We start from the raw sequence: 68,912 nt of genomic DNA, 5'->3' as shown, positions 1-68,912 counted from the left end.
GTAGCCACTAAAATAATTTTTCTCGTATTTCAAATTTACTTTGACTGGTGATTTCAAAAGAGTTATTTTTCTTAAATAAAATTATTTTGTAAGGTGATACCAAAGATTTAAAATACTTTTAAAATTTTATCGTTTGGTGGTTTGTCGACACTTTGGTGTTGTTGGTCGTAATTGCTTGGTTGCTATTTTTTTCGAAGTATTGTTTTGAATAGCTCAATTAAATTTTTCAGATGTCTCACTTGGGTGATGACTTGATGTTGTTACTTTGGTGTTGTCGAGTTCCCTAGTTGAAAAGATCGAGGTTTTGATTTAAATTGCGTTTTTTTTAATTTAAAAATGTGTTGTATACGTTCTACAAATGGTTATTGCGGGCTTGACTTGGGTCACCCACATTAGAAGTTGAGCTTGGAAGTAGTAATTACTCGGCTAACTCAATGGTTTATAATTTGAGGCGTTTATGAAATTTAACCTTTATTTTTATAAAGAGGTTTCTGGAAAATGATTTTTAAACTGTGGGACTCGACACGAACTCGAAATTTATTTGTTAATTATATTTCAAATGAGTTTTGAAGCGTACTCTTAAAAGATAATATAATTATAAGTTGATTTTGATACGACAATTCAAACTTGTTGTAGCATGTCTTGATTTTGGTCTTTTAAGTATGTTGGGCTGATTTTGCTGAATGTCATGTGTGGTTGAACTATTTTGATTGTTTTTATTTTGTCTCTTCGTTCGAAGTAACACGTGAGATGAATTAATTTACGTGGTCATGGATGGATTACCTTATTGTATGGTCTTAATTTGTGAGAAAGATCTTTGTTTAGACCCTGTTTCCTTTGTCTTCATTTTTAGTTTCGATAGATTCGATGTTTTGTTTGTGGGTCAAAATCTTTGGGTTTGGATATCGAGAAAGTTGAGGGAATTATTTCCTTGGAACTGTTGGTGATTTCGGATTACCCAAAAAAGGATATTTGAAATCCTGACCTGAGATCAGTGTATTTAATACGCCGGTGTTTTCATTAAGTTTATTCTGTCCGATTCAAAAACTGGTGGTAAGTTTTATAGAAATGTATGTGATGTGTTGTCTTCTTTAAGTTTCAGTTTATTTGGAGTTTTATTTGATATTACTTTATACTTATGAGTTTTAGTGGAGATATCGTTTAAAATTGTTATGGTGGTATCATATGATTTGATAGATTTTAAGTATGGAGTTGGAGGAATATTTTGAAGTTGCGTTCGAGATTTTAGTTGTGCTAAGTGCGGTATATAGTTATATGTAGATTAGAAAGCTTTCGTGGACGTTTCCGATATTGAATTTATTTTTTTAAAGGATTTGGTTATGCTCAACTTATGTAATTACACTTTGATTTTAAAATAAATTTGTTATATTAATTTGATTTTTGTCCAAGCATTTTGGTTTATTGATATAAAGGTATTTTTTTTAAATAAAGAGATTTGCATTGCTTAATTTTACGTACTGATGGGAAGAAAGGAATTTTATCAAATTTGATTCAAAAGGAATAATTAATTTTTCGGTTGAACGAGTTCAACAAATCGTGTTTTTGTTTGAAAGTAAAATTTAAAAGCGACTTAAAATTTTGGAGCTTTTGCAACATCAATGTGTATTTCGAATACGGAGGATTTTTCCACGGTTGATTATTTACGAGAAAATGATAAATGATTTAGCAAGTTTGATTTACATATAACATAAGTTTTATCAGTTGAACGGTTTCACAAATTGCAAACTTATTTAAAAGTAAGGGGAGTCTGCGAATTTAAAAATGCAAATATTTCAAAAAAAAAATTCAGGGGTTTACAAAACTGATAGTTTTCCAACGGTAAAGGTACTATGATTTTGATATATAAAAATAAGGTGTAAAATGTTAAGTCTTTTAAAAGAGAGGTGGAAAATTTTGAATATAAAATGTTCTAGTATTTGAAAATTTTACACTTCCATAGGTTGCTTTTGAGCATAACTAACAGTCCGGTCGGGTAAATTGGTCGTAGTGATTTCTTGTTGTATACGAGGTTATAGTCAATCGATGGAATTTTGTTTGAGAATTTAGATTTGATTTGGGTATATGAACTAGTTGATTTGAAAAAAAAATCTGATGATTTTATTTGGTGAGTTTCGACAACAAAGTTGGTTGTTCGACACTGTAGATTGAGGGTTTAATTGTTGAGAGTTTTGATATCGTTTTGTTCGAATATTAATTTTTTTTTGTATGAAATAAAGTTAAGTTGTGGGACATATTTAGGATGTAAGTTAGTGATTATATACTTAGATTATTACGACCTATTTTATTTTTGAATGATTGTAGAAATAACTAGGATTGAGATTTTGTTGCTAATCTGGAGATTCTGTTATCATGAGTTAAGTTTACGTATTCTTTTGAATGACGGTAAAAATTTTGTGTTTATGATTCACGAAGTTAATGGTATTATCGAAATTGGTGTTAATCGTTGAATCAAATGATTCAAATAGTGGTTGTTTTTTTGCCAAAATATTATTTAGTTGTTGTGGAGTATTTTTATCGATTGCTTTGGGTGCCGAGCTCGTTATAACTGGATAAGTGAGTAGGTGTTGTAGAACGCAAGATTTTACGAGCTTGTGTTTATAATACCCTGTATGAAACGATAGAGTTTGGAATTTTAAGAATTATAGTTGAGCTTAGGGCTTGTTCTTACACTTTGATAATGTGGAGTTAGTAATCTTATAGATTTAAGTTAGTTTTGGAAGCCAACTTGTTAAAGAGTATTTGTGGCTCTCAATTGGATAATTGTTGATTATTCACATTATGTTGATCGAGTGATCATTGGGGCACTAAGTTGTTAGAATCAGAATTTTGCGCATAAGTTTGTTGTGACCGTTTAAACTGCAAGTCAGTTTCAGATTAAAAATTCGAGTTCTAGTTTTTCACAGGTTGGGAGAATGTAATACCCCATATGTTTTCGGTGTGTTTCGTCTTGTGTTGACCTTCCCGAGTGGAAATTTTGTTTGGAGTTATCATTGCAAGAGATTTGAGGCTTTGTTCTAGGATTATCTTAAGCTTTTCAGTCAAATTTTTTTTGTAGGAGAGTTTGTTTTACTCGTTTGATTTCAACTAGATATGGCGACATCGTTTATGTCAAGTGAAAGTTAGTGTTGATACTTTTTGTGACCATCTGAAATTGTTTAGTGTATGAGTTGTGGTATTGAGTTTTGTTCGAGGAACAACTTGTTGAGTTTTGCTTAGGCAAGTGCTTAAGTCGTTAAGCACGGAATTCCTATGTTGTGGCTTGTGGTGCCATTTTTAGCATGTTTGTTATTTTGGATTTTATCCAATACTCTAGGTGCGTGTTGTTAATTGTTGACTAGTTAAGTAATGTTGAGTTCTGTTACTTTTCAAACTTCATGTTATTTTATCAAATGAATTTTCAGATTTTAAACATTGGTTTATATTGGGGTTTCTTAGTTCGGGTTGACTTGGGTCGCCCGACACGTGATTTAAGCTTAGAGAAGTCTTGGTTGACTTGGTTAAGTACCTTTAAGTTGTTTTGCCAAATGGTTTGAAATAGTTACTTGGTTGAGGAATGTTCTTAAGAGACGAAGTTCGTTATGCAGAATTATTATTATTGTTGTCCTTGATTACCTTGGGTATCTAGATCGTGAGTTTTACGTTGGTTATGTGCGTTTTGTATGTAATTTTATGTTGTGTAATTACGTTAGTCGTTTTTGTTCTAATTCGAGGACGAATTTTCAATAAGTTAGAGAGAATGTAATATCCCATATTTTTAAATTGTTTTTAATTATAAATTTTGCATTCCGTCAAATTTAGGTAATTTATTTTTTTATTATTATTAAATTAAATATGTTAAGTATTTATTATAGTTATAAAAAAAAGAGGAAAAAAAAAGCAATGCATTTACCTTATATACTTTCACGGGGATGGCCAAAATAATTATCTTATGCATTTACCTTATTTAGCCCATCAAATTTTGGTAGGTGGCCAAAATTTTAAGAATAGCCCATATATCCCTTATGTAAAAATATGGAGCAGAAACTGGATTTTGGAGTAGCAGTGTAATTTCTGCGTCTTTTATTTTCTTTCATTCAATATTTCAAAACCCTTTTTTTTCTTCGTTTTAAACAAAACCCTAGCTGTCAAACGCTCTAAACCATTCTGAGATATCGCCTTCAACATTCCTTTTATACGTTCAATCCGGTAAGCCTATCGTCTCTCTTTCCTTTATTCTTACGATATCGTAACACCGCTTAATGACTTATGTTGTTTACTATGGTAGCATCAAATCCAAAGTTTTCTCTACGTTTCATCTATCTCGATCATTCCCGATCATCCCTACGCATTGGTTTTGTTTTTGGTACGTAAATCTTATCCGTTTAAGTGCCGTTACGATTCATCGATTGAAAAAATATGACTGCGTTCTTTTGTGCGTGTTACTACTGTTATATTGATTTCATTGCTGCCATTGCTTTTCTGTAATCTTTTGTGGATGAAGTAATAAACCCATTTGATTGAGTGGTGATTGTTCCATCGTTGTTGTAATTATTTGAAGCGTTTGTTTCAGCTGTCATGGACGTAATTCCTTTCCTTGTTCTTGTTATTGTATATGGTTTATAATTTTGGTTAGTATTGTTTTGGTCACTACAATCGTTCATTGATAGAGAATCATTGTTATTGATAGTATGGTTGTTAAGGAAGTATGAGGCTTGTAATATGGTTGACGTTGCTGTAATATTTGTTCCTGAGATTCATATACTTGGTGAAGATGAGGATTGTGGACGGAAATATTATATTCAAATTGTTGGGCTTTGTTATTTAAGTGTGGGCTACTTCTATAGTTAATGAAATCATGATTTTATTAACAAATTTGATTTTGAATTAACTTGTGTTTATAAATATAATTGAGAAAAAATAATTATATTTTAATCAATAATTTATAATTACTCGGATAATTTTTAAATTTTGAAAATTATTGACTTCACGTGTCAAATTGACGTTTTAAGATTTAGACGTTTTTTTAATTTATTTTTTTATTATAAAAATTATTAGTAACTATTGGTTACTTGGATTTTAAGATACTGAGTTCCATTTTAAAACATTTATTTATTAATTTATCGAATGGGTATTTATTTTATTTTTAAATTATAAACTATGGTTTATAATTTTGGTTTAATGTGTGGGTCGGGTTAGACTTGGGTCGCCTGACATTTGAGATTAGCCTGGCAGTTATCGGTAATTCGGCTAAATTATTATTTTTGGAATTTAATTTAATTTATTGTTTAAATATTATTTAAGCAATATTTTTTTGAAATGGATTTTAAAGCGAGAACTTAATATACTTGTATTAATTGGGCATTATAATTTATTTGAGTCTTGCGTTTATTCTGTGTGGTTTTTATCTGACTTGTTGTTTGTGCTAGTCCTATGTGTTGTCTAGTACTCTCTAGAGTTAGGGTCTGTTTTTAATTTATAATTATTACCTTGTCTAGACCCGTCGACTGTTCGTACTTCAGAGGCGAACCCGAGTTAGATTGCTTGTCAGTTTCACGTGGAATAGCAAGCAGTGAGTTTATATCTCTATTTACCTCTTTATTTAGTAAATGTTATATTTTGTAAATATATATGTATAAGCAGCTTTTGAACTGTTTTCGGCATTGTGGATTTGATTTGGAACGTGCTACTCGATGGGCATCATCGGGACTGCGTGCGCACTGGTAATGATTATGGTATTGAGGTAGGTTTGAGATACGTCTCACCTTAGTGAGGGCACCGGTGGAAGATACGTCTCCTGGGCTCACTATTTATTAAGTGATAGTCGAGGATCGGTTATTGAGATACGTCTCACCGACACGACAATGGATTTAGAAATTGTGGTTTAGGGTTTTATTGATAATCCATAATTAAAATGTTTTATTAAACGTTTTTAAAGGTGTTCAACTTAATAAATGTAAATGGTTATATAAACTCTACTCAGTAAATCTGACCCCGTTGTTTTCCCAAATTTTTCAGGTTTGTGATTTGAGTATTTGTCGATCTCCGTTTCTTCATTCTTGGAGGTTCTTTATTTATTTTCAGAATAAAAGAGTCGAACTGTTTTAAACTCTTAGACCGCAGTAGTAGTATTGGATTATTGATGTTTTAGTCTTATACTTATTGTTTTAGACTATTGTTTGTTGATATAGTTCAACTATGATTTTATCAGCTTTGGCATGATTACAGTAATTTTGTTATTATTTATTGATTTGCCATGTTGTTGGAGTTTAATTTGAAATTAAGTATACTTTGAATATATGTTGCTTAAATGTACTGCTAGGCTAGGTTGGAGTCTCGGTTACCTCCGAGCATGTGGTTTTCTGCAGATACATTGTTTTAAATGTTATAAATTGGTTATCCGCAAGGCTAGCTACGGGTTTTGGTACAACCATACCCATACCCTAGCGCCGGTCACGATTCATGAAAATGGATCGTGACAACAAGCCTGCAGTGAAATAGTCTATGGAAATTTTGTGCGCGGTCCTCGGCTATTTGGTTCGTGCAATGGTTTATTACTGATAAGTCTCTCAAGGTACTTACAAGATTTTATATTATGGAATCCAATTATCCGAGAGCATAGAAAAATCAACAGAATGATTTCCGACAAGTCGGATATGTATATGGCGGGACTCGGGTACAACAACTTGAATGGCGATTATAAAATTGTGGTAGCGGAATCCTGTAATTTGCATAATAATTTAATTGAAGTTCAAATTTATGACGTGAAGCTGGATTTTTGTAAGACAATAAAATGTGACTTTCCGTACAAGTTCATATCACACACCACACCAGCCGTTACTCACGCGAATGGAATCCCACATTGGCATGTTAAAAGGGCGAACAACAACGGCCATAGTGTGATTTTATCTTTTAATTTGGTAGCGGAGAGATTCGAAGAAATTGCTCTTCCTGAAAATATATTTGATTTTAAATTTATATCTGCTCTAGACGGGTGTCTTTGTATAGGCTTACGAGACTCGCTTTCGGATCCATTCTATGTGTGGAAGATGGGAGAATACGGAAGAAAGAATTGTTGGATTAAATTAGAAATTGTTTACCATCGTAAAACTAGGAGTTGTTTGATGCCACTTGGATTTCTAGAGGATCAGATTGTAATGAATTTAGATAGAGTAAGTTTATGGTCCGATCGAACTGGCTCTGGTTCGATCGAACCAATCTGTTTTGATCGGACCATTTCCATCCTCTCTGGATGCTCGATTCACTTCGTTCCGGTTCTACCTTCGCTTGATATAAAATAAGACATTTAGTCCGGGCTACTTAGATATAATTAAGCAATTTTTAATTTTCACTAAAAGCAAGCTACTTAGATAGTGAATCTTGCTTAATGCGTTTTATAAATAAAAAAAGTTTTTCTTAATTTCCTCCAATAATTCAAGAATTGAAACAAAGAATTGATTTCATATAAAAAAAGTTTTTTTTTTGAGAAAAAAAAGTTAAGCCTGCTAATTCTAAGATTATAAATTCTTTTCCATATTCTTCTTGATATATTTATTGTTATTGTTCATTATAATAAAATGATACAGAAAATATTAAAGACATGAATCTTAACACAAGAAAAGGATTACTTCTGGAAAAAAAAATCAAGATTTTATATTAAACAAAGTTTCACAATATTATAAGAACCTATGTGTTGTATCACAGTTCAATTGGACCAGTCTGTTTTGATCGGACCATTTCCATCCTCTCTGGATGCTAGATTCGCTTCGTTCCGGTTCTACCTTCGCTTGATATAAAAGAAGACATTTAGTCTGGGCTAGTTAGATATAATTAAGCAATTTTTAATCTTCACTAAAAGCAAGCTATTTAAATAGTGAATCTTGCTTAATGCTTTTTATAAATAAAAAAAGTTTTTCTTAGTTTCCTCCAATAATTCAAGAATTGAAACAAAGAATTGATTTCACATATAAAAAAAAAGTTAAGCCTGCTAATTCTGAGATTATAAATTTTTTTCCATCTTCTTCTTGATATGTTTATTGTTATTGTTCATTATAATAAAATGATACAGAAAAAATTAAAGAAATGAATTTTAACACAAGAAAAGGATTACTTCTGAAAAAAAAATCAAGATTTTATATTAAACAAAGTTTCACAATATTATAAGAACCTATGTATAGGGGTGAGCAAGAACTGAACTAAACCGAAAAACCGAACTGAACCTAACCAAATTTTGTTGTTTGGTTCGGTTTTTCGGTGAAAACAGTTTCGTTTGGTTTCTACTTTAGGTAAAATTTGGTGTTCGGTGTTCGGTTTGGTTTGGGTGTTTTGAAAACCAAACCGACCGAAAAACCGAATTAACCGAACTTTAATATAAAATATATAAATATTTTTAAAAATAATATACATATATACATATATTTATATGTTTTTTGTCTTTATATCTTAATTATTGTGGATATATGAGTTAATAATTGTTATTTAAACATATATGAAAGTTTATTAGACTCTAATTATTTAATATTTCAATTAATTTTAATATAAAAAATAAAAAATGGTGAAATTCGGGTTTAATCGAACCGTACCGAACCGAAATTTTCGGTTCGGTTAGATTCGATTTTTTACCTCCAAACTAAAAATTTGGTTCGGTTCGGTTTGGAAATTTTTAAAATCAAAAACCGAAAAAACCAAAAAAATTCCAACCGAACCGAACCGACCGACGCTCACCCACACCTATGTGTTGTATCAAAATCTAAAGAATTTTAAACTCATACTATCTGAATAGCCCAGTCCATAAATAATGTAGTGTATACCAATTATAATGCTTTTGAAAGAATTATTGCAGCAAAAGATCAAAAGATGTTAAGAGCAGTTGAATTTTTTTTAATATTTTTATATTTAAATATAGACTAGTGGTAAATGTAATTACTTTTTTAAATAAAATATAATGATGATTCACTAAAAAATATATATAATGATATAAATATTACTATTCAAATTTAAAGTATAGAAGTCGAGATTTAATTTTGTTTCCATTAATAGTAATTTTTACAAGTTAACATACTTTAAATAAATAGCCTTTGTTTATTTTAAGTCTTTTTGAATGTCTAGAAAATAAAAACAATAACTAATTAAATTATTAGTAAATTTAAATATGGGAGCAATATAAATAATTTAATGACGCATAAGTTATTTTCTTATTTCAGAATATTTTTTTAAAAAAAATGTACAAAACAGTGAGATATAGCTCAAATAGTATAAGCGCCGGACAATAAAATACTAGGTCGTGGATTCGATTTCTCCCGGAAGCATTCCGCTTTCCAATTATAATTAAAATTTTAAAGACAGTTGTTTGAACTACTTAGAACTAGATAAGGGAAGAGAATGATAGATCTTCCTCTCAACAGAATCTCAACATTCTAATTTTATTCCTTTTCAAATTCTTTCTCAACAATTTCAGCAAGAAAATTTTCCCGAGAAAATAAATTGCAATGGAATTTCAGTGTCCACAAGACGATGCATGGTATGATGTGAATTTATTCTTCGATGGCAAGAAAATCACAGTACACTACGCCAATTTTCCCGAAGCAGACGATGAAAATTTTGAGGTTAATTTGTTCAAAAACAACGAACAATTGAATGATTTCCGGCGAAGATTCCGGCCAAGCAGTGTTCAAATTCAAGATCATGATTGCAAATCAATTTATCAAGGTATGAACGTCTGTGCATTATGTTATTTAGAGAATCAAGAGACTAAATTTTACGATGCTCTAGTTGTTGAGGTTTTAAATGAAGAACATAAATTCAACAAGGACCAAATTGAACAAGATGAGGAAGATGAGGAGTGTGTTTGTAATTATGTTCTTAAATGGCAGAATGGTCCATTAGAAGGAGAAAGAACATTTGCTAGGATTAATGATATTTGCATTACACCATCTAGTAAAGAAATTGATCAGTCTCTTTATTGTTTTATGATGGTTGTGAGAGAGAAAATTGAAAATGGGGGTGGCAAAGTTGAAGGACTGGTTAATTTTGTGCCTAATTCTGTAATTATTGAAAGGTTTTTTAGGAAATTGAGGAAGTTGAGAAAGAATAGGTATGCTTGTAGGACAGAAGAGGGTAGGGTTTATGGAGGTTGTAGGAGGATCGAATCACTCGATTCCGAGTGAAGATATGTTTTACGGAAATTTATCGAGTTGAAAACGGAAATAAAAATTCCGAGTGAAGATATGTTTTACGGAATGTATGCTCTAAGGAAACTTATTGAGTCGAAAACGTTAAATAAAAATTTATCGAGTTTTATGTTTTGACGTTGGTTTTGAAGCTCTGATGTTTATATTTATAAATTATTATTGTATAAATTGTAACAACACAACGGAGAAAGTTGTGTCGTTTTCATTTCTTGACAAGTGCTAGGCATGATCGAAATTCTTAACAATTTCGGATACTCTACGGTGAACTAGACAGTCGTAGAAAGACTGCAAAGAGCTGGAAAAATGGAGTGAACAGAGCTTGTTTGAGAGCAAGCCAGCATAATTTTCGATGTTTAATGTGCATTCTTGTTTGAATGAATCCGCTTCTTGTACAGCTAACGGAGTCGTTCTGAGACTAGCAATGAGTTTATGAGTTCGTCTTTGATAACGAAAATTTATCTAGTTGAAAACAGAAGTAGAAATATATCGAGTCTAATGTTTTGACGTTGCTTTCGAAACTTTACATTTGTAAATAATTCTTGTACGTTGTTTAACGTATCATATTTTTCATTTAACGATTTCTTTTCCGTACAACACAAACTGATTCTGACATTTGAAGCACTGATCTTGTAACCAAATATGCTAATCGATCAAACACAGCTAAAATAAATCCATCACATCGAGAAGTGATAAAGTCAAGGGCGACAGATCGTTACATAGATTCTATCCACCGCATTATCCGTGGACACAATCAATAAAATTGAAACACGTTATTATGTCAATAATGTAATGTTATTAATTAGAATTTTCAAATATAGCTCTGATAATAGATGAAGCTGTTGGAAGACCATTACTTGTGTGATCCAAATCAATGTTATGAGCAAGTGAATCTGAACAAGCTAATAAATTATTAATCAACCAGGTAAAACAAAAGATCAATCTTGACATAAATTCTCAAATGAGAGCAGCCTAACCTAGAGGGTTGGATCCGGCTACAGATTACAACACCACTCCAAGAAAACAATCAACCGAAAGAATAACGGAGAAACAAGAAATGCAACGAAATGTGAATCTATCGTATCTTAACGTAATAATATACTGGATCTTAACATGATAATCTATTGGATCTCAACACTTAATATCTGTCTCTGCATTTAAAGCAAGTTTAAAATCTCTAAAGCATGCCAGCAAGCTACAAATGGCCTCTTTCGAACATATCCGAGAGAAAAATGAAGGCACCTTCAAGACACTGAAGATAACCATCAACAGCAGAAAATAATATTCCCTCCTCGAGACTTCAGTTAGTCTATGCGGAGCAGCATCCGACTTTTTTAACAGCCGACACATCATCTTTGTTGACGTTAATAGTCTGTCCTTTTGGTAATGCTGCAGGGTCATCCCCTACATCAAGAGCCTTTCGGCTGACAACACGATATATCTGACTTAGGACTTCAGTAAATGCGTTTTCGACATTCAAGGACTCCAGTGCAGAGGTTTCCATAAAGAAGGTGCTCTCTCTCTCAGCAAATGCCTTGGCATCCTCAGTCGTAACTGCGCGTAAGTGTCGTAAATCTGCCTTGTTTCCTACAAGCATAATAACAATGTTGGAATCAGTGTGATCTCGGAGCTCCTTCAACCATCTTTCCACATTCTCAAAGGTGACATGTCGAGTGACATCATAGACGAGCAAGGCGCCAACAGCTCCTCTGTAGTATGCACTAGTGATGGCCCGATATCTGCGAAAACAAAAACAATAGGATGACAATTTGCTCTCCAAATGAAAGTGATAGGAAATAAATATGCCCAGCCAAGTTAGATATTATCAACTACAAATGTATAAGAAGTGTCTGTTTTCAAATGCTGGAAAAAGACAAGTGCCAATGACATTGTAAAACTATAATCAAATCATCAAAGCAGCCAAAATTGTGTCTAAAAATATATATCTCTGTCTTCATTCACAAAAAAAGAGTGCTTGTGCTACTCAACATAACACGGCAAGGGCATACGAAAAAAGACCAAAAGCAAAATGGAAAAACTCAATCTTTACATGAATAGATTATAGGAATAGGGTTTCAGAATTTCAAAAGCATTTCCGAGAATGAAAACAAAACATATAAACGTAGGATTCAAGAAGTTTCCGCTCAATAAAGATAAATAAACCTGGTTTATATTTCTCATCATCTATTGCACAGCCAAATCTAAAAACTACTTTCAATTCTCAAGAAAATAAATGCCAAGCAAGCATCATATATCATTGACAATGCAGTTAACATCTCATGTTACCATAAGAAATCTTTTGTATAGATCCCTTTTCCAAATTACAGTGAAAATCAGTGGCCGATAGCACAATGTCAAGTAAAGTCATCAAGCATAGCCGTAAAAGATAAATAATTTGTCCAGATATTAACCATTTGCTGCTATTTTTGTATAAAAGTGTTAAACATAAAGCTCAAGCAAAAATAGAAGATATGAAAAGGTTAATGTGTGGCTTCATCAACATCTTAAACAGATCATGAACAATCTACAGACACTAAATACCTTACCTAACAGTGTACTTACAGAAACAAAATAATAGGTGTGTGACTCACATGAAATCTTTGAAGTTACTTATTATTAGTAGTACATTGCACACCGACACTAAATACTCTGTCAGATATTGCACATGTATGACATCAATATTCTCATTGACTCCTACCATAATCCCATACAGATCAAATTCAACCACTAATTCCAACTAAATTATCCAAAAAAAGTTCTCAAATTCTACTATTAAAAATACTTGATCCTCAAACAACTCAAAAAAAAATACCATCTTTACCAATGAGCTCAAACGATATAAGCATTGGGCAGTAATTTGCTAAGTTGTGGGATCGATTCCTCTCACAAACGCACAATCTTTACACAATTTTCCACATCAAATCAAATTAAAAATAATCCAAACACAAATACACACAAAACAATTAACAATTCCATATCTACAAAATCTCATATTTACAGATCTAAAAATTGAAAAAAAAACATAATTTTTTTAAAGTTTAAGAGAATTAAAGGGAAAAAGATGAAACCTTTCTTGACCAGCAGTGTCCCAAATCTGAGCCTTAACAACCTTATCATCAACATGAATACTACGAGTAGCAAATTCAACACCAATGGTGGATTTAGATTCAAGACTAAATTCATTTTTGGTGAATCTAGACAACAGATTTGATTTTCCGACACCCGAATCGCCGATTAAAACCACCTTAAACAAGTAATCATAGTCATCATCTGCTCTATAAGCCCCCATTTTTATTGAAAATGGAGATCAAATAATGGGTGATATCAAAAAAAAAATTCAAAATTTGGTGATGCCCAACAAAATTGAAAATGTGGGTATCGAAAAATGAAGATCAAAGGGAAATGGGTCGGTCTCGGATTGCTTGATTTATATGTATCTGTGGAAATCTAAGAATAAATATTGTTGTTTGTCGATGATTTTGTTATTTGAATTTTAAAAAATGTTGACGTTGTAGAGAGAGAGAGCCGCTTGTGATTTGTATAAAAAGGAGAGATTAGATTTGGAGGAGAGAATGGTGTTTGTAGATTTTATTTAGTAATAATAATATAAGAAATTCTTTGCTTTTTTTTACATTTATAAAAATAATTCTTTTATTTTTTTTCCTTACATGACTATTTTATAAAATAATGTCAAATTGTTGATTGCAAAAATAAATTTTAAGAATGGATACAATAAAAATGTAATTAGATAAAAATTAAAATATAGATAATAAATTAAAATATAATTAGCCATGAGTTATAGTTAAAATGATATAAGCGTTAGGCAGCAAACTGCTAAATTGTGAGTTCATTTTTTCCTACAAACGCTCTTCTTCTCCAATTATCACAAAAAAAAAATATCCCTTAATGCAGAACTATATAATTTTCGAAAGATATGTTATCCTAAAAATTAATTATCCAGGAAGCTATTATGCAGAAAATAGGTCATTATTTCATTTGAATCACTTACCAACTTTTCCGAATGTTACATTTTACTTTTAATTAAATAATTTTCAAAAATAATAATATCCTTAATAATTGACTAAACTAATTAAATTTTAAAAATATAATAGTATTTTGTATCAATTTAATGTAATGCAACTATATTTGATCGAGTCTTTTTCTGTATTAAGATGAACAACTAGTTGAATTAAACACAAATAATTCAATTGAAAGAAAATGGCTTCACAAGAAATGATTGTTTAATAGTGGTTGATTTAAATTCTATTTTGGATAGTTGAATTGTTATGACTTGGAATGTTCTTGATCAGCGTTTACATTTTTGAATTTTCTTGTCTTTTACAATTCCCAAATTAAAATTTGATGTCTGGATTTTTTTTGACTGTTATGCCAATTGGGGCTTCAATTCTTGTTTGACATGTTCATATTCACAAGGTCTTGAAATCAACCATCCTCAGCTGTTATTGTTATCATAATCACAATAGACTGGTAATAGAAATAGTAAAAATTAAATGAACCTTACTATTGAAATTTCAATTACAATATGAAATTAAAGTGTTTTTTTATAACCAATGAGCTTTAGTTCAAATGCTATAACGTAGCATTTTACTAAGGTCGTCATCTCCTCCTCTCAATTTATAAAAAAAAAAAAAAACAAAAAGCAGGTGCTTCTTGTAGTCATTTTATTCTTTAGACTATCGTAAATGTTAATTTATTATTATTATTCAATTAGAATTGATAAAAACAATTGCTGTAAAAAGGCCTGAAAATGATGGGTAAATAATCCAAGTCTTTTCCCATACTTTAGGAGATTATTACAATAAAGGAAATTTTATACTTATGACGTACTTTATTTATTTAAGACCTTATTTCATTGATTAGGGTGTGTTAAGTTTGAAATGAAACATTAACTGAATTTGCAAAGATCTACGATATTTCAAGTCACATTTTTTTGGTTCGGTTTAGTTCATATTATGTGTCAATTAAATTATTTTACTTTTAAATTCAAACTTAACTTAAAAATTAATCTTTTATTAGTTTTATTATTTGGGGTTTTCCATACTTATAGTTTTCTTCTTGATTCTATGTATGTTCATTTAGGGTTAGTTTCTCCATTTATTCCCGTTAAATGACTATCAATTTCATACGATAGTTAAATAAAGGCTTAATTACTTAAAAAACCTCCACCTTGTAATATTTTTTCGTTTATACCATGACCTAGGAAAAAGTTCATTTGTACCCTTTTTTTGATTTTTTGTTTTCAACTCTACCCTAAAGCACTAAATTGAACTCGGAAAAATGCCTTTTGATGGCATACATTGTAGATATTACAAGATAAATACCAACGTACAAATATTATCATTGACTTTATTGTTTTATATTGAATACAAGTTATCTTCAAAAGTGTCAAAGAATATTTTTTTACCATCGTAATATTGACTATATTTTGGTGGAAATAATGAATGAGTGCATAAGATACATGCTCTGCTTCATTCAACAATCGTGAGTTTGTGACATAATTTAAGGTCAAAAAGTTGTGTTAGATTTGATTTCATTCCTTTAGCCTCTTGCTCATGGTTTTACGCTTGTTAACGTCTAGGTATCTTTTTCTCAAGCGGATGGCCTTAGGGGTGACCTGCACGTAAAACACCATAACATGCTTAGCAGAAGAAAAAAAAACTGTACGAAAATGTTAACTAGCACATTTGGGAAAAACTCATTCTACATGATATCATTCTTATCTAGTCAGTAAGAACAATCAAATACTGTTGCAGAAGTCCGTTTAAGAAATTATGAACCGTGCAAAAAATTCGGTCTTTAAAATTTTAGACAAACCCTATCATGCAAAAAGTATCAGAAACAAGAAAAAAATATCAAATGAAACTCACCTCAATAAGCTCATCAGAAGCTACATATCCAATGGCTTCTTCAAGAGTCAGCTGCAAATAGATCCATTCTAATGTTAAATAGGCAAACACATGTGTACCTCAAATCTGTCAATTTGTAAGGAACATCCCAAACATTCAAATAATTTGTTTTATAATAACTTCCTATTGATTGTCAGGTCAAAAACTCCTGCAGATGCATTTGCATGAAAGCCACTCAAATATGCATTCATGGTTCTCTCTTACAAACTTTTTTTGTTTCTAATTTTTTTGGTTATAGGCTATAGCTTTCCTACAAAACTTGTATGTAGACTTGAGTTAATTATCTAAATATGATAACATCATATCAAGAAAGTAAGAGTAACGAGCTCCTTTTTTTTTTTCAAAAGAGTTCTGAGTTGCACTTTGATTTGCAACACATTACTTAAATAATCAATAGATAAAATGGGTTAGCACACATTAGCATACCAGGCGTGGTGGAGTTAGTTTCACATTCTCATCTTTGCCAGCAGATCGAATATTAGTAAGTTCCTTGCTTCTAACAGGGTTGATCTGTTACAAAGAAATAATACTATTCAGGTTAAAATAATGTGATACCTAACATGATAGGCGTAAATTAATATTAAAACCTGCTTACATCAAGATCTGAATCCCTTGAATGTTCACCCACAATCATGCCGTCGTATGTCTGCAAGTTAAAGCACACATGATTACAGTCAATAGATGAAAGACTACAAAAACAATAGTAGTCATAAACTGACCAAATAGATATTAAACTTCCTAAGAAAGTTGAAGCTCCTACTCATTAACTTGATAGCATAATTAAGCTAAATTGCAGAGTGTATCTAAAAGTTTACCGATAATACAAACTTATGTGTTTGGTACCAAATGAAGATAGATATCACTGTAACTGCAGATGGGTTCCTAATAAATGCATTTGTTAAATGCCAATTTATATTTGGCATTTTGCATATTATTCAACCTTGGAAATAATTATTGATGAAAAAAATTTGCAATTTAATACATAGTTGTTAAAGCGCAAAGCGCACTTGAAGCGCAAAGGGTCCTATATAGCTTTAAGCGCAAGGCGCTAAAAAAGCGCACGCCCGAGTGAAGCTCGGCGCATATATGTAAAAAAATTTAAAATACCTATAACACACAAAAATTATCCCAAAATTAAATGTATGAAGTCCAAGAAAGCTACTAGGGTTTGAAACTTGAAAGTAGATTCTTTGTTGAGACTAGAAAAATGTATGAAAGTCTTCATAATGATAAAGTCCGAAAAATATAATCTTTGTATAATAGATATAAAAAAATCGTTTAATATGTATAAATCAGTAATAAGTTTATTTGTTAATATTCAATTGGTAAATAATAATTTAAAAATAAATAAACATAACAACAAAAGTTGTAAAGAGCTGTATACAGCTTTCTTTTCATTAAAAATATTGCCAAGTATTGGAAATTGAACCCTAAAAGCTGCCCTAATTAAATTGAGAAAAACCCATTCGTATTCTTTTTTATTTTCAAACATAACTCATTCGTATTCTACTATTCATCTTCTTCTATCAATAAACTTCTCCTTCTCTGCAACTCCAATATAAACAGAAATTAGGCTTTTTTTTTAGGAAAACAGAAATTAGGGCTTATGTGGCTGCGCTTTGCGCCTCGCAGACATCGCCTCGTCGCTTTAGCGCGCCTGGATGAAGGTGGTCGCCTCAGGTGTTTCTGAGGCGTACCACCTGCGCAATGCGCTTTTCTAGCGCCCAAGCGCTTTTAACAACTATGATTTAATATCAATCAATGAATCTTGCTTAATGCTTTTCATGAATAAAAATGTTTAATTTCTTAATTTCCTCCAATATTTCAAGTATTAAAATAAAGAATTGATTTCATAAAGAAAAAAGTGAAGCTTATTAATTCGAAGATTATAAGTTCATAATTTTATTGCTACTGTTCATTTCAATAAAATGATAAAAAAAATGTTAAAGACATGAATTTTAACACAAGAAAAGTCTTAATGATTTGTTTCTCCAAATAAAGATAAGACAATAAGAGTATTACTTATGAAAAAAGATCAAGATTTTATATTTATCAAAGTTTCACAATATTATAAGAACCTTTTTTTGTATCAAAATCTAAAATTTAGAACTCATGTTAATTGGAAAGCTCAGTCCATAACTTTTTTTTAGTGAAAGAACAAAAGCCAAAACACTAAATAGCTAAAGCGCTTAACACAGAAGTCACATCCCTAATACCATCCAAATCCTTCTCCATAGATGTCAATGAGTTCCTAATTCATTTGTTAAATGCCAAGTTATGTTTGGTGTTTCGCATATTATTCAACCATGGAAATAATTATTGATAAAAAAAATTGCAATTTAATATAAATCTATTTTAAAATGACGTGATGTATAGAATATAAAATAAAAATTCCAATGTTAGGCACAGCTAATCCTGTGAAATCAAATATAGTGTAATATTTGCAGATTTGCAACTGAATTGCAAACAAAATCTTATGGAATTCATTGGCTCCAACCTTGTCATCATCTAAAAGATGAGTGTCAATGCTCCGGCACATCCCAGATCCCACATCACTTTCGCAAACTAGAATAATTAACAAGATGTTAAGACCAGCAACATGGATACCTTTTTTTGAGACATGAAACCTTAACTATCCTATAGAGGGACCAGAAATCCATGAGTTCACTTAATGGCTACACAGTTAGAGTTATAAAATCACCTTGACATTCCCCATCGAACATGGACATGTTTAACTTTCTTTAAAAATTGTGAGAGATCAGACAAATTCAAACATACAAGTATATAGAAGAAGAAAACCAGAGTTAGGACCAAACCTCCATTCCTGGAGCAACAAAGAGCGTTCCACGAGCTTCTAAACTCATCAATGCATGAGCTGTGATTGTACCATAGCCCATTGATACCTGTTATGTCATTTTAACCAGATGAAAGACAGAAAGGTAATAGTAATCAAATACACATCCAAGCAATAATTTACTGACATTAAACCGCAACATTTTCTTTCAAACAAAGAATTTCTGCAGGAGGGGGAAAAAGAGACAGATAGAAGGGAGGTGAAGTGAGTATTTAATGGTGGTAATGCAAAACCAGACAAAAAAATCAGCATCCCCCCTTCGATCACTTTTTTAGCCAAAAGTAACAGCCAATAATTTCAATTGCGATATCCTGGAGCCTACATTATTTTTTTGTTTTTTATTCAGCTACCCAAGATGTTTAATTAGACCTACTCACTACAAATAACACTAAGAAACCATAAACCCAAAAATAAAAGAACAATGATCCCAATTTAACCATTCAATACGGTGAAGAATCCATCATCCAAGGAAATTATTGAATCGACGAATTGTTATCTATGAATACATGCACTTAAAATCAGTTCCATGGGAAGTCTTAAACAAAGAACTTGAAACTGAACATGAAAAACAAAATTATTATGTTGAGCTGTTGTAGAAAACTGAAAAAGAACTTCTAGTTCTAGTTCAAACATAAAAAATGAAACATGTGTGTACATACCAATACTCCTTTCCTAACATTTCCAAGCACACCCCGATGTTTTGAATAGGCTGCAAATAACATAATGAACTGTATAAGCATGACATTATTTGAAAGAGAGGTAGGAAGATGGAAGAGAGAAGAGCAGAAAACTAAAACATAGTTGAGAAGAGAAATGGACTCATGGAATATGCTAAAATTGAATCCCTTACAGCATCTTTAACCACAAAAATAACCAATAAGTAATCTATGTTGGCAGCATACAAATACTATAAGACTCGACTGCAATTTGCTAAAGCAAAATGCATAGACATATTTCCTACAAGTATATGAACGGAGTCAAAAAGCATAGATGCAGACTGATCACATATAACCATTATCAGGCTTTAAGAAGCAGACTTTCTAGATTTTAAATTTGTTATAAGACTTGTCATCCAGATCATCCAGGGAGGTTGAAGAAAAATCGCCACCTTTCTTGATGATCCAGCAATTTAAGAACTCTAGAGAACAAACAAGAATAAAGAATGACAACGGAATTATCACGGGTAAAAAAAGCATACTAAGGAAAGCACGGTGCATAAATCCAGATCCACGCGTGTCACTGCTGAAAACACTTCTATAACCAACCAGGCCCCTGAAGTGCAGAGAAGTAAGTAGTCAATAAATAAAAGACTAACAACATAAAATCATGAAAATAATTATCATATCATTTGTACTGGATGATATTATCATCAAGAAAAATGAACTTAATGATGTCAACTCGCATTATAGGGGCTCAATATCCTAATTCTCCAATGCAAGTAGCAGTGATGCAAGCAATGACAGTATGGTAAATTCATCAAGTACCAATAATTAAGGACAAATTAATTTTAAAGGAGGACAATGGTTATACTGAATTTGCAAGGCATACAATATCACATTGACAATTAATTATGGCTCCTGAACTTTGCAGCATGATTATATTAACACCATAAGGGCCATGTATAAATAGTTCCTGAAAAATGAGGTACAATCTCAGAGAGTATAGGGAGCTTATTTCCATTTCTAAAGTGGAATTTAGCAGTCTCATTTCGAACAATGCATTGGCAACTTATCACTTACACATATACTAATATACTAAAGAATAGACTGCAACAATCACAACCCAAGATGATCAAACCTGAATCCATAGAAATTCTATTTTCAAATGAGACCAACAAACACAATCTGACAGACAACCTAAGTCTCAAAGAATGCCTCATCAAAGACCGAAATGTGCAGAATCACAAGATACTGCTCAAATTAGAAAAGTAAAGCATTGAGAAGAACTTGATAATGATTGGCATAACCAATTAATTATGCAGATAGCAGATATTAACAGCATGAAAGGCAAATCTAAAAACCTATTAATAAATGTCAATAATTAGAAAATCCCCCATGATAATAAGAAGTTGAACAATGTGTGCTTCATGCACGTACTATCTATATCCAAGTGATATTGAAATTCATAAACTGCAGGTAGAACAAAACCACACATGATGGAACTAACTACACACACAAAAGAGATTGCATGAAAAAACTATGCACTTACCTTGATGGGCAAGTCAAAGACAGCCTAGTCCTGCCATCCTGTCCAGGTACAGGACCCATATCGATAACTTCTGCTCGTCTATGAGATAGAGCCTCCATAACCAATCCTACATGCTCTTCGTTTACCTGAACAAAAATGTATATTGTAAGTATCACACTTTCGTATAAGCAAAAGGAGAAACAGCACATTTATTATATCATAATTCATACCTCAATAGTCACTTCTTCAATTGGTTCAAGTTTCGTGCCTTTCTCAGTTTTATACCTAATTCAGCATTTGAACAAATTTAATGTTACAAGAAATTCATTAAGGTAAATGTAGATAGAGTCCAACAGTAAGAAAATTCCCATTCCATATGGATGTCGCAAGCTTTAAATATGCAGCCTCTTTGTTGCAAAACAAACACACAAAATTGCACACTTGCAGTGGTAATGGCTTTAATATTGTTCAATCTGCGAAACTAAGTAAAATTCCTATAAAAGAAATGCATGAAACATAATCGTAAACATCTGAAGCCATGTCGTAGATTGGTCATAGAATCTAAAGTTAAATGGTTCAGCACAAGATACAAACAGAAAGAAGATTGCAACAGAATCCACAATCCCTAATTGTCTGTCTTACAAACACCAGCTTATTAATCAATGTATACAGGATTGCATTAAAATGTTAACCCTTCCCTGATAATTGCTATTATGAATAACGCCCCACACATGCATTACAAAATTAAATGAAAGGTTCAAACAAGTTTTAGTCCATCAACTGATGCTGGAAAGATCCCACATTGACAAGTTGAACAGAATTCATGGCCTTATAAGTGGGTGAGCGCCATTCTTTGACAAGCTGGTTTTTCAAGGTGAATTCTAGTCCCACCTATCTAATGCCAAACTAGTATCAAAGCGGCTCCTTAGCTTCAGTACCTTCTAGCACTGTATCCTAAGGGACAGAGGCTAGAGCAGCCTTTCCTAATGAACCAGCCTTGCAGGTTAGAAACCTTAAAATAGGTGCCCTCTCTTGACTTACAGGTAAGATCAATCCCCTACTTAACCGACTTCACTACAACTACTTGGTATTCAAATGCTAGACGCCTAGCCACTATATGGATCACAACATAGATTAGACTACCATAAAAAGTCCCTTTCTTGCCCAAGCTTCAAGAAACTCACATGACTTTAGGTGGAGAGACAGACAGCTCAAATCCTTCACGCCTCATATTCTCAATCAAAATGCCTGAAATTGTAGCACCAAATTACTACATCAGATGCAACGATTCAAAAATAACAAAGACATGAGGTTGTAGGACAGCCATTTGTATACAACTAGAAGTGCATGCTCCACATGAACAGCTATAAGAATCACAGTTTTTAGGAACTTACCAAGTTGCAGTTCTCCTCTCCCTTGAACCTCATATGATTCTGACATGCCTGGAATCACATTTATGGCAAGGTTAGTTTCAGCTTCAGCCATCAACCGGTCACCAATTTTTCCTCCAGTCAACTAAAAAAATAACCAAAGAACACAATTACCTCTTTTACAATTTTAAACTTAAAAAACCACACAGGAAAAGAAGTTTAGAAAGATAGTAGAAATACAAATACTGACAGGTATTATGTACCAGAATTATTGCCCTTCAGTATTTGTCAATTGTAATGAGTGGCTGTTCTTAACGTTTAAACTAATATGGCCACAAGTAATGCAGCATTTATAATACTACCATTATTGGTACCTAAAATCAATAAGACTCCAAAAACAACAACTCTGTTACCATAGCCATGTGGAAACATTTATCTTTAAATCTTATTCTATTTAGATCCTCATATTGAATTATTCTCAAGTATTTAAAATTTCCTTTCATAGTCATAAGAATCCATAAGAATTACAAGATATGATAAAGTTATCCAGCTGGATTGTTGTATTTTATTATACTTTACATTTTCAAATTTAACCTGAGAAGTTTCATGCACAAATTGTAGGCATAATAATAACCAAGAAAATAGTTGCATCCAACAGCAAAGCATCGTGTCGCAAAGATATATATATGTGTGTGCACGCGCAGAATAAACACATACATAATATTTGAAGGAATAACAAAGAGATGTTGAACTTACATGTGTGCCATCTTTGCCAGCTAATGGAGAGTCATTGACACCAAAGGTCATGGAAATAGTCGGAGGATCCAACTCAACAGTCGGTAATGCATTCATAACCTAGAAGAGAAAACCATAATGAAGTTTAGATCAAATTCCAACAACTTGAGATATCAAGCCAATAAGCTATTCAAGTATTAGTGATCATGATAAACACCATAAAGTACATGTCAAAAATAGATCATGCCTTGTCATCAGAGTGAAGAAAAAAAGTTTGGTGTATGCTTATATGTGCTGTAACTAAAATATTAAACCCTATTGTATTGAAGCAGGAACCTAGGAAATAAAGGCTAAAGCAAAGTCAATATAGTGAATGAGATGAAGAGTCCATGACCAAATGTATTTTCAGACTACTACATAATATTGTTTCCGTTTATTTAAAGCATATACGTCAATTCAAAAATATTACAAAAATAAAAGAAATTTTATTATCATTATTATTTTCAATCAATGCCTGGATGGTATGATACAAATTCTTTACTTTAATTTAATTAGAGCACCCTATGTTAAGATGGAGTGTAAGATATCACTTCAGAGTTCAGATCCTCAACATAAAATCTTGAAACTTCGGCTAGTTTTCACATCTAAAAACAGCAACACCTAAAAAGACAGTTCATCAAGAATATCCTTAGGGAATTGCTTAAAAGCAATAGCAAAAGCGTACGTGAAACTGCAAAGGGGGGAAAGGCTATACATCAAAGCACATAAAGGAGGGGTACAGAAGTAATAGATATGTGCTAGTGTCAACCTGCGAGTCAACTATATATTTAATTTTAGTACTTATACTGTTGTGACAGGGAAAGAATCCCAATATGAAGTTTTACATTGAAAATCAATTCAATCTGATCTTTAATAGAAAAAAGAACAGCTTAAACATAATCAGCTATACTAGGTATAGAATCGAATAATTCAGAAGAATGCACGGTTCAGTGGAGTGTTAAATGAAGGAAAGTAATATCCCATCCCATGCATAGTACGGGAAAAAAATTGACTCTTTGTGCAAGCTACGTACCTCCACAGTTGTCACTGTATGGCCTATTGCTGGTTTTGTCATCCCGGCCATTGATATTATATCACCAGCTCCAGCACTATCAATAAGAGCCATGCTCGTACCCTTCTTTTTCATAAGCTTCACAACCTACAGATAAAAAATCAATGAGTTTAACAGTACAAACATAAATTTGTTTGCAGAAGGTTAGAGCATCTCAGTAATAATAGACAACTTTAGTCAACTTAAAACATATTTTCAAAGTTATGACCAACTTTTCCATCTGATATCTTAATTCATGACACATACTGAAAGCATTCAGAACCATGCTTTGAGCATAACAACTGAGCTTCAGGCTTCATCGAATGTTGCATAGGCATTATTCTCAAAACTTAAAATTAACATATCATTTTAAAATTTGAGAAAAAGATTACAATCATAGTAACAAAATCCTGGTATTCTACTGTGAGCGGTTTATGCCTTTAACTTGACAGGCGCATCAGTAAAACAGCATTAGAAACATGGAAAAAAACAAGGAAATTCAAATATTATTAGAAAAAGTTTCTAATCACGTTCAACTTTATATTGAAACCTAAGGAAGGGAAGCTTTTAGTTCATAATAAAAGTCTAAATCACCAGACAGCAACCAGACACGGGATAGATCAGGATGAAGCATAGATTATCCATACTGTTCATCTAAAATTTGGTAAATAAGTTCTTCAATGAAATTCGATCCATGATTCATTTCAAATCAAGATACTACCTTTCCTTCCTCAATTTTCTCAACACCAGAATCTGATATACGTAGTCCGTGTATTCTATCCCCAACACGAACAACTCCAGAGGCAACACGTCCTGTTAAGATACGCCCAAGATAAAAGTCCTTTTCCATCATGGAAACCTAAAAAATGCAATAAAAGTCCATTTAAAGCAACTGAGAAAAATAGAACAGAACAACAGTTGGAAAGAGAGAGAACAACAAAAATAGATAGACAAATATTTGGTTGGAACTTGATATAACAATATGCCACGAAGACGCCAAATATTTGAGATACTTGTATCAAGGGCTAGCACATTAGCACTTCAGAAGGAAGTAGCTTTCTCAGTAATGTTTGTAAATCAGTATTATCTTCTTATAACAATTTTATGGCCTCTATACTTAATATGAGCAGTAATTTGTTACATCAGTTATTTCTTTTGGCTTCTTTTATATATTATAACTTTGTACTCTGTGCTTTTTATTCCACAAGGGGTTTGATATGCTAAGGAGCATGTTTACCCATTATGAGCAAGTAATTTGTTGTGTCTTCTTTGCATAAAGATTCTTAATAATGAGATTTTAAACATAGCCGCACATGTGACTGTATCACCTATTGGAACCAACAGTGTTGAACACCTACCAGCATCTGAAAAGGTGCATCAAGGCTTGATTTTGGTGATGGAACATGTCTTATGATGGCATCAAGCAACGGTGACATATTCTTTGAATCAGCAGATGGTTCTTTGGTATAGGTGGAGGATGCCCACCCTTCCTTAGCAGAAGCATATAGAACTGGAAAATCCAGCTGCTCCTCTAAAACAAGCATAAAATACAGTTATTGAACTTTTCCTTCTATAAAGTTCATGAAGAAAGCAAACAGGTAAGAAACTGCTGAATGATGTCAAATCTAGTTTCAACTTCCTATATCTCTTTCACCTGTAGCACCAAGATTTGCAAACAGATCAAAAACAAGGCTCTCAACTTCATTACACCTCTCCTCTGACACTGCAAGAATGATGGAGAAGATCATTAGGACCATTCTAAATGATATATTTTGTCATATTACTAATTTCACTTTAAAAAGCAGAATCTCCCATAGAATTAAAATCAGCACAATGTTACTCCAACATAAAATTGACAAGTAAATGCTATACAATCAAAAGACTGATGATGGTACAAATCTCAATTTGGAGGAAATGAATAAAGCAAACCATAGTAGGAAAGAATGTATCATCCAATAAGCATACAAAATTAAATTAAGAAAGCGTGGAAAATAAAACACACATACAAAGTAGCACATATCATATGAAAGTTAAAGCATGAAACATTTACACAAAGGCGAAGTCAGAATTAGAATTTAGGGGGGCCATACAAAAAAACAAAACTTAGTAATCATATTTTAAAAAAAGCAAAGTTAAAAAGAGTTTTATGAAAGAAAAAAAAGGTGGGCCCCCCTTAGGCATGCCCTGGCTCCACCTCTGCACGAATGGACACAATGTGACATCAATTAAACTAATGACAATCACTTGTTGCTTCAATTTAAGTTCTTTACTGTTAGCTGAATATTTTTCCTCCGACCATAAGGACATGTAAGCCATAGCAACCAACTCATCACAAAGAAACAATAGAAAGATATGAATGAGAGCTAAAAATTGTACCTGCAGGTCTATCTACTTTGTTTAAGAGTAGAAGTGGGCGCAACCCATACTTCAATGCTTTAGCGAGAACAAATTTTGTCTGTGCAAGTGGACCTTCACCGGCATCTACAACTAAAATTGCTCCTTCAACCATCCCAACGACCCGCTCAACCTATCATCATTTTAAAAAGAGTTGTAGAAAGATTAATATTATAATTGCAGGTAGCTACCCATTTTCTAGAATTGAACAAAGCGAACTTCTTACTGAAACTGCTACAAATATCCCTAGATCTGGACTTCCGTCTTATTAATCCATTGTTCTTTATTTTCCTCAGTTAGACACTACTATTTAAACATATATAACATGGTCCATAAAGCAACACAAATGTTACTGCTAATACTTAGAACTTGCTACAAACTTCAATTAAATATACTGATGTGGTAATTCCCACCATATCCTATAATAACACTACAAAAAATCCAAGCTTTCCACAATTCACAACTCATAAGTGTATTCAATTCTATAATCCCACAATAGTAAAGTAAGTTCAATTTATCATTTATCTAGATTTCCATTTAATTGTATAGCACATACCATTGGTCATAACTTAAGAATCAAGCCGAAAAAGGAATTACATTTCTATAAGAAAAGAGAAAATCCGAGGGAGCCAGGGCATACATACTTCACCACCAAAGTCAGCATGTCCAGGTGTATCAACCATGTTCAGCTCATTCTCTTTCCATAAGATCGATGTAACCTGCAATAAATTTCAAATTTTCACTTAAAATGAAAGAATCAAATACTAGCAACCTAGGTAGTATGGTCACAGACACAGGGAAACGGGATACTCAGACACACGAACACGGATAAACGATGTTATTTTAAGATTTTCTTTGTAAAAAACGAAGTTTCATGTCTAAAACATTTCCGAAACGAGACAGGTTGATTGAATGAAGTGTCCGTGCTACCTAAGCAACTAAATCATTTCTATAACATAGGAATTTACTAAATAAACAGTATTTAACTGAATTGAAATATTATAAACTTTATACCAAAATTAAAATTCAAATGCAACCTTAGAAGCAATTGTAATGCCACGTTCACGCTCAAGGCTGATTGAATCCATGGCGCGTTCATGAGGTATATCAGCACCGCACTGCCTCAATAAACGGTCCATAAGCGTTGTTTTCCCGTGATCCACATGAGCAATTACGGCGACGTTTCGTAACCGGCTAGGGTCTAATGAAGAATTAATCGGAGCTGACGTGGCGGCAGCGGCAGCTGTGGCATAACTCGCCGCCGATAAGACGCGTGGAGTGATGGCGGTAGTGCGAGAGGTGAAGTACCGATTTTTAGTACTGAAGTTGGAAATGGATTTTCTGGTGGATGAGTAAAGAGAGCGGAAGAAAAAACCCGCCATTTCTGATTCTGAGAAATGGCTTACTGAGGTTTCTCTTCTTTCTAATTTTATTTGAGGTCTTTTATTTGGGTTTAGGGTTTAAGAGTAAAGATGCCCAATGGGATATTTTCTTTTAAAAAAAAATATTCATTAAAATATTAAAAAAAAAATTTGCCAAAATTAAAATGTTGAGTGGTTATAGATAAATATAGTAGTAGTTTTTAATAAAAATTAAGCGTGCGAGCTAGTTGGTTTGGTTAATTTTTTTCGAATCGATTTGAATCTTTGATTGGTTTGTAGTTTAACTGAAATAATTTTACATATAAAACCGCACAGAACAAAAATTGAATTTTATACATTTTCTAACCGAAACAAATTTTTTGGTTCAGGTTGACTACTCAGTTTAGTTTGAATCTCATACACTCCTAGTGTTAGAATGACAGTTGAACAATTCATTTTAAAGTCGTCGTAAATTGTGATCTTAGTAAATTGCACTTTATATCTAATGTCCAATTGTCGATCAATTGAATCAAGGGAGGTTTCTTCCAAAAGATATTGTGATACCTAGTCAATATTATGTAGTTTTTCGATTTCAGTTTGTTATTGTTGGAAATATTTGATCTCATTCACTTGTAGGTTTGCAACAGCTGGTTATTTATTTGTCTGTTTTCGCAAACAAGCTATATATTTAAGGTCGTAGTGCAATTTTTAGCGTTGCAATAAAATTCTATATTTATTCTAAGAAACGAGCGTTATGATGACGGTTTGGTTAATTTTTATGAATCAGTTTAAATTTTTGATCGGTTAGTATAGTTAAACGAGTTTTTGAACATGGAACAAAAATTATTTTTATTATATTGTCTAACCTAATTGAATTTATCGGTTCAGTTCAGGTATTCGGTGTAATTCAATTTTTGTACACTACAAGTGTAAGAATGACCTTGCAGATGGTAAAGTTCTATGATCAATGAAATAAAATAAGAGCAGAAATCATAATCTTATAACTCAATGACTATAAATTTGATTACAAATGTCTAAAGTAATTATGACATATTACATTACAGGAAAGCAAAGAATTGAAGTAAAAGATGTAGCGGGAGAATTGAAGAAGAAAACAGTAAAACGACAGAGGATCAGAGACTAATGGCAAGCAAGAATTCAAATTCTTAAGCAAGAAATCAAGAATTGATATTACAGAAAGAAGCATGACGGTCTCGGCTTCCGTTTCTTCTTTTTCGGTTTCGGAGGCTGCAAAACTACTTTGATTGCTGCATCAAACACTGCCTTCACATTCTGTTTATATATGACACAACAAATCAAAAAAATTGTAGAAGCGGACCAGATATCATATCATATGACACTATTAGAAAACATTATAAAATCCGTCAGTAATATGTATGATTACCGACAAATTTAGCGAACGAATCAGAATAATAATTTAAAGATGGATTGTCGATAGACTTTTTTCCCGTCGGCTAATTCATTGGTAGTATTGGCCCGAATAGGGCGCCAAAAAGGTGCCTATTTAATCTAGTGCTATGAGATCCCGACGGATCTATCCATGGATAATCCGCTAAATCATGGAACATTTTGACCAATGTTACCGATGGATTACCGGCGGATGTGTCGGTAGTAGTAAATAGTTACTGACCTGCTGAGTCTTTGAACTGCACTCTATATAAGCAGCAGCACCTATCATCTTCTTTAGCTCTTCTCCCTGCAAAGTACTGAAAATTGTAACTATTTGCATATGAAAATTGTCACACTCTTGTTCGCAGAGATTTTTACCAAGACCGGATCTATTAACTAATAAAATGTTAAAATATGAGAAGTTGGCGAAAAATGTACAAAAGAATTTAACATTCAATTGATCGACTTTAAATATATTAAATTTTTTATAGACCCGGCCTAAATAATAAAATTTGTAAAGTTCATGTAAGGATAATTTAATTAATTTCTTGCCTGAGCAGTTGTGATTGGTGTAGCACCAGGATGATCACTCAAATACTGCTTGTCGTCTCTCAGATCTGCAATTTATTACATATCTCTATTATTAAATTAATTAAGAGCTATCCATAGCATTAAAATATTTCGACAACGGATAATCAAATGCAGTGGATTAGCGAGAAAATTTATTAAGAGGGACGAACTATAAAAAAAAAAATCATTTTATTTCTACTAATAAGGGCAGAGCTTAAAATCAGAATTTTTTTAAAAAGAAATTACATCTCGGATCAACTCCGACCAAGATGGGCGTACGGATCCATCTGTGAGTGATCAGATGTCCAAATTTCTACATTTCTATCACTAGTTATACTTGCCAGCCTTGAAATTAAAAAATATTGAAGTAATATATGCTTACCAAGTTTGGTCCCAACAAGAACAATTGGTACAGTTGGTGCATAATGCCTGAGCTCGGGTATCCACTATTTTCCAAAAGAAGAAATAAACAAGAAAACAATAAATTTTAAACTTCAACATCAAAACGTAAATAGCATATTTTTACGGTTATTAAATTATACGCACTTTACATTGTGGTTACCATCATTTTATTTTTTATATCATGGTAACTAAGCTTTTATTTCTTAATAACAAGAGGTTATTCGATGAGTTCAGGCGAATTATCGTTTATGTGACTGACATAAAATTATGTGGCACTCAATTTTTCCACTGCTACATAAACAAATATTGGCTATAATTACGGTAATAGCCTCCTACTTTGAGGAAAAAAAAAAGAAGTTTGGTTATCAAAATATAATAAATAAACAGAAATAACCAAAATGTAAAAAGTATATAATTTAATTAGTAATCGCGATAAACTTAACCTTAAAACAGAATTAACAGAACAAACCTTCTTAGAAATATTCTCATAGCTTGCTTTGCTTATAAGGGAAAAAGCCAAAAGAAACACATCTGCACCTCTATAACTCAATGGTCTTAACCTGTTATAATCTTCCTGTCCTGAACACATAAATTAACCAAATTAAGTAAAATTAGATTTAATTTCTTTTAATCTAATCAAAATAAATTTAGAAAAATTTAGAAAAGGAAAAAACACCTGCAGTATCCCATAAGCCAAGATTGACTGTACTCCCATCAACAACAACATTAGCACTGAAGTTGTCAAACACTGTAGGCACATAATCCTATACCAAAACAAACCTTATCAAATCAAATTCCAATTCTCGAAAAAACGTAGCACGGAAATAGAAACGCTGACATAAAAACATCCGAAACGGTATTCTTTATAAAAACATGTTACAAATGTAGAATTTCGGAGGTTCAGTAATATTTTCGAGAATGAAAACGCGATAAAATGTAAAAACGTACGGTAGGGAAGGTATTGCTGGTGTAAGAAATAAGCATACAAGTCTTCCCAACAGCACCATCACCAACAGTTACACACTTGATAAACCTAGCTGTGCTCATTCTTGTTAAATTTTACCAAGCTATCATACTCTTCTGCAACTGAAAATAGGACTTAATTGAACAATGAAGAAAAAAATGAGGGGTTGATGCAGAATAAGTAAATTGAAGTTGGTTGGTTTAAATTTTGAATTGAAATGGAGGGGAGACAAGGCAGGGCAGCATTTTAATAAGGTAAGATAGAAGCTAGCAACCAATTTAAAAGCACCAAACTTTAGCTGGACTTTTTCTTTATTTTTTTAAACTTTACATCATTAGAGTAATGTATTTGATTCAAATCAAATCGAACCGAAATAAAATAAAATTTTCAAATCATTAAAATTATTAAAATTAGGATCAAACTCAACTAAACTTTTAAATTATTAAATTTCAAAGCATCGGTTTGAATAATTTTTTCTACTTGGATTGATTTGTGCTAAGGTTTAACTATTTTTAGAATATTTAATAAATTCATAATCTTTACATAAAATTTTAATTCTATTGCGTTTTTTAAAAGTTGACAATTTCATTTATTTTTTACGATTATAGCTGATGTGGCTACCGCAATTGTACGTGAAAAGACAACTTCATGTAAAGATGTTATAGAATTACAATTTTATGTGAAAAGTCATATTTATTTGCAATCAATCCACAAAACAAAATGGTGTGATTTATAGATGGATGATTTGAATTGTTTTGCCACATGAAATTTTAATAGCCGCGTCAGCTAAAAAATTATAAAAAGTTTGAAATAGTGAAAAAATTTAAGAATAGATTAGTCGTGAATGGAATTATCAATTTTAAAAACGCAATATAACTTTAATTTCATGCAATAATTATTTATAATATTATTAAATTAAATCGAACCAAATTTAATTAATCAATTTGGTTTGGTTTTTATGTACACACCCCTAACCATCATTGCTCAAATACCTTTCCGTTTCTTTAAGTGGAAGGACAGTTTCTAAAGACACTAACAAAAGAATTGTGTTGTTTGGTGTTAGTGTTAGTTGGTTAAGTGTTGGACAAGGGACAAGTTTGAATCATGAATATTGATAAAACAAAAATAAATGAATTTAAATACTATACATGTTGCTTAATTAGACAAATAATTATCATGAATGCAAGGAATTAACACATGATTAATTAAATAAATTAATGCAGAAATTAATTAGTCATGAAGATAGCAGAATTAAAAGGCAAAGCTAGCTTTATGTGGGTGTCACCATAATTAAAGGAGAAATTTTGTGTAATATGTTGGTCACTCACATTTTAATTACTAAAGCTGCTTTTTCAAATAGTTTATTAAATTAAAGAAATGACACTTCATACTGTCATATTGACATGTATGTTACAGTAAAATAAATATTTTTCCATTAACTAAAAATTAATTATCTCCAATTAGAACTTATATTTAGTTCAACAATAGGTAAGAATTAATTAAGATGACTTTACTCATAAATATTTCATTAGTATTAAAATTCTAAATTGTAAATGTGTGTCTTAGCACCATGTTTCAGGTTCATCATGATGAATTAATAGTATTTTAATAGGAAAAATATACGGCGTTTAGTAAAATTTTACGCTCAGTGTATAAAAACTGAATCAGTATGGTCACCGATTTATAGTTCAACCGGTCCAATCATCCGTTAAACTATCCGTTCATAATATGTTTATGAACAAAGGGTCAACGCGCCTCCTAAACTTGTGACACTGGTTCATTTAACCCAATTTATACTTTTTTGAGCAATTAACTCCAAAACTCTTCATTTTTGGGTCAAATAACCCCATAATTGTATTTTTAAAACGCGTAAAATACAAATTGGAGGTGACAGATGCAAAATAATAATTAGATACTTCCCTAATTGTTGCGATATAATTATTCTAAATCTATTTTTTGAAATAAAAATATAAAATGGGGTTATTTGAACCAAATATGAAGAGTTTATGGGTTAATCGCTCAAAAAAATATAAATTGGGTTAGATGACCCCGTGTCACAAGTTCAGGGGGGTGTTGACCCTTTGTTCATATGTTTATAATTGCAGCAACTCGTAAAGGTTATATAATATGTTTATAGTTTTGTATGATAAGTCTATATATTTAAAATTAACAATTATATATATAGATAGATTAATAAAACTAAGAAATGTCTAGCTAGTAAATTTGAAACAGTTACACGCTTTACTCCGTTTAATAGTTTTAAATTTTTTACGGTTGTTGCAATTTAAAAAAAAATTGAACCAGAAATATGCTTCTAAAGAAAAACCGAACTGAGCTGATCTCTAGTTTACGATAGAATTGATTGAACCGACCGGTCTCATTAGGCTCTATAGAAATTTGGATATCGAGCACCTTTAAAAAATAACTGGAATTTTTTTCCGTCTTAATGGATTTTATACGACTCAGTTCGAATTAATCAGGCATAACTCTTAACATAGGACGGTATCAAACAAAAAAAGATTCAACAGGCGATGATGGCGCGGGGAAGGATCTTTGTAAAACTATGAGTCGATCTAAGTGGGTCCTGTGTAAATTGAAGGCAGTGATTCCATATCCATGTGATGCACAACAAAATATGTCCTCGAAATTGTCCTAAACTAGTCCCAATTTGCATAAATTAAATATCACACATTTGAAAAGTTTTTCTGATATGTAATTGATGAACCTAAATTTTTTCGATATGTTACTGATGGGACCGAATTTATTAAAGAAATCATACAAAACAAAATGATTATTTTACTCACCGGACGTCTTTTAAAAAATCGGACGGCGCAATTGTGGTCCGATTAACGTTCCATGTGTAAGTCTGTTTTTTAACTTCATTTATAATTGAATCTAATCTTATGTATAATGGTACCAATTAAAAAAATTAAACATTTTTAACTTTTTATAATTTTTGTCTATTTTTTTTAATTATAATCTATTATTATTTGATGATTTCTTTATAATTATATTCATTTTTTCAATTAGTATAATTGTGTTAATCTTTCACCTCAATACAATACATACGTTTAATTTTTTTGTTCATTTCGAACCTCAAACTTACTTCTTTTTTTCCTAAGCATGGAAGGATATAGAATTTGGAATTGAATTTTATTTTTGTTCTTGATTTTTTTGATTAAGAGTCAAATTTTACCATTATGAAAAAAATAACTAAACACTCAAAATTACAATTCAATTTTTTCCGACTTTTCTCATTTATGGCTAACATAAATATTGATTTTGGCTTTTTTTTTTATAATTGGAGAGGAGGAGCACTTGTGGGAGGATTTAATCCCACGAGCTAGCAGTTTGCTGCCCAGCGCGTGTACCATTTAAGCTATAGCTTATTGGTTAAAATAAAATAAATAAATTTTGGCTTAATTTCGACAAAATGTATTTATAGCTAATAAAATTTTTTAATAAAAAGCTAAATATATTTGAAGTTTTACATCAATGATCAAACTTTTATATTTTGTAAATAATAATCTAATTTTAATTAATATTTTTCTATTGAAAAAGTATTATGTTTGATTTATATATGCACAGTTGCTACAACTGAAAAAATATTTATCGAAAATAGATTAAAATTAACATTTTTAAAAGTTGGATTATAAATAAATTAAACAAATTGAGTGATAGGCATTTATAGTAATATTTCACATCTATATTTTAGAATTATGATAAACTTGTGATATGTTGTTCCGGATGAGTCTTATATTATGACTAAGTCTTCGTATCTATTAGTAATTATATCACTTAGGGCCTTGATGTTATCTGAAAGAGTATAATTTATCACAAGCTAAATATAAATTTGGTCGAACTGCCGATCTCAGAAACGTATTTGGAGAGTTAGGCCTCACTTGCCATATCATATTACTTGATTCATACTAAATTGAGTTTTAAAAATACAATCAACCTTATCTTTATTGCATAAGAAACTACATATATATGCTTATGATAAGGGTCTTACCAAATCCAACTGAATTTATAAAGATGTAAAATACTATAAGTCAAATTAAACTGAATTATTCATTGGGTTGATATTTTAGATTAGTTAATTGAATTAAAAAAATTAAATTTTCGAGTATGAAACTAAATCAAATTTTATCGATTCGAATTAGTTAGATTTTTATCTAACCCTAGTTTTTATTATCCCGAGTAAAAAATATTGGTCCTGTTATTTTATTAATTTAAAGGGAAAATTTGATCCTTTTATAATCGTTGACTAGATTGTCACAACATTGGCCAAAATTATATGATAAAATCGCAAATTCCACGTGTCAATGAATCATCATTAAAATTCCTATTCTACTAAAAATCAATTGTTTTCCTTATCATTGGTGACAAATAATTCACTTGCCTTTAAATATAATATTTTATACAAAAATATAAAAGCTTATATATAGTTATTTCCTATATTAACTCATTCTCTAATACAGTCATCGTATTTACATATATCTCTTATTCTTCCAATGATCTACCTAAACCCTAATAAACCCACTACAATAATATAGTCTTTTATTTTTAATTTTTACAGTCGCCACCATCTTTTCATGTCTCATAGACAACTATTTTGTTTTTCATCTTCTTGTTTTATCCATATTATTTATACAAACATCTCCTTTTCATTATCATATAACAACAAATTAATATTACCCAGCTCAATAAGGTTCGTATATCACTTTAATCTTTTTCATTCTTATCTTAATTAGTTTAATTTTTTTTATACGGTGGAGAGGAGCGTTTGTAAAAAAAATTTAGACCTACAACCTTAACAAACTCTGTTCAGTGTTTATACCACTTGAATCATAACTCTCGTTGGATAGGTAGCACGACACAAACACTTTATTTAATTAATGTGTTTCGTTTCGAAAGCGTGTCAGACACTTATGTTCCGGATACAGAATTTCACTATTTACATAGGATATCTTAATGTTATTTTGCTTTGTCCGGATTCTAAGTATTTGTTTTTTCGTGTCTGTGCTACCTAGGGTTTCTTGAATTATATCGAGTTTAATCATATTCAAGAAAACTATAATTTCCTTAATATTGATAATAATTTTGTTGGTTATTGATTTAGAGATGCAACGTAATGGCAACAATGGAACACACGCCGCTTGTGCATCGTGCAAGCATCAACGGAAAAAGTGCGGCGAGGAATGTATATTACATCCATATTTTCCGGCGGAAAAGAGCAGAGAATTTCAAGCTGTTCATAAAGTTTTTGGTGTAAGTAACGTTATGAAACTAGTTAAAAGTGTCCCCGACGAGGATCGTCAGAGACTCGCCGAGTCCTTAATTTGGGAAGCTTCATGCAGACAAAAAGACCCCGTTTTAGGTCCGTTCGCCGAGTACACAAAAATCTCCGACGAGCTAAAATTATACAAAACACAATTATTTCATCAAAATCATCAGCTGGTCACGACGGTGGTGAACCAACCGAACCATCAGAATCATCAGAATCAAATGCTGATGCCTCCAACGCCGCCGCAGCAGGGTATGATGTATAAGCCGTCGACGGTTGCATGGAATAGTACGAAAGGAATTGTAAGTAATGGAGGCGGCGGAGGTGGCGGTGGTGGTGGTGGTGGTGGTGGAGGAGGATACCATCATGATAATGTGATGGTTGATCCAAATGGATTTATTTATCCAAGTTATAATAATTATAATAATAGTGCAAATAATATTAATGTGCAAAGTTTAGTGAAAGTAAAAAAACAAGAAAAAGAAAATTCAGCTTGTTCTCCGTTGATAACTTCGCAGCAGCCACCTCAGCAGCAACATTCTGTTAATGCTGCTTATAATCAGCAACCGTATTATTTCGCAGGTAATTACATTAACTAGTTTAGCTTATATATTAATGTCAATTAGAAACTTGTAAATTCGGTTTTTGGTTTAGTTTGATATTATACATTTTAAATTTGTTGGTTATGTTTGATTTTGGACACCGAAATACCGAGCCAAAAGAAATGAACCAAATCGACTTGTTTGGTATTTTGTTTTTACATTTTTTTATAAACAAATCTTTGATTAAATTCTGTTTAAAAATTGGAATATTTCTACAATTTTGATTATGTTTAAAAGAAACCGAATTCTAGTTTAATTTGGTTCGAAGACGATGTGCGTGCCCAAGTTCTATTAATTATACGTTTCATAAAGAATTGATTGTTTTAAAATTTATGATTTTAGCGTGTTTTGCAATTCTAATATGAACTTTCAATTTTGATAATATCAAATATCAACTTCTGGATTTTTGCAATTCGAAATACCTAATAATTTTCCGTAAAAAAAGGCTGATATAGACATCGAAATAGTGTTTTATTCAAGAGTCCACACTCCACATCGTCATTTTTTTACGGAAAATTGTTCAATATCTCGAATTGTGAAAAAATATAGGTCATGTATATATTAAATCGCCAAAATTTAAAAGTTTTTGTTTGAAATTGTAAAGTACGTTAAAGTTTATAATTTTTAAAATAATTAAGCCAAATATAGAAATTTCAAATATATCAAAAATATATTATTATTTTAGTGTTTCTAGCTTGGTGCAATATATTTTAGTTTTTATTTAATTTCAAATAAATTGATAATGTGATATTTTGTTTCAGGCCAATATGCAATGAATGGCAAGAAGATGGATAGTACACCATGGGAGGCTGGATCATAAAAATTACTTACAACTGATCTTATACTTGCAATTAATTGATTAAATTTGAAGAATACTTTTTTTTAATAATTTATTAAGTCATCTTTGATTGTAAGGTGAGCATTTGTTTTACTTTTTTCCCACTTGAAGTAGATATCAATTTTTGTTTGGGAATATGGGGATCGATGGAAACTTGAATGTTCATAAGATTATTATAGAAGAACAATGAATTCAAAATTCATTTTTTTAATAGAAATTTATTAGTATATTTAAAAATCTCAATTAGTTTCATGCACTGTCAGGTACTGCTTGTAATAATATAGCTATTAAACTGAACCTATTATACATATTTATATATCATTTTGCATAAATAAAAAAAAAACATTTAGGAAAACTTTTCATTACGTATTGAAATGTCACGATTATAATATGAATTACATTTTTCTATTTTAATTATGTTCATCTACATTTGCTGACGTGACATGTTGGTTTCCGCCACGCATATAAATTATTATTGAACAACTTTCCAATCTAACATAAACGAATCCAGCATTTTGCAATTTTATCTTAAAATTTCAGTTCTCGTAATGGGGGATATAAATTTTTGAATTTTAGTAATTCGAAATACTGGGTATTTTCCATAAAAAATACTGACGTGAACGTTAGCATAATTTTTAATCCGGTGTTACGAAATATTTCTCGGTGTTACGAATTGAAAAAAATTATAATCCATGTATTAAATTGTCAAAAAAAATAAAAATCTGTATTGAAAAAGCAAAATATGTTAAATTCAGAAATTTTATTGCAATTAAGCCAAAAACAAATACCAAGAATGACAAAACAGAAGCATTGACTTTGAGTCAAAATCCAATCGAACCTCACTTTGCCACAGATGACAGAACAATCTCAAATGGATAATTCAATCCATTAACAAATTCTTCATAAAAAATGGAGCCAAATCATTTAATTTTCACACTCAAAAACTTAATCGCCATTCTGATTTCTCTCTATTTCCTTAAACCCTTTGCCCATTTAAAATCATCTCTTCTCGGCGTTCATCCCTTAGGTGCTTCTCATGTGTGTGAACCCAGATCGCCAATTTTCATATTATTGTTCTTTTTAGTGTTAATTCGAGTGCTAATTTGCATATTATTTTTGATTTTAGTGTTAATTTTGTGTTGGAAGTTTAATTGCAGATGAAAATTACTTTGATTCGAGTGTTATCAAGTGCAAAGATGGATCGAAATCGTTCGGTAGAGAGCGTTTGAATGATGATTTTTGTGACTGTGTTGATGGGACTGATGAACCTGGTATTAATTGTCTTTGTTTTTGTTTAAATTATTAATCTTTTTCTGATTTTTGTGAGTTAATTATTAGTTTAGTGTTAAGTGAATTATTAGCTATTTGTTTTATCTATTTTTCTCATTGATGTTTAGAAATTAGAATTAGGGCTGAGCAAAAACCAAAGCAGACCGAGAAACCGAACTGAACCGAAGTTTGTTTATTCGGTGAAAACGGTCTGGTTTGGTGGTCAATTTGAAGAAATTTGGAGTTTGTTTAATGGTTTAGTTAGAGGGTTTGTAAAACTGAAATAACCGAAAAACCAAACTTCTCAAAATTAAGAAGGATTTTTTTTGATATTGTATCTCAATTTCACTTTTCTTTTACTTTGCCTAAATCTTTTAAGGCTTTTGTTTGATTTTGCATATAAGTTCAAACCCAATTGAAATACCGAAACGAACCAAATTTTTTTTTTCAGTGTTTGCTAAAAAATTTACAATTCGGTCGTTGGTTCTGGTCGATTCAGAAACAAACCGAACCGACCGATGGTCAGCTCTATTTAGAATAGTCTGACTCTGAAGGTTTGTCTTTCTGCGTATTTTTTTTTCATATTAAATTTATTAATATATAAGGAGATGTATGATTACTAATGAAATGACTAACAATTCATTCTTTTCTGCTGTGCCTAGGAGCTTAATTCATTTTTGATTTTGTTCTCTTTTTTATTATTCACTCCTGAGTAAATCATTTTGAGTTCTTACTTTGACTTTTTGTCTGCAGGAACTTCAGCCTGTCCCAGAGGCAAATTTTATTGCAGGAATTTAGGAAGTAAACCTCAATTTATCTTTTCATCTCGTGTTAATGATAAAATATGCGGTGAGTATGTTTAATGAAAACCGTTTGTTGGCATTCTCTTTATTAATTGTGGCTATTTTGATAGCAGATAGATGCTGTAGATGTAGTAACCTAAGATTTGTTATTTAAAACTGATTTGAGCTTCTGGCCTTCTGGGTATCATTCAAGGAAAAAGTATAACTCCATTATGACATGAAACTTCATTTTTAACATAAAAAACTTAAAATAACACCATTTTGCCATATGTCCGTGTCCAAGTGTCTCATTCCTCCGTTTGCGTGTCACACTGTCCCGTTTCTTTGTATCTGTGTTTGTGCTACATGGACAATCATGATGCCTCTTGTGGTCTAAAAACCATTTTCCACTCTTTTCTTACTATTTTAAGGTTTTGGGTACTAAACATACTTCCAATGTTTGAAATTGGTTAGCAAATGCTTGCATATCTCTTGATACTAATTATTCTTTGTGATAAATTAAGTTTGGTTAGTTTCTATAGACTAATTATGATACTTGCTTGGTTCTCATGTTGTGCAATCTGAATTTCATGTGTCAATATATTAATTTTGTAGATTGTTGCGATGGGAGTGATGAGTATGATAGTGATGTTAAGTGCCCAAACACGTGCGTCATGGGTGGAAATTTGGAGTACCGGGCAGGAAATCGTATTTCATCTTCTAATGCAAATGAATCGAAGGATAAAATTCAGCAGGATGATTTTTTACACAAGGCTACAGGTCTTCTATGTTTTTTGTTCCTAACACAGAATATGTGATTTCAGTTGCAAGACATATGAATAAGGTTTTACTTGGTGATTTCAGGGTTGCAGATGGTAATAATCCTGCAGGCAGCTGTCCTCTTTGGTTGCGGGCTAACATATAGATTATTTCGTCGGCATAGCAAATTAAAAAGAAGGCGTATCAGGAATGAACTGCATTGATGTATTAGATAGAGTCATATGAGTTGTCAAAGAATCCGATCTCCACGGCTAAACTAAACACATCCATGTAAGGTTTCATTTCTTGAGCAATGCTGAAGATGGAGATATTAAATTGGTGCACTGTGGTACAACGGAACATGCTGCTGATATTATGAACAAATCTTTGAAACGTGAGACACCTTTATGAAGTTGCAAAGTCGGATCGGAGTTTGAACAAGAAATGGCTGCTGATTTTGTACTTATTTATTTGGTTTCAAGTTGTAAAAGTTCTATTAAAGTGAGCACTGCATCAAATTATACATAAAAACTCGGTCATTTACTTGAGTGTTCTTAACTTTGTTAACAAACACAATGATACTTAAGAATCTTGAACTATTACCAGAAAAGAATTATATAATTGGAACTGAAATAAATATTTGATGAATGAAGATAGTCCTAGAGAAAAAAATCGATATAATTTTTTTTCTCTAGGACTATCTTCATTCATCAAATATTTATTTCAGTTGCTCTTGTTTTATTTTTTTCCGGATACGCCTTCTTTTTAATTATATAATGAATTAAATAAACATCAATTATATAATCATATAAACATTTCAGTTGCTCTTGTTTTATTTTTTTCTCTTCCATTTCTTGTATTTTCTGTGTTTGATTAGTGGTGATGATCAATTACTGCAGAGAAAGACCAAGAATCGAAGAAAAAAAAAGACAAAAATAAAAACAAAAGAACATTTCCGTAACCGTGGAAAACTAAAAATGCACAATTGTTGTAAGAGAAAGTTCAGTAAATCGAAGAAATATAAATAGAGAATTGACAAAACCGAAATCTGAAAAAAGAAAAGATTGTACGGTTATTCATATTATGTGGGGTTTGCAACCTATAACGGGTATTATGACAGTCTATGTGTTAGTGGGGAATCATGATTGGAGTAACAGGAATCATGCGTGTAAACTGATTCAGTGGCGATCCAGTTTTTTTTTGTTTAGAATTTAATGTTTAGGGTGTTGAGTTCAAATTCCCCACAAATGCAAAGAGTAGTGATGAAATTCAACTTTTTTTTTTCTATTTGCTTTGGCTAATTAGATCTAAATTTTATTTCATTAAATCAATGTTGTATATCAATATTTTGTTAAAATAATTAGCATTTAAATACTTATCGCAAGAATGACTCAAAATTCTAGGCCTCACTTGATTCATAAATGTGTATAATTCAGTGAAAGTATATTTTTCAAAAAATTAATTGCCGAGGAAAATGAATATTTTTTTTACTTGCTTTACCTTATAGTTTAGAGCTTAAAGACTATTTGTATGTAGGTTTTCTTCACTGTATTTAGGGCCGACAAGTCGTATCATTATGTTATATATATGCCGTGTATCTATTTAAAATCAAAAGAAGATTTCAATCCGACCCGACACATTTAATTAATCTTATCGAAATGTCAAATTCAAATACATAACGTTTATAAAACAAATTAACACATGTCAAATTGTCTAACTCATTTATTAAAAAGGTTAATATAGATTGAGGTGTGCAACAAAAAAACCCATTTAACCTATTTATTTATAAAAAAATTGTTTAACATGTAAATATGATTATAAGTAGTATACAAACGAAATTTGGTGTGTATGTACATATATTATGTAAACAAATTTATATTTCAAATAAATCTTTACAACAAATTAATAAGATGCAATTAGAAATTTTCTATTGTAATAAATCTAGTTTCTTAAATTTTTTTATTAAGCATTAATGGTATTTTTAGAAATATAATAAAAATTAACAATTAAAGGATAAAAATAATTAGTAGTAGATAAATTCTGACCAGTCATACTTTTTTTTATGAAAATCATATATAGTACATATCAAACAAATCCGAACAGATCACACTTAACATTATAAAAGCAGAAATTTATGATAGTTGTCAAATTAATTAAAAATACGTACCAAACTTGCAATTAACCAGCATAGAATAACAAACCAATGAATGGAGCCACTTATATCTGTTTCACAAGATTTCTGTTTTATAAAGATTTCGTGTTTTTGTTTCACAATTCACAATATTTCTCTGTTTCTACTTAATTTCATGACATTTCTCTGTTTTTGTTTCATAAAAATGTGAATCTTCAGAAAGAAGGCACTCGAAATCCTTAGATCCTCTTGTTTTCTTTATTTTCTTCGATTTCCTGAACTTTCTTTTACTGGAGTTGTCCTCAAATCTTTGTCGATAATTGAATGTACATCGGTTCCACATTTCTGATGAAGTGGAAGCCAAAGATATTTGCAGTAAGAGAAAGTCATGAATTCGAAGAAAACGAACAATAACAAATAACATGAAAAACTAAAAGAAAAGTAATACAGAAAGTTCAGGAAATCGAAGATGAGTTAGGTTTAGTAAAACGAAACTAAACTGATTTAAACAAAAATGAGATTTTAAAGATTCAAGAGTGATTATATTTATTATTAATATTCTAAGATTTAAACTGACGTGAGCGCAACAATGGAACTGATTATCCATTTCTTTGTGTTTGACTTTAACCATGGTTTACAACACTGACAATTAATTTTCTTAAGGAATTTTTGAGTCTATCTCTTTTATGAATTTTTTTCTCTTTCAATTTTTACAAAAAATCTACAATTTTTAATAAAAAATTTCTTTCAATTTAATTACACATCAGATTGTATATAATGTTAATTTTTTATGAAACAAATTCAAGATGGTATCACCAAATTTTAACATTTTTGGGAAGACTCCAGACCGATAAACTCCGGCCATTGCTGCAAGCCACAACACGATTATGACGGCGCTCTCACAGTCAGCAAACCCCGGCCAATCCACCACCAACAACCTCCGGTCGTCAGTTCCATCAGGCGATAATACAGTGGTGATCTACTTCGAAAACTACCCAGACAATTGGTTTTATGATGATATTGAAAAACACTTTTCCAAATTCAATATCAACGGAAAGGTAACCCTAGCTAGAAGAAGAAACAGGGTTCAAAGGAGATTTGGGTTCCTAAGAATCAAGGAAGATCGTAATCTGGAGTTAACATTACGTAAATTGAATCAAATTTTTATTGGTTCGTTTAGGGTTAGGGCTTTTCGTGCAAAATTTCCTAAACCCTATTCGTCAAATTCCATGCAACTTGAACAACGACCTACAGTAGCAGCTCCGGCTAGGTATCTGAACAAGAGAATTGAATCCCCATCAGCTATTCACCTAGCTGCATCCCCATCAACTGCAAATCGTGATTCAAGGACCTATGCTCAGGTTGTCACCAACGAAACTTTGATATTTGAAGCCTCCAAGAATTTGCCAGATCATACTCTCAATTCGTTGATTGTTACGGTATCAAGCATGGATATGTTGATGATTATCAAGGATAAGATGTTGGACCTGGAAATTGTTTTCGAATCAATATCTTTTCTGGGAGGTCTATTCGTTTTGATTCGTTTCCACTCCGATTTCTACATGGCGCGATTCAGAAGTGAGTTCACGAAATATGATTCGCTTTTTTCGACAGTTATCCCTTGGGAGGACTATAGTCCTTCGAAAGAGAGATTTGTATGGGTCTCAATGTCTGGAGTTCCTATTTCGGCATGGTCAGAAGAACTGTTCATCTTCGTTGGCAATAGCCTGGGTAAGTCAATTGCAGTACATCCATCGGTTATTTCCAAGGACCGTATGGACTCAGGTTCAGTCCTCATTTCAGCAGGGTTTAACCGCATTGAATGCATTATTCCTATCATGATTAAAGGTGTTTCATACCTGATCCATGCGCATGAAACAGAATTTCCGGTTATTACAAGTAGCTCTACTGCTGAATTTTCAGAATCTGATTCTGATTCTAAATCAGTTTCCTCGTCACCTGCATTCTTCAATGATGATTTATCTGGGAAACGTTCAAGAGCAACTTTGGTTCCTTCTACAGTTTCAGAAACTCCCTACATTGCAATGGATTTAACCAATATAACTCAGCGCAAGAATAGAGATCGCAGTGGTGATACAGACAGCCCTTGCACCAGCGAACGATTTAAGTGCCCTTCTAAAGATGATTTAGAAGTTGCAAGAACTGTTGAGGTCGGTATGAAGATGGGAGTTTTTGAACAACAGCATGAAGCACAGTTCAAAGATCTAATAACTAAAGAAATTGCTAGGGATGCCTTAAATCACTCTTAAGGTGAGCTTCTCAAGGTCTTTAATATTTTTAAATGTGTAGCTCATTTAATTTTATTACTTGGAATTGTCGGGGTGGAATCAATCATTTTCGCAAGCAGCGTGCTATCCGATCTTTTATTTCTCAGCATCAACTCGTTATCATGGGATTAGTTGAAACAAAAAAAGAAGTTATAGATGATTTCTTGGTTAGAAAACTTTGGCCAAATCTAGATTTTAATTATAGCTTCTCGGGTTCGAATGGGTCTTCTGGAGGATTGACGTGTATATGGAACTCTAGTTTAGTTACGCCAACTAGAATTGTGCCCTCAGAAAGATGGATTGTTTTAGATTTTATTTGGTCTTCTCTTCCGATCAGATTTATTTTGGTTTACGCTCCGAATTGCCCAACTGAGAGATCGCGTCTTTGGCAGAATATACTTCCGGAAATGGAGTGTGACAGATTGTGCTTCGTCTCGGGGGATTTCAACGACATTCTTCATCCTTCTGAAAGGTTTAATTGTTCTTCACTCTCTGCGTCTATGATGGCTTTCTCGAGTTTTATTAATGATGCCAAGCTTATTGAAATCCCGTTACAAGGTCGTTTTTTCACATGGCAGAACAAGATTTCTAAATCAAAAATTGATAGATGTTTTGTCTCATCTTCAGTTTTAGAGAAGTGGCCGAATCTTAAGCTTCAAGCTTTATCTCGTTCATTTTCGGATCATGTTCCATTACTTCTTTCTTCTGTGGCTCGTTTTGATTGGGGACCGAAACCTTTCCGTTCTTTGAATGTTTGGTGGGATCACCCGGATTTTCCTTCCTTCTTAGAAAATTGTTGGCTATCTCTCAGAGGTCCTACATCGTTAGTGTTCAAATTCCGTGAACTTCGAAAGCTCATCTCTTCTTGGAACAAGCTTGTTTTTGGAGACCTGAACTCCAAAATTACTGCTGTAAATCAGCAGATTTCTGCATTGGAACAATCTGCAGACCTACGAACATTAACGGACGAGGATTTTTCTGCTCTCTCAGCTTATAACAGTGTTCTTCTTGGTCTGTCAAAACAACTTGAAGTAGTTTGGTTGCAAAAATCCCGTTTGAACTGGAATCTCCTTGGGGATAAAAACACATCTTTCTTTCATTTGGCGGCCTCAATCCATGCTAGAAATAACCTGATTTCTGAGGTTATAATTGATGACGTTTGTTATAATACGCCTTTGGATATAAAGAATAAGATCAGCGAATACTATCGATGTCTTTACAAGGATGGTAATCATTACTCTTTTTCTTTGGAGTCTTTGTCGTTTAAGGAGCTCTCGAATGCCCAATCTGAGATGCTGACTACTGCTATTTCTTTGGAGGAATTAACTTCAGTTGTTAAGCAGTGTGACGACAACAAAGCGCCAGGGCCAGATGGGTTCAACGTGTTTTTTTACAAGCGGGCATGGCAGTTCATGAAGGGAGACTTTATTCAGCTGTTTCAAACTTTTCATGAAACGGGATTTTTCCCTGCAGGTCTGAATACGGCATTTCTGATCTTGATTCCTAAGTTTAAAGGGGCAATAAATATCAAAGATTATCGTCCGATAAGTCTTATTAACGGCATTTTTAAGTTTCTCTCAAAGATTCTCGCCAACAGGCTAGCTCCTTTACTTCCTACAATTATCTCGGAGAACCAATTCGGTTTCATTAAGGGTCGGAACATACAAGACTGCCATTCTATTGCCTCTGAAGTAATACATCTCTGTTCAAGACGAAGGGACTCAACTTTCATTATCAAGTTAGACTTTCAGAAAGCATTTGATTCTGTTTCTTGGAGGTTTCTTCTGGAGACTATGCGTTTGATGAAATTCAACGCTACATGGATTAAGTGGATCACCAACCTCTTGAATTCATCTCAGATGTCGGTCATGGTTAATGGTTCCCCGACTGATAACTTTGTTATGGAGAAGGGTGTGAGACAAGGAGATCCATTATCTCCAATGTTGTTTGTAATTGCAGCTGAAGGCTTTAAAGCTTTTATTGAGAAAGCCAAGTCGTTGGGGCTGTTTACGGGTATTTGTATTGATGGTTTTCGGGAATCCCTTTCTTTACTTCAGTTCGCGGACGACACCCTCCTGTTTCTTCCAAATGACATAAATATGGTTAAGAATCTTCTTCGAGTTCTTCGATGTTTTGCTATTGTTTCTGGACTTCGTATTAATTTTAAGAAGAGTTCCATCATTGGTTTGAACGTTCCAAATGATGACATTATCTCGGCTGCCTCTATTCTAAATTGCAAGATTGAATCGTTGCCATTTACCTATCTTGGGCTTCCTATTTCTCGGAGAAATTTAGCCGTCTCTCAGTATAATCCTATCATTCAGAATTTTAATTCTCATTTGGCACTTTGGAAAGGAAATTTGCTCTCCCCGGCTGGTCGTCTTGTTATGATTCAGTCAGTATTATGTAGTTTGCCGGTTTACTCTATGTGTCGTTTCGCTATTCCGATGAGTGTGATATCTATTATGGAGAGTTATTTGAGAAATTTTCTATGGTCGGGTTCAGGAAGTAATCGAGGGATTTGCAAAGTAGCTTGGAAGGATATTTGTTTGCCCACTTGCTTTGGTGGTCTTAATGTTCCTTCGTTACGTCTAAGAAATCAAAGTTTATTGCTAAAGTGGGTCTGGAAGCTTCTATCGTGTGACAAGGAATCGCTGTGGTTCTTAGTGACTCGGGTTAGTTCGAACTTAAATTCTTGGAACGACTTAATTGATCCTAGAAATAGGAAATTATCATCGCATTGGCGAGGAGTCCGTAGACTTTGCGTTTCTAATGAAGGTATTTGGAGCATGTTTACTTCAAATATAAGTTTTAATTTGGGAAATGGTAGAGATATTTCTTTCTGGAGGGATTTGTGGCTGCCAAATCAAGTTGTTCCTCTGAATAATGCCTTTCATAATCTGTTTCTCTTGGATAGAAATAATGCTGCAACTGTTTCAGAATTTATTTCAGCTGCTGATCACTTTGGTTGGGTTTTTAATTGGAAAAGAAGGCTTCGGTTGGGAGAGCAGGAGTCTCTGCGGCAGCTTCATCATCAGCTTCATCATGTTCAACCCTCCATCGAGCAAGACACGGTTTTTTGGCTCGGAAATGACTGTTATAAGGCAGCAGATTTGGTTCGGCTTATGTCTGCTTCTGGTGTTGACAAAGATCATTTCTTAATTCAGCTGTGGAAACACAAGATTCCTCCTCGTCTTCAGTTTTTTACTTGGCTTTTACATAAGGGTCGCATTTCTTCGAATGAGTTCTTGGTTCATAGACGGGTTCTTGCTGAAGATCATATTTTCTGCAGGTTATGTGCAGAAATTGAAACTGCAAACCATATCATTTTTTACTGTCCCGTTGCTTGGAGGTTCTGGACTCATTTTCTTGGAAAAATCGGAGTAAAGGCTTGGATAATTCCGAAAGATGTCTCGAGCTTCTATTTTCAATGGATGGATTTAGCAAATCCAAATTACAAAAATCTTTGGGCAACAATTTGGTTTTTCAGTATTTGGGGGATATGGAAGGCAAGAAACAAAGTGGTTTTTCATAACGAAGCAACGGATTACAAGGAGTTGATTTTTCATTGTATTAATAAGGGTGTGATTCACTATAGATATCACAACCCTCTTTTTGTTTATGGTAGCAATGATGTATTCCGATGCCTAGATTTCTTTTCAAAATTCTAGCTTTTTGCCTAACACTTCTTGTGTTAGAGCTAATATAATTACCATTTAACAAAAAAAAAAGATGGTATCACCAGGCCTTCTAGATATAGAGCTTGATATTACAATTTGGTTCGAAGGGTTAGGGAAGAATCACAAGCTGCTGGAATAACAAAAGCTCTTTCTAGGAAGGATCGGACTTGTATATGCAAAGAGGACATCTAGAATGACTTTCTAACCACTTTTTTTAGCCATTGATTAATGCAATTTCTATGAAAAGCATACTTTCATTTAGGCAACAATCGAAGAATTTCGATGTCTTTGAATCGTAATAAGCAAATTGCACAATCGAATCCTTGTTTTAAGCCTTTGAATGAAGAGAACCCGAATAAGGGGAGTGAATCAATGAGTTCATTATCAATGCCTAGAAAGTCTTGATCTTGATCTATCAGTGTGGAACTTTGGTGATCAGTGGAGCCAAACAACAATCCGAGACACGCACATCAATATCATCGACAAGGAGAATGTTGACATATTTGAAATTTCTGTGTACAACAGGGGGCTCGCAGACTTCGTGCAACTACATTCACAAAAAAAAAATTATCTCCAAACACAACTCCATATTATTTCTAGTGAATTGCAATACACCAGCTTGTATTCTACATAATATGACATGAATTCTAAATATTCAATCTTCTATTTCCAGCTATAAATATCGGGAAAAAAAAGTGCATTGTAAACCATAATTTCTGCATAATAGTACGAGTACTTGTATTATTTTCTACCGATTAGATTGTTTGATCTTGGACATAAACAAGTAAGATTTTCAGCTATAACTACATAATAGCAGAACTTTGGTTACTCAGCGATTTAGTTATCACTAAATATCTTACAAAACTTTAACGAGCCATGCATCATTAATCACGTACCTTGCCTTCATCAGCGTCTGAATGTCATTGAGAGAGCACTAACCTCAAATCATCATATAAATAGAACCCGCGGCCGCGGTCCACATCTGAAGGGTTCTTTTCAGGTATAGATGTAGGATCAGTTTACATCTTTGAACTGACCTAAAGGTGAAGGGCATATCATACGGAGATGAAGTGCATAACGTAGAGCACCACTATGGGCAGTCCCGTTGGCCTTCCTGCCGATTACACTGCTCCTATCCAGCATTGTGTGCTCTGCCTCAGTAGTACCCTAGCTAGCAATTATTATCACCAGAGTCATTCCCTAGAAGAATCGATTCAACGCCCACCTTTTCCACAGTGTCCATGGTTGTTTGGGTGAATTCTGTGTGTCCAATGAATTCGAGGTTGCATAGCGTTTTGTTTCCCTTGACCTCATTGTTTTTACAAGAGTGGTGGATGAAGTTCTTCCATGAGATTGTTACATGGTTAACAAAAAACATGTACAAGATTGTTTTAGGCTGCATTTAAATAGAAAATAGCTCCTTCCGATTCACTCCAATAATAAATTCTTAAATGCCAATATTTCAGGGTTAAAGAAATTCCAATTTTTAACCTCAGGAAGCTGAAAGTCCTGAAAGCCAACTACTAGTTGACATTTAAAGTTTATTTCTATAAAAAAAATGCCCAATATTAGGAGATACAAGAGTCTGGTTATATGCAACTACTGTGTCATGATAATTACGGTCCGACTTCAAAACAAACTTATATTGTTGCGTAGCAACACCAAATATAGCTATCCCTACTGTATCTAAACTCATTACAACTTGACCCTTCTCGAGAAATCCAAGGGGCATCAAGTAGCTAAAACATCTGAATTTATTAGGAAAAGAAATCTTTAATGCATACCAAGATTTCTTCGTTCCGTATTCTCTCATTTTCCACACATGTAATGGACCCATTGGCAAATTTCTTATCCCTATACAAAGATAACCATCTACAGCAGACATAAATTTAAAGTCAAGTATATTATCAGGAAGAGGAACCTCTTTGAAAATCTCCTCTACCAAATCAAAACATAATATCACACTTTGGTCATTGGCCATCCTTTTAAAATGCCAATGCGGGATTCCATTTGCGAGAGTAATAGCCGGTGTGGTAAGTGATTTGAACTTGTAGGGAAAATGACAATTTCTTGTTTTCCAAGAAGACTTCCTCAGATCATAAATATCAAATTCGATTGATGTTTTCTGCGGCAAATTACGGGACTCTGCTGCCACAATTTTGTAATTGTAGCTCAAGTTATCGTAGCCAAGTCCAGCCATAAACTTTGTGCCAAATTTCGGCCCAACGGGGATCTTTCTATTAATATTTCTATACTCTCTGATTGTTGGATTCCACAATATAAAATCCTCCAAGTACAATGAAAAACTTGTTAATAGTAAACCATTGCAGGAACCAAGTAGCATAGGGTACGCGTAATTTCCAAAAACCTCCCAACTACCAAAAGCCTTTTGAATCTCTACAAGCTGATGATCATAATCAACAGTGTCGATAACGCGAAGAGAAAGGGATGGATGCAAGGTGTGCGTGTTCCCGACTTGGATGGTTCCGTACTTCTGATCGGGCCGTTGATATTGAAGATGTTGATGACAAAACTGCGGACTCGAAATCAAAGAAAACCAATGGCTATGCACTGCTTTAAAGCGAACTAACGACTTAACAGGTAGTCTACGCAGAATTTCGACTAGTAAATCATGTCGAATGTTATTTTCTTTCTGCTTGAACACTTTACATAATAAAGTCATAATATTGTTATAAATCTCCATATTTCTAACTCTATAATCTCATGCTGCTCTTTAAATAAAAGACGAATTTGAATTTTGGTTGGACTATAATAATTGAGATTGAATCAAATACTAATTCTAAGTAGGTGTTGCAACTTTGGTTGGACTATAATAACTCTAGTAAATAAGTTGTTTTGTTTATTAAAAAGCGAAAAAACAACATTGTTTGATGAAAAAAAAAAACAGTGTAGCTAGAAAATGCGAAAAATGAAAAGCTGAACCTTTCTATATCAAATTTAGAAATTGTTCTTAAATTGTTACAAACATGGAAAAATAAACTTCATTTTTAAATCAAACTATTTCTTATAACCATTGTCGAAAATCCGAATATAAAGAAATTCATAAAGGAGAATAAAATCTGATATATATAATTAATTAGGGCATACAAGAGTTTCGACAAATGCAGCTACAGTATAATTATTATCATGCTTTGACTGCATAATAAACTTATATCCTGGTTGAGTAACATCGACTGTAACTATGCTTGCTCTAGCATAATTCATTATAACTTGACCCTTCCCAAGAAATCCAAGTGGCATAATATATATATCATCCCTAAATTTACCATAGAAAACAACTTCTAATTTAATCCAAGATTTCCTTCTTCCATATTCACTCATCTTCCACACACATAATGGATCGGAAATATAATTTCTGATCCCTATACAAAGACATCCCTCCAAAGCAGACATAAATTTAAAATCAAATATATATTCTGGTAGATCAATTTCTTTGAATATTTCGTCTACCATATCGAAAGATAAAATCACACTTCGATCATTATTCATCCTTTTAAAATGCCAATTTGGGATTCCGTTTGCGAGGGTAATACCTGGTGTGTCAAATGATAATGATAAAAACTTGTAAGGGAAATCACATTTTTTTGTCTTCCATGAGGATTTCTTCAGGTCATAAATTTCAACTTCAATTGAATTATTTTGTAAACGACACGATTCTGCTACCACAATTTTATAATGGTCGCCATTCGAGCTGCTGTAGCCAATTCCAGCCATATACATTACCTCGTATTTGGACTCTTTCGAGATTTTTCTGTCGATTTTTCTGAACTCTCCGGTAGTTGGATTCCACACTATAAAATCTCGCAACGATATTGAAAGACTTATTAGTAATAAACCATTAACGGAACCAAACAGCTGAGGATACACATGATATCCAAAGTCTAGTTCACGGCCGTGAACTTTTTCAATCTCTACAAGTTTATGATTATCATCAGCAATGCTCATAATGCGAAGAGACATGGACGGATGCAAGGTGTGTGTTCCCGATTTGGATGGTTCCGTATTTCTGATCATTGGGGCATTTAGCGTGATGGTTAAGATGTCGATGACGAAACTCTTCACTCGAAATCAACGAATACCAGTCGCGACTCACCGATTTAAAACGAAGCAATGGCATGGCAGGTACTCTCGACAATATGTTGAGTAGTACATCGTTTGGTATATATGGCCTCCTGCTATTTTCTTCCATCTCCTTCATCTTGGTAGCGCCGGTGGAGGTGGTGTTGTTGCCGCCAGAGACTAGCGCTGCAATTTTATTTTATGTTTGGATCAAGGCTATATAGTGTTAATAATGTTCATATTTTCTTTTTAATGTAGCGTTAACTAATATGACCTAGTTAGGTAGTTAAGATCACTTTAAAGTCTTAAATATCTTAATCTAAAAGGGCATTAAGATACAAAAAAAATCCTTGAAATTTTTATTATAAATGCACTTAAATTGTTCTATTATTTTATTTATCTTTCAAGCCCTTAATATTTTTAAAACACTTCGAATAAGCTCGCGCTGATATTTCTTAAAAGAAAAACTCTCAATTGATAAATTTAGTTTCTTCTTATTTTGTATGATTTATTTCACATAAACTATTACAAATAAGAATTTATTTTTTATTTGATTAGTAAAACTAGAATACAATACTAAATAAAATTATTACTGCTACTTTAATACAAGCTGCTAATTTCTCCAGTGGACGGCGTCGGGTTCGTAAATCAGAAGAGTACGGTGGACAGTGATGGGGTTGGAAGCGGTTTTAATAGAAATTAATTTTTTTATTTATTAATTTTTTAATAAAATTTAAAAATTTAATTATATATCAAATTAATTTTTTATTTTAAGACTTATTTGAATGTTTTAAAGATAAAGGATTTATTTATATTTTTTAAAATATAAAAGAATATGATACTACCTTCTATGTAGTTGTTTTGAATGTTTTCATTTTTAAAGTAGTAAAATTGTCCGAAATTTTTATTTTGGGGTATAATTGAAAGTCAAACATGCAAAATAGGGTATAAGTGGCCGTTTTACAACGTTAGAGTGTAATTGAAGAAAAAAGTTCTAATTTACGACTCAATCATCAATTACAAATTTTAATTACTTTATATTTTTTTCTTGTTTCTTTTCTCTGGATAATTATACAACACGATTGTTGTGCCACATTATTCATGCAATAAACCAGTGAAACATTAATCATGTGTTAATATTTAATAATAAAAAATAAATGATAATTGCAAATTTCCTATCACAAATTATTAATTTATTGTAAAAACAACGTGACACAATCATTATACGGAATAAAACTCTCCTTTTTCACCATTTATTTATTTGAGTTCCGGTTATATGAAATCCATGGGAGTTTCTCACACACATTTGAGGACCGCCATATTTGGTTTTTCTATTAGAACATCCACAATGGTTTACACCAAAATGAGTGCAATAGTTTGCCAAGTCATTATTCTATTACACCCTCTTATATTACACTTTTTCTCACTATAGATTAGATCTTATAAACTATAATATATTGGTCCCACAATATTTGTTAAGATTGACTATTATCTATTAAATGGGACCTACTAAACTCTATGATACAATTTTCTATCATGAAACCGTTCTAAACTAATAAACCTTACACTTTCTCCCATTATGGGATAAAGTGTAATGGTGGGTGTAATGGTGGGCTATTATACCTTCTATTACACCCACTGTGGATTAAACTACTTATAATGATACAAACGCTAATTTTTATTCTATAGTTGGATATAGATGCAATTATAAAAGATATTAATTGAAATTTATATGTTTTTACTAAAATAAAGTTTAAAAGATAATGAAATTAAAAATCAAGAGTACAGCGCCAAAACCGGACCACCATCGACAACCACTATCCTCCACAACCATCAAATCAGACAACAACTAAAATCACAAAAAAATTACATGAAAAACACAAGATCATTGTAGGACAGCCGCCACCTCCATCGGAAAAGCAGAACAACCGCCACCTCCATTAGTGGTGCCACTGCTGATGGTGGTGGATGAAGGTCAAAGGAAGAACGGCCGCGGTTGTTGGTTTAGGCTCGTCGTCGCTCCTCAGAAGTGGAAACGCCGCCTCCACCCTCGCGACCTCCACGTCCGCCGCCGAATATTCCACCTCCTTTACGGGCGCCGCCGTCACCACGGTCTCAAGCCTCCACCTTTGGGTGGCCTCATGGTTCAATTTGTCCATGACCTAAAAGGAGAGAGTCTCAAGTTGTATATTACTAGATAACTTAAGGTTTGTTGATTGTTGGTCATTTATCGCAAGTGCATGGTGTCGCAACGCGTAATAGAGTGCACTATAGGTCCAGGTGTCGAAGCTACGAGGATGAGAGAATGATGAGAATGAGGCCTGAAGTCTCATTTCTTTCAATTTGAATCTGAAATGCACATTTACTTCATGTCTCGATTGAGACCAACCCCTCCAAGAGCTTCTGCTCTTTTTGATGCATGTTCATGATCGAGACGTGAGTTAATTTTCTACTGCAAAACCACTAACTTCAAAATTTTATAACTCGATGTAGAAACCTCCAAATGAGTTGGTTCTTGACACCTGAGAAGTTTAGGATGTCTACATTATTTCTTATGAGAACACAAACTCGTTAGAAGTGTCTAACTACAACAAAATTATTAAATAGCGAAGCAGGGTCAAATTCTCATGTATGTCAATGTGCTTTCAGCGTCAATGCTCAAATTGAATCGGGAACTCATCGATTTCAATACGTTTAACCTATCATACTCAAACACAATAATGAGACCAATTTTTTTTAAAGTTATAGCGTTTATCCTCCGTTATGAAATAGTTATTGTTTTTACTATTTTATTCAAAAATTATGAAAACAATTAATATATTTAATTAATAATTTTAAAAATTAAAAATACATTCCCCCTGTTTTAAATAGTTGTTGTTTTCGCTATTTTTATAAATAATGTGAAAGTAATATATAAATTGAATTTTAAATGCAAATTTTACAGTATTTTAATAGGCAAAAAACAATAATAAAAAATAATTGTAATTTTTTTCATTAATTAAAATATTGTACAACAAAAAAATATGAAATACAATACAACTAATCCTGATAGCGTCTGGTCCTCCGCATTTGCAGCCTCATATTGTAACTCTGGTTCTGTTGTCGCTTGTACATGCTCTCAGTCATTGTGCGATACTATCTGCCATATGTAGGGCCCTCAAGCCTCATCATGGTCTGGCTGGTCGACAAATAGAGCTGGTGCAGTACCAGGCATATCCTGTGAGGAGTTTTCTGGGAGGAGTGCAAAGGACGGAGGTGCGATACCAAAAGCCCGCGACTGAAACATGTCAAACGCCTTACAGGTAGGGTCTGGACTGTACAACCAATGCTCTGTAACAGAGAAATGCAGATCCTGATCCTATGGGGAAGAAGAGGGTCGTTCATGTGATGTCGACGGCTGATCGAACCGAGGCGACGAGGGATAGTAATATTGATCAGATTGCGCCGGAAATGTCGGTGGCGGTGGACGCTGATACTGATCTGACTGAGTTGGTGATGTAGGCTGGCTAAAGTGCGGCGGCGTGGCTAGGGGAGTCGTATATGCCATTTTTCCATAAGACGAGTTAAAAAACGGCATAGACGTTGGTGACACCTGAAACGATGAAGCCCGGGGCCCCTGAGACAAAGAGCATAAAAGCAACATTTATTAGATTATATACTAAAATACGAGGTTACAAATTAAATTATATACTAAAATAAGTCTAACTTGTGATGGTGAAGTCTGGGGCGACAGAGACTGCGATGGAGCCTCAGAGGTTGTCCCGCAATACTGTGTGGGCCTGTAGTACTCCCGATGTCTATCCCAGGTCTCAGCGACATCCACGTGAAAGTAGACCGGTGGCGGGATAGGGTCCGCTGGCCGTGGACGGGGTTGCTCGCGAGCTCTAGGTCGCTGTCTACGGCGTCCTTGGATGGCATCCAAATCAATCGTAGCGGGAGGGATGTCAGGTAGTATGAATGGCGGGACTGTTGGTTCGGGTGCGGGCAATGTGACGTCCCTCCGCTCCTCTCTGCTAGCCAACTGCAAACTACGTGCAGCAGTCCTAATCCTGGAACCCGCCTCTGCCTGCAAGCGAATCATCTCCATCGTATCACGCTGTTAAGAGTGAAAAGAAATCGTCAGTGATCATATTATTAAGACAAATTAAAAATGAAAATTAACATTAACAAGTTTACTTACACTAGAACCGGTCTCTGCACCCTGATGGGTAATCCATCTCCGACTACGGCTCCGATACCACTCCATGTACTGTGAATGGTAGTGTGGTGGACGCTGTAGCTGGTGACCCTCAACGACAAATGACTCCCTGTTGTTCCAAATCATGACATAATATAGGAGTAGCTCTAAAAAGTTGTTGCATCCCCGATAGCGGATGTTGTGAAGGCGATGATCCTGCATGGCTGGCAAAGGAATAGGCTGAATTAATCCAAACTGCTGAAGCACCCTATCCGACTGGTGCCACTCGACAATATGATAGTAAATCAGTGGCACTCGCGCACGCCAAAGGCGTGCCCCCGCCAAGTACTGCTGAGGGATGGATCTGACAATAACGTCAGAGTATGGCTGCCACTCGATCTGCGCACGTAAATTAATAAAATTGTTAAATTTTTTTTGTAAACTTGAATTGAAATTGCAAGAATACTTACATCCTCGTAACGCAGACCATCCAGTAGTACTCTGATGCTACGCAAATCGTGTCTAGGGACCCTCCGACGATCCCTAGGGCCCGCCCATCTACAAAGGTGAAACATTATTAACATATTGATTGTTCAATTATATTACAAGTAAAATAAAACTGTTTATTGTAAATATATACCTGTCACCCAAAGGTAAATGTGGTGCAATATGAGCGTCGATCAAACGAGGACGCAATGGTGTCAGACGCTCGAATGCCCAGAGCTGCAGAATCCACGTGGCGCCCCCAATGTTAATTCTGTGTTGGGATGTCATGGAAGCGATGCACAACTCGTGGTATAGGTGGGCTAGAACCGCCGATCCCCAACTGATGTCGCGTAAACCCCCTAAATCTGCCAGCTGCGGTAGAATCCTCAAGCCTAAGTGGCCACTGTTCAAATCCGTGAAGCACAAACCCTGTAGAGCAGCCCAAAGGTAAGCTCGGACAGCCCACCCAATCTCCACCTCAGTAGCATGCTCCGGCAAATACAGAAACTGAGCGAACTCGGCATATAACCACCCAGTGCCGACCCACGATGAACCTGGTGAATGGCTAGCCTGAAGCGCTCTGCCTAAAAGGGGAACAGCTATAGTGTTCCAATCAACTATACGAGGTCCGGTCACTGCCAACCCATCTATGGGGAGCCCCGTCAAGATGGCCACGTCCTGCAACGTGATCGTACACTCCCCCTCTGGAAACATAAATGTATGCGTCTCTGGCCTCCACCTCTCAACAAGGGCAGTCACCAGGGACATGTCCACCGGAAGCTGCCGCATTTCGATGAAACCAGAAAGGCCCGTCTGTATGATGCCGGCCCGGATGCGATGATCTATCGTGTCAAAAGCGGATAATCCGGCGCTCGAACGCGACCCCAAGGCAATGTTGTCGTCCTAAAATAAAGAAATTTTAGTCTAAGTGCATTAATGAACAAAGTGTGCAAATAATAATATTGAGTTGCTTACCTGGTTATCCCAAATAACCGAGGATCTGTGATCGTCCTGCATATGCAGAACATCGGGCACATGTGGTCCAGGAGAGTAGTAGTCATGGGGGGCAGCCATAACTGCAATAAAAAAGGAGTATTAATTTAGGAGCCACAAACAGAAATCAACACAGCAACTATAAAGTTTACAAAATTAACAACAGATGAACTGATTTCAAACTTAATAATTAATATGACGTCATAATTAATTCATAATATGACATAATAATTAAAATCTCATTCACACATAAAAATTATAAAAAAAATACAATAACAAACACAAGCAATTCCAATTTATTACACAATATAGTGGTTTCTAATCATATTGGTTTCTGGTTAACTTGGAACAAACATGTGCATTATGGTCATTGTTACAACGTCTACTACACTAGTTAGGACATGGATCTTCCTTCAATTGCTGATCCATCTCATTCCTGAAGCGCTGATTAACCGGTCGCCCCTTCTTCTAATTCAGGCACGGTCTGGAATGAAGTACGGTACCTCAGGGACTATCCAGTACGCGCAGTCACATAATGGAATAAAAGGGGTGTTCCAATATTGGATTTCAAACTTGGTTTGGTAGTGCTAACTAATGAAATCACGAGGGTCCAACTTCTCTTTCGCACACACGACCATAGCATGAGAATAGGGAAACTTAAATTGATGGAATTTACCACATGTGCATTTTCTTTGTTGGAGATTTACCGTATGGGCATTTCCTCCTCTTGCGGTTGTTTGGTTTCTCCTAGTTTTCACTTTCCAAGTCATCATAGTACGGTCATACGTCTTGCTAACATGGAAATAAGCCTTGTCCTCCCCTTTTATTAGATGCATATTGGAGTGTAATGAATGTTGGTATCAATTAATAATTGATACATCGTCCAGCGCTTGATAAAAATATCGGAAAGCTTATCAAAAATAGCCTCAATCATTTCTGTGATAGGAAGCCCCCTGATATTCTTCATCGCATTAATGGACTCGGCGGTAATTTGTTGTCATCACATTGTGTCATGGTCCTTTTTTTTCATATGACATTGTCCACTAGTCTTTCGTTAGAAGGCATGGATCATTTAAATATGCATACCCCTCAGGCAATTTGATTTCGATGATGTGCATGTATTGTTTGTATTTATTCTTTTGATACGTCTGCCCTACACATAATTTGACCACAAGGAAATTTTGTGCATCCATATTTTCTCAATTCACAAGCACCACACTATAAACGGGAATGATGCCTGCTTTCTTTGCCAGCTTTTTCATACTCTTACTCTTAATGAGAGTATGGAAATTACTCACTAGATGCTTGAAGCAGAATTTGTGAGCAACTCCGGCCCACTCCGGACGCTTCAAAACTGCCACTATTCCACCGACGCGATCTGAAATAATGGCCACCTTCCGATCAAGAATAACCTACTGTCGGAGATGTTCCAAAAAATATTCATAACTTTCAGCGCTTTCAGATTCAACAAGTGCAAACGCTAGCGATATTATGTGGTTGTTGCACCTATTGCCGACGATATCAACATGGTCATTTTGTAGTTTCCATACAAATGAGTGGCGTCGACGAACATAACAAACTTGCAATAAGGGAATCCTGCAACCATCAGGTAGAAAGTCCATAACATTCTACGTAACATTCTGACATACGTGTGAAACATCCCATTTATGTAAACTTCAGTGCATGTGTATTACAAGTTGAAAATTATTACTTCCAGTGCTTAATTTACTTGTTCTTAACAAAAATTCCTGAACCTTTGCGATTAAATTTGTACCTTATGCATGCCAAAATGATCCATAATTTAACCGAACCATATTACCCATTAACTTGCAAATCTGTGCAAAAGATGCATCCCAATCCCTGTAAATGCTATAGATTGCCTTCTTCTTGGCATAATAAGTTCTTTTATATGGAGTCCTTGCTCCAAATGTTTCAAAAATTCCAGCAATGAGCGTCTTGATCCGTATATCACGCTCCTCCATCACTTGAGTTCTGATATATTGGCAATTTGATTAGCCCAAAAATTTCGATGGTCAGGACCTGCCACCAACTAATTGCACGTGTGTGGCGCTTTATATTTTATCAACATCCATGTATTGGTTATTTATAGCAGGGTGGTGCACAACCACCATTTGCATATGTCGTCGTGCTTACAAACCATCACAATTGTCGTGTTGGTAATCCGTTAACTCTTGTGCTCCCTTCTCACAACCATTGAATAAGAAGTCGCACATGTCTGAACAGCCAAACGGTTTGTGAAGATCATCCCAACTTCAAACTCCATCCCAGGCCGTCACACAAGGTTCAGGGCAGACCACGAGTTCAAGTCAACTATAAAGTCGTCGACATCTACACGTTTAACGTGGTCAGGGAGTTACGAGTGGTACCGTGTACTTTCTCCTAAATCCGCCGCTTCTTCACCAATGTCGATGTCCCCGACATCCTCTTCGCCACCCCCATAGAAGTCATCTTCTTCCTCTTCGTCATTGTTGTTCTTTGGCTCACTAGAATTACTTAAACCGAACTGATTTAGTGAAATGTCGCTACGCCTCGTTTAGCATTTCAAATACGTGTTAATATTCTCCACTGCAAACAGCGAGTGTGGGCATATTTGACCCTGTACAATGTTAGGTAGCCGCAAGAATTTTTTTGTAATTTCGACTTTGCACTTAGTAGAAACTGCCCTTTTACATATATTCACCAATTCTTCAAAATTCATCTTTTCACTTAGTGACATTTTCACTCGACGACCGTAATTGTATTCTACTCTACAGGAAAAGTTTACAATTCTACCATCGCACCATATCACAAATGATAAATTTATAGTCGTCATTATTACAAGTATCGTCAAAAACATATATCACCGTTATTTTTAAAATGCGAGTCTTAAATTTATAACATTTTTACCATTTTCAATTACATATCATTTTATTTTTAATAATTTTAACATTTTTCTATAAAGTTAGTTTTAAGAGAAAATAAAAAAAAAACCCTAGATATGATGATTTTTTCACATAATACTAGCTTTCTAATTTCTTTTCATCACCACCATTATTTTTGTGATTTCTTTTCATCTACCACTTTTTTTCTTTTATAATAGAGAGATAGGTGTTCCAACATGATTTTTTTTTGTTCAAATTCTTAACCTTCACAGATGAAGCTTCATTCAAAAATCTCTTGTTCAAATGAAATCACAACTAAGAAGAAAGTTAATCCAGTAAATTGGTGAAGATAACAAAATAATTGAACTGTCAAAACAGCAAATTAATAAAACCACTCGGTTACTCACCACTATGCTGATAGTTTTTTTCATGTACTTCTTTCCTATTGGCTATTGTTATCTCTTTTCAAATTAAAGTAAAAAATGAATGAATTATGTGACTGTTTAAATTTATTGTGTCATGGTCTCCGATCTCAAATTGGGTTGTTTGAGTCTGATATCAGCTTCTAGTTACATTATTTAAGTTAATTAATTAAGTTAGTTCTCTTAGGTCATGTTGGTTTAAGTTAATTAAATTAGTAGCTGTTTGGGGTCATTAATTAGTTAGAAACTGAACATATAATTTATACAAATGCAGCTCTAAGAACTAAAAATGGCCAATGGGTTTTCAATTTTTAACTAATTAATACTGATTAATTAAATATACATATTTGATAGTATATTTTTGATACATTTTCAAAACATTTCTGATACATATTTAATATATATTTGACAGATCTCCGGTATATATTTGATAGCGGTGGTAGAGTTTTGATTTATTGGTGGATTTTTTTTACTTAATTTATAGTTGAAGATCTAAAATATGCTACTTTTGGATTTTAAATGTAATTTAGATCTCGTAATTATATAATGGATACACTTCCAAAACATATTTGATACATACTTAACCGCCCGAACTTTTTTTCTTGTGTTTTTTACACTTTTTTAAAATTTTATTACATTTATTTTTCTTACATATTTGATACATCTCAGTTACATAATTTATACATGATAGATATATTTTTTAAATGTACTTAATAAATACATTGCTGATATATATTTACACATGATAAAGATATTTTTTGATATAATTTATATATGATAGATACATTTTTTAATATATTTAAGAGATACATCTCTGATATATATTTATACATGATACATATATTATTTATAAACCAGACCGTATCTGGTAGGCATCAACAATATATCCGGTAAGTAATTTATAAAATTATATTTTTTAAAATTCTATCATTTGTGTATCATATATTTTTAAATTTTTGAAATTTAATATATCTATATCTATATTTATATTTTTAAAATTAAAATTAATATTATTTTTAAAAAAATTAAATAAAAAAAAACTACAAAAAGCACTTACTCCATAAGCAAGTGCAAAATGATATGATGTCACAAAGAAACATATGGGCTTTAGCTTTAGGCTGTTGGTCGATGAAGGCCTTTTGCTCCAACTGTTTTCTTCTCGGAGTAACTGACGCGCTGACACCAGCAGAATGCCATTGTTGAAAAGAAATGGGTACTAGTGTAATTACATTTAATTCTATTGTAAAGTGTGAATAATTTTTTTTGTTGTTGGTGTTTTTGTGGGTTTTTCTAGTTTTAAATAATTTATATTAAATATTTATAAAATACTAAAAAGTTTAACATTTTTTTAATTATAATATATACTTTTTATTAAATATTTACATAAATACTAAAAATTTCAATATTTTTCTAAACTATACTAAATGATAACATTTCTAACATTTCCCTAAACTAGTATACTGCATATTATTAACAACAAAAATTATTTACTATAATAACTAAAAAAATTAAATAAACTAACCTTTTGTAGTCTTAAAAAAAATTAGCTGTGCTCCAAAAAAAAATAAACCCGTTAAGCTCCGAAAAATAACACCCCGTAAGATTCTCCCGTTTAACTCTGAAGAAGAAACTCGCGTAAGAATTCTAAGCTCTCTTTTGATCTTTTCTCTCTAGGTTTTCTTTTTTGGGTTAATTGTGTGAGTGATGGGAATGAAAAAAATGTATCTTATATGGGAAGCAATCCGCAATTTTGAATTGCGGATTGCTTCTCGTGGGCCGAAGCTTAGGACTTGAGAAAAGTTTTATATGTGTTACGAGCATCACCTGTTCGACGTTATGCCTAGCTGAACTCTCCATTCTTTTCTCAACGCTTAAATTTTTTGCTATCAAAATGGTAATCAAGCTTTACAGAAGCTCACTTTGTTCTCATCAAATCATGCCCAAATTCACTTCATTTCGCTCAGTTTCTTCACTTGAACACTCAATCAAAACAGCAGTTGAAACCAAGGCCTATACCCAAATCCCAGAGCTTCTAATTCCCACTAAAAACCAATCTTTACCGAACCCAAATCCTTTTACATTCTTATCTGCATACCCGTTGAGTCAAACAACAGAGATAATTGATGAAATTCTGCAATCTTTTATCACTATAAGACCTCACTCTTGTCTCAAGCTTAGTTATTCTTGTTTACTGTACTATACTTTTCAAACTCCTAATCCCTTACCTATTGCTTTATCAATTCTACAGCGCAGTTTTCGATCCGGGTGTCAGCCGGAACCTCAGTTTCGTCTTCTTTTAGCTTCGGCTTGGGTTCGTAAAAGACGGAAACTTTACACTGTTTTGAACATTCTCCGAGAATTGGAGTCTATCGGGTATTACCCGGATTGTAGTGTTTGTAATTATGTGTTGTTTTCGCTTTGTTGCGTTGATCAGTTAGGTGAGGCAGTTCATGTTTTGAAGTGTATGAGTGGAGCTGGTTGTGTTCCTGATTTGGAAAGTTATGGGAATGTTATTGGTTCGTTGTGTAAAGCTGGTAAAACTGGTCACGCAGTTGAGTTGATGAAGGAAATGGTGGTGAAATCTGGATTGATTCCTAGGCAGGGGACTTTGGTGAAGTTAATAGCTGCATTACGAGGTAATAGAGAGATACGGGTAGCCGTTGAGATGATTGAGTTCTTGGAGAAGGAGGGGTGTGTAGTGGGATTTGAGTGTTATGAGGTTTTGGTTGAAGGGTGTTTAGAGAGTAAAGATTATGTTTTGGCGGCGAAAATGGTAATGAGGATGACTGATAAAAGGTTTATACCTTATATTAAGGTTAGACAAAAGGTGGTTGATCGGCTTATTGATGCTGGTGCTTGGAAGATTGCTTGTGCTGTGAGGCAAAGATTTGCGGAATTGAATTCGTAGATTGTTCCATTTTTTGAATGTAAGTGCAATTTTATGTATGCTGAATTTATATTTAGTTAGTTTCTCCGTGGTTTTCCGTGGGCTTATGATGGCTAATCTATGGTAGTATTGTTTTCCATGCTGTGTCGTAGGGATGTTGGAGCTGGTAAATGTATAGGTTTGTGTTTTCTAGAGTTACTATGTACACCTTGTTTCTATATGTCATAATGGTTAGATAGTCATGTTCATTTATGCAAATCATATTCTTACAATCATTTAGTTTTCTAGTTGGTCAATGACTCAATGCTGGACGTACATAAGTTGGATTTTGATTACAGGACAGCAAAACCCTACTTGAGCAAAAATTCTGCTAATTATTTTATCTTACCAATGTTTAATCTGTAAAAATCATCATGCGTGGATTTAGCAGTCATAGCTATTGTGAGTTATCGATGTTGTGATGCACATTCAGACCATAATTACCTTTACTTGGTAGTCTTTCGATAATAATGAACGAAATTTATTAGCGCCTATGGTTGCTTTAGATGCTTATTGTTGCTATGCCAGAATTTCTTGTATGGTCTTTGCTGTCAATCAGATCAATGATAGAGGAAAATAAATTATAAAAACAAGTTTTATGTACCATTTTGTAGTTGTATTTCTGCAATACAAGGAATTTCTATCACCCATTTTCTTATGCTTTGGGCATGATTTTTACTATCATCCTTCATTGTATTTCATTTATTCTTAAATACAAGACTCCAAAAGTATCTTTTGCATGAACTTATATGTAATACCATCTATTAAGCATCCTTTTAGTCATCCTCCAATCATCCTACAACTAGGACTGCCTAGTATATCCTTAAAGCTTGCTTAATCCTTGATAGGGTAGCTAGCATCCGCGGCAATGCCACACATACCTTTTTTGTCGGTGGAACCACGCTTCATCCTTACATAGCCAGACTCGCCCCATTTTGTGCCCCATGAGTTTTTCACTAGCCAATACTTATGACCATCACTGGCTCCATAGCCAACTGCTGTAACTCCATGATTGAGTTCGACTCCACAAAAGCCGCTTAAGATACCTGATGAATAGAGTTGAAACGGATAACCACTGGCATCAATTGCAACAGATACAGGCTGTTTGGAAACTGCCGCTTGTAGGCTAGTCTCACTATTGATGGGTACTGTTTCGTAGCCACTAACTGTTGCTGCATGGTTAGCAGTCTTTGATTTTTCACAAGTGCCATCTGTTCCCTTATAAGGATAGTCATTTTCAGTGGTCAGTCCCCCATTGCTTTTAATAAATGTAAATGCTTTTTCCATGAATCCACCACTGCATCCCTTGTTAGAACCCGCTACATCGCAGTCTATAAGCTCTTGTTCTGATAGAGATACTAAAGTTCCCGTCTTAATTTTGTTAATGCCTTCCACAGCTGCTACTGCAGAAAAAGCCCAGCAACTCCCTGTACATGGGCTGCAAGTTAGATCTTTTCATATTACAGAAGCTCACTAGTATTAACCAGACAATCAATCGGCAATAGAAGAGATTGTGGTTTGTTGCTTAACCTATTACTATTGTGGGGCATGAATGCATGATTGAAAAATTAGTGTCAAAGTTAGACTTACGATGTTCTAGACTCCTAGTGGTTACTTGAGAACTTGTTAAAATGAAATCTACGGTATGGAAGAATAAAGAATCTTGGTGACCCACATTAGGAATCTTTTTTTTTTTTGGTTTATTTGTATGCGTTCTTCCATATGAACATAACATTCACCCTAAAACATATAGGCAATTGTTATCAGTTCATTGTATCTTTAAGAGTCTTAACTAGTAACTAGTTTCGGATATAACTAAAAATGCTTATAGTGGCGGTCTCCTAATATAATGTATACCTTATACCTCGAGAATATGCACCTAGACTCTATACTTTCAGCTAAATGGGAACTGCAAAGAAAGGAAAGGAAAAAATATCATACCACATTGGCCTTGATCCTTAATTGGGGTCACAGCACCTTCCTGTCTCCAGTCTTTGGTGTCTGGCACCTCCGTGTGATTTTCATATCTGTAGCTAGGGTTAGTTCTTTTATATTTTCTCGGCTGAAAACCGAGGTAGATAGATTTGAACTCATCATTAGTCAAGTCTGCAAATTTGTTGTCGGTGAGCTTGAATGACAAGTTCTGAGAATTGATGTATTGGATGAACTGAACATTGGAATGGTAAATTCCAAACCGCAATAAATATTCATCTCTAGTGTCGTATTTTCGACCATTATGTTCCAGCCATTTGTCGTACCTCGATTTCATGGCCATGTCTTCAATTATGGACAGACTATTGATTTCTGACCTTGCTATTGAAGGTATCCATAAAGTGCAAAGAATTGCAAGAATCAAACCAGAAAGCTTCATCCCAATATGCGCTCTCATGGCTAGCATAAAGCATACACTGAGAATTTGAGCCTTATAAATAGAGATTTAGCACGAGTTGGCTATACGTAATGCAATATGTCCTTTATGCTAGATCATACTTTTACTCAAGGTATTTCAGTTGTGGTTTTGTGTTGTTCATTTCTTTCTGTAGCATCCAATTTCACTATGACAAGTCTTTTTACTCGATGACGTAAACCGTGTGTGCAGGTTTAGCTGCAGAATGGAGACTAAAGATGGCCAACCCAGAAACCAGGGACTTAGGTAATGGTCAATTCTTTAATGGCTATGCTCTTCTTAGCCACAAAAATTCTGCCTCAAATTGTATGCATCTGAACTTAATGAAACTGAGTTTTATACGTTTCAGACACACATGAATTCATAACAGGTAATATAGTTGTGATTGCCAGCTTATCAGAACAACACTCATGCAGAAGGTGTGAACTTACAAAACCAGAAATGAGGAAACCTTTAGATGTTGGATCACTAGACCTAGGGGTGTAACTGAGTCGAGATAACTCACGAATTGTTCGGAATTGACTCGAAATTACACGAAATCAACTCTTTGTTAATCGAGTCGAGCACGAGTTCGATTTTCGAGCTACTCGAGTCAATTGCCGAGTCGAGTTCGAGTATTAAGATACTCGGCTTAACAGGCTCGCGAGCCTAATCGACTCTTGATTAATTCACTCTTTTATCTTTCATAATTGTATATAATTACAATAATATCCTTATTCTTATATTAGAATTAATTTTTTTTTTTGAATCTCAGTTATGATATGGAGCATGGGGTAGATATAAAATAAAATTGATCGAATTTTAGTCGAGTTTTGGGCTTCAAGTTTTGAATTTTAGAATCGAGTTGAGCTCCAGTTTAACAGCATTTCGACTCGGATTGATTATAAGGTAGACCATGCAAGTCATTTGACATCTTTGTTGTTAAAACAGTATTTGAGGAGCAAAAATCATTTAAGGCCATACCATGTTGATATGCAATTCTACTTGTGGAAGTCACTTCAGTGTGACAAAAAATTGAATTGTTCTCTAATCTTACTCAATTATTTTCATCTTGAGGTTTACATTAGCAATGAGTTCATGATCTGTCATTGTCATTTAAATTTCTATTTTTGGACATTAATTAATTGAGTTTGCAATGTGATTGGAACTAGGCTTTTACAATTGGGTACTCTGTACATCAATTATTAGTCCAACATTTCTCTTTTATTATTTAAATTGCACTGCACGTGGTATGCTTCTATTTAAGGGAATTATATGAAAGTTATTGTTGAAAATTGCATAATAATTAGCCATGCACTTGAAGTAAAGTACTGAAATACTTAAAAAGGATAATAAATTTGTAATTTATAAAATGTTTAATCATCGAAAAATACCCTATTTTTTATTTATGGCTTAAACTTTCAAAATTGTCAATTTTAGTTTATTTTTTTAATTTTCAGCTTTAATTGTAGTCAT

The 68,912-nt window shown here is 33.4% G+C and overlaps 13 protein-coding genes across 20 annotated transcripts; 6 read left to right on the top strand and 7 right to left on the bottom strand.

The window, feature by feature from the left end:
* The first annotated feature begins 6,632 nt into the window (after positions 1 to 6,632).
* Positions 6,633 to 7,298, top strand: LOC126655536 (uncharacterized). The gene has a single exon (XM_050349758.1). The coding sequence runs from the start codon at positions 6,633 to 6,635 to the stop codon at positions 7,296 to 7,298; it is 666 nt and encodes a 221-aa protein (XP_050205715.1).
* A 2,187-nt stretch (positions 7,299 to 9,485) lies between these two features.
* LOC126655533 (uncharacterized) lies at positions 9,486 to 10,163 on the top strand. The gene has a single exon (XM_050349756.1). It carries the CDS (start codon positions 9,486 to 9,488, stop codon positions 10,161 to 10,163), a length of 678 nt encoding a protein of 225 aa, XP_050205713.1.
* A 915-nt stretch (positions 10,164 to 11,078) lies between these two features.
* LOC126656353 (ras-related protein RABA1f) lies at positions 11,079 to 13,768 on the bottom strand. The gene is made up of 2 exons (XM_050350899.1): positions 13,253 to 13,768; positions 11,079 to 11,923 (listed from the first exon to the last, which is right to left on the bottom strand). The coding sequence occupies exons 1-2, from the start codon at positions 13,471 to 13,473 to the stop codon at positions 11,494 to 11,496; spliced, it is 651 nt and encodes a 216-aa protein (XP_050206856.1). The 5' UTR covers positions 13,474 to 13,768; the 3' UTR covers positions 11,079 to 11,493.
* Positions 13,769 to 15,519: 1,751 nt separating this feature from the next.
* On the bottom strand, positions 15,520 to 28,181 carry LOC126655959 (uncharacterized). Of its 2 annotated transcripts, XM_050350375.2 has the most exons (19): positions 27,779 to 28,181; positions 27,386 to 27,460; positions 26,724 to 26,874; positions 26,002 to 26,070; positions 25,706 to 25,878; positions 25,069 to 25,206; positions 24,330 to 24,455; positions 23,279 to 23,377; positions 22,547 to 22,667; positions 22,337 to 22,400; positions 21,383 to 21,437; positions 21,174 to 21,298; positions 20,164 to 20,237; positions 19,625 to 19,674; positions 18,928 to 19,014; positions 16,707 to 16,757; positions 16,538 to 16,621; positions 16,073 to 16,123; positions 15,520 to 15,819 (listed from the first exon to the last, which is right to left on the bottom strand). In XM_050350375.2, the coding sequence occupies exons 1-19, from the start codon at positions 28,121 to 28,123 to the stop codon at positions 15,736 to 15,738; spliced, it is 2,022 nt and encodes a 673-aa protein (XP_050206332.1). In that variant the 5' UTR covers positions 28,124 to 28,181; the 3' UTR covers positions 15,520 to 15,735. The 2 variants fall into 2 exon arrangements, with proteins under 2 accessions (XP_050206332.1, XP_050206333.1); XM_050350376.2 differs by lacking the exons at positions 27,386 to 27,460; positions 27,779 to 28,181 and adding an exon at positions 27,339 to 27,355.
* Positions 28,182 to 29,080: 899 nt separating this feature from the next.
* Positions 29,081 to 31,705, bottom strand: LOC126654626 (rac-like GTP-binding protein RAC2). The gene is made up of 7 exons (XM_050348551.2): positions 31,433 to 31,705; positions 31,161 to 31,248; positions 30,954 to 31,063; positions 30,465 to 30,528; positions 30,065 to 30,129; positions 29,754 to 29,819; positions 29,081 to 29,395 (listed from the first exon to the last, which is right to left on the bottom strand). Exons 1-7 carry the CDS (start codon positions 31,529 to 31,531, stop codon positions 29,294 to 29,296), a joined length of 594 nt encoding a protein of 197 aa, XP_050204508.1. The 5' UTR covers positions 31,532 to 31,705; the 3' UTR covers positions 29,081 to 29,293.
* A 4,346-nt stretch (positions 31,706 to 36,051) lies between these two features.
* Positions 36,052 to 38,226, top strand: LOC126656373 (LOB domain-containing protein 2). 2 transcript variants are annotated; one of them, XM_050350928.2, is made up of 3 exons: positions 36,052 to 36,159; positions 36,571 to 37,317; positions 38,099 to 38,226. In XM_050350928.2, exons 2-3 carry the CDS (start codon positions 36,573 to 36,575, stop codon positions 38,155 to 38,157), a joined length of 804 nt encoding a protein of 267 aa, XP_050206885.1. In that variant the 5' UTR covers positions 36,052 to 36,159; positions 36,571 to 36,572; the 3' UTR covers positions 38,158 to 38,226. The 2 variants fall into 2 exon arrangements, with proteins under 2 accessions (XP_050206885.1, XP_050206886.1); XM_050350929.2 differs by lacking the exon at positions 36,052 to 36,159 and adding an exon at positions 36,213 to 36,316.
* A 761-nt stretch (positions 38,227 to 38,987) lies between these two features.
* Positions 38,988 to 41,584, top strand: LOC126657733 (glucosidase 2 subunit beta). The gene is made up of 5 exons (XM_050352482.2): positions 38,988 to 39,202; positions 39,333 to 39,446; positions 40,198 to 40,293; positions 40,842 to 41,006; positions 41,091 to 41,584. Exons 1-5 carry the CDS (start codon positions 39,085 to 39,087, stop codon positions 41,207 to 41,209), a joined length of 612 nt encoding a protein of 203 aa, XP_050208439.1. The 5' UTR covers positions 38,988 to 39,084; the 3' UTR covers positions 41,210 to 41,584.
* A 2,419-nt stretch (positions 41,585 to 44,003) lies between these two features.
* On the top strand, positions 44,004 to 45,386 carry LOC126655524 (uncharacterized). Its single transcript, XM_050349745.1, has one exon. The coding sequence runs from the start codon at positions 44,004 to 44,006 to the stop codon at positions 45,384 to 45,386; it is 1,383 nt and encodes a 460-aa protein (XP_050205702.1).
* Positions 45,387 to 49,499: 4,113 nt separating this feature from the next.
* Positions 49,500 to 51,788, bottom strand: LOC130014780 (F-box/kelch-repeat protein At3g23880-like). Its single transcript, XM_056103600.1, has 5 exons — positions 50,664 to 51,788; positions 50,310 to 50,426; positions 50,122 to 50,251; positions 49,981 to 49,997; positions 49,500 to 49,631 (listed from the first exon to the last, which is right to left on the bottom strand). Exons 1-5 carry the CDS (start codon positions 51,786 to 51,788, stop codon positions 49,500 to 49,502), a joined length of 1,521 nt encoding a protein of 506 aa, XP_055959575.1.
* A 389-nt stretch (positions 51,789 to 52,177) lies between these two features.
* Positions 52,178 to 53,065, bottom strand: LOC130014779 (F-box/kelch-repeat protein At3g06240-like). Its single transcript, XM_056103599.1, has one exon. The coding sequence runs from the start codon at positions 53,063 to 53,065 to the stop codon at positions 52,178 to 52,180; it is 888 nt and encodes a 295-aa protein (XP_055959574.1).
* A 3,065-nt stretch (positions 53,066 to 56,130) lies between these two features.
* Positions 56,131 to 63,398, bottom strand: LOC126655311 (serine/threonine-protein phosphatase 7 long form homolog). The gene is made up of 7 exons (XM_050349431.2): positions 63,182 to 63,398; positions 58,803 to 58,903; positions 57,982 to 58,730; positions 57,812 to 57,899; positions 57,345 to 57,740; positions 56,871 to 57,260; positions 56,131 to 56,780 (listed from the first exon to the last, which is right to left on the bottom strand). Exons 1-7 carry the CDS (start codon positions 63,222 to 63,224, stop codon positions 56,523 to 56,525), a joined length of 2,025 nt encoding a protein of 674 aa, XP_050205388.1. The 5' UTR covers positions 63,225 to 63,398; the 3' UTR covers positions 56,131 to 56,522.
* A 251-nt stretch (positions 63,399 to 63,649) lies between these two features.
* LOC126655313 (pentatricopeptide repeat-containing protein At1g06270) lies at positions 63,650 to 68,523 on the top strand. Of its 6 annotated transcripts, none has more exons than XR_007632998.2 (3): positions 63,650 to 65,051; positions 67,650 to 67,703; positions 68,212 to 68,523. XR_007632998.2 is itself a non-coding variant. In XM_050349434.2 (2 exons), exon 1 carries the CDS (start codon positions 64,016 to 64,018, stop codon positions 65,030 to 65,032), a length of 1,017 nt encoding a protein of 338 aa, XP_050205391.1. In that variant the 5' UTR covers positions 63,650 to 64,015; the 3' UTR covers positions 65,033 to 65,051; positions 67,650 to 68,205. The 6 variants fall into 6 exon arrangements, 1 of the variants encoding a protein (XP_050205391.1); XR_007632999.2 differs by lacking the exon at positions 68,212 to 68,523 and adding an exon at positions 67,807 to 68,205; XR_007632996.2 differs by having other exon boundaries at positions 63,651 to 67,551.
* LOC126655312 (zingipain-2-like) lies at positions 65,628 to 67,448 on the bottom strand. Its single transcript, XM_050349433.1, has 2 exons — positions 66,992 to 67,448; positions 65,628 to 66,477 (listed from the first exon to the last, which is right to left on the bottom strand). The coding sequence occupies exons 1-2, from the start codon at positions 67,446 to 67,448 to the stop codon at positions 65,885 to 65,887; spliced, it is 1,050 nt and encodes a 349-aa protein (XP_050205390.1). The 3' UTR covers positions 65,628 to 65,884.
* Positions 68,524 to 68,912: the final 389 nt, after the last annotated feature.

The sequence above is a fragment of the Mercurialis annua genome, linkage group LG7 (assembly GCF_937616625.2).
Source record: "Mercurialis annua linkage group LG7, ddMerAnnu1.2, whole genome shotgun sequence".
NCBI classification, from domain to species: Eukaryota; Viridiplantae; Streptophyta; class Magnoliopsida; order Malpighiales; family Euphorbiaceae; genus Mercurialis; species Mercurialis annua.
This window is presented reverse-complemented; position numbering and strand designations above follow the sequence as displayed.

Bases quoted from the DNA above. Each gene is read 5' to 3' on its own strand.
- LOC126655533 (XM_050349756.1), top strand. From the start codon at position 9,486: ATGGAATTTCAGTGTCCACAAGACGATGCATGGTATGATGTGAATTTA.
- LOC126656373 (XM_050350928.2), top strand. From the start codon at position 36,573: ATGCAACGTAATGGCAACAATGGAACACACGCCGCTTGTGCATCGTGC. The intron at 37,318-38,098 runs GTAATTACATTA...ATTTTGTTTCAG, and splicing joins GCAACCGTATTATTTCGCAG to GCCAATATGCAATGAATGGC.
- LOC126655312 (XM_050349433.1), bottom strand. From the start codon at position 67,448: ATGCTAGCCATGAGAGCGCATATTGGGATGAAGCTTTCTGGTTTGATT. The intron at 66,478-66,991 runs GTATGATATTTT...GCCCATGTACAG, and splicing joins TAAGGATCAAGGCCAATGTG to GGAGTTGCTGGGCTTTTTCT.
- LOC126655311 (XM_050349431.2), bottom strand. From the start codon at position 63,224: ATGTTTCTTTGTGACATCATATCATTTTGCACTTGCTTATGGA. The intron at 58,731-58,802 runs GTAAGCAACTCA...TCTTTATTTTAG, and splicing joins CGGTTATTTGGGATAACCAG to GACGACAACATTGCCTTGGG. The intron at 57,261-57,344 runs GTAAGTAAACTT...CACTCTTAACAG, and splicing joins GTGCAGAGACCGGTTCTAGT to CGTGATACGATGGAGATGAT.
- LOC126657733 (XM_050352482.2), top strand. From the start codon at position 39,085: ATGGAGCCAAATCATTTAATTTTCACACTCAAAAACTTAATCGCCATT. The intron at 39,203-39,332 runs GTGCTTCTCATG...GTTTAATTGCAG, and splicing joins TCTCGGCGTTCATCCCTTAG to ATGAAAATTACTTTGATTCG. The intron at 40,294-40,841 runs GTGAGTATGTTT...TTAATTTTGTAG, and splicing joins TGTTAATGATAAAATATGCG to ATTGTTGCGATGGGAGTGAT.
- LOC126654626 (XM_050348551.2), bottom strand. From the start codon at position 31,531: ATGAGCACAGCTAGGTTTATCAAGTGTGTAACTGTTGGTGATGGTGCT. The intron at 31,064-31,160 runs GTGTTTTTTCCT...TTATGTGTTCAG, and splicing joins TGGCTTATGGGATACTGCAG to GACAGGAAGATTATAACAGG. The intron at 29,396-29,753 runs GTCAGTAACTAT...ATATATAAACAG, and splicing joins GCAGTTCAAAGACTCAGCAG to AATGTGAAGGCAGTGTTTGA.
- LOC126656353 (XM_050350899.1), bottom strand. From the start codon at position 13,473: ATGGGGGCTTATAGAGCAGATGATGACTATGATTACTTGTTTAAGGTG. The intron at 11,924-13,252 runs GTTTCATCTTTT...TTGTTTTCGCAG, and splicing joins GACACTGCTGGTCAAGAAAG to ATATCGGGCCATCACTAGTG.
- LOC126655536 (XM_050349758.1), top strand. From the start codon at position 6,633: ATGATTTCCGACAAGTCGGATATGTATATGGCGGGACTCGGGTACAAC.
- LOC130014779 (XM_056103599.1), bottom strand. From the start codon at position 53,065: ATGTCTCTTCGCATTATGAGCATTGCTGATGATAATCATAAACTTGTA.
- LOC130014780 (XM_056103600.1), bottom strand. From the start codon at position 51,788: ATGGAGATTTATAACAATATTATGACTTTATTATGTAAAGTGTTCAAG. The intron at 50,427-50,663 runs GTATCTCCTAAT...ATCTCATGGAAG, and splicing joins TTGCATATAACCAGACTCTT to AACTTCATCCACCACTCTTG. The intron at 50,252-50,309 runs GTGGGCGTTGAA...ATTGCTAGCTAG, and splicing joins CCATGGACACTGTGGAAAAG to GGTACTACTGAGGCAGAGCA.
- LOC126655524 (XM_050349745.1), top strand. From the start codon at position 44,004: ATGACGGCGCTCTCACAGTCAGCAAACCCCGGCCAATCCACCACCAAC.
- LOC126655959 (XM_050350375.2), bottom strand. From the start codon at position 28,123: ATGGCGGGTTTTTTCTTCCGCTCTCTTTACTCATCCACCAGAAAATCC. The intron at 26,875-27,385 runs GTATGTATGCCC...AAATGATGATAG, and splicing joins ATGCTGACTTTGGTGGTGAA to GTTGAGCGGGTCGTTGGGAT. The intron at 19,675-20,163 runs GTATGCTTTTTT...TGTTATTTGCAG, and splicing joins TATGCACCGTGCTTTCCTTA to CCTATTCAAAACATCGGGGT.
- LOC126655313 (XM_050349434.2), top strand. From the start codon at position 64,016: ATGGTAATCAAGCTTTACAGAAGCTCACTTTGTTCTCATCAAATCATG.